Here is a 72,089-nt window from a genome sequence, read left to right as displayed (position 1 = left end):
AACAACAACAATACTCAAAATTATTTTTAAAACTTTTTATTGATTTGTTTCAAATGAATATTAAATGTATTAAATAATATACATACTTGCAGTTAATTGTAATGAGATATCTGCGCTTGATGTTGTTTCAGAATGTCTTTTATGCGAGGTTATTTTAGATAGGCATACTCTTAAATCGTCTTCCAAGGCTTCCAGCACCGATCTATTTTTGTTCTTAATATTATTCATTTAGATAAAACATGTATATAATCGTCCACAAGTTTCGCCAGCTATAGAGTCTGTCTGGTTTCTTCAAGACGGGAAAGGTTATACTAACATTAAATGCTAAAATCAAAGAATACAGTAACGACCTAAAAAACATTTAAACAAATTGAAGAGCGCGCCTGACATTAAGAGCATAAAGCGTGGAGACTTAGTCATTGTTATTAAACCGCGTTTTATAATTTTTCGCGTAACTGAGTTCCGCTAAACATAATGAATTAAGTTTTTCCAAATGTCTTTCAATATTATGCTTTGGTTTCTGTTGAGGTTGTCTCCTGTCCGTAGTACTACTGCAGCTTCTTTAAAGATTCTACATCTGAAATCTTCTTCAATGTATGACATCGAGCTGTTGTCCAAATCTATGGAATGGCTTGAAATTCAGAAATGATGTGCAAAAGACATTTGGAAAAACTTAATTCATTATATTTAGCGGAACTCAGTTACGCGAAAAATTATAAAACGCGGTTTCACAACAATGACTAAGTCTCCACGTTTATGATTTTGATGTCACGCGTGCTCTAACTGTTTTTTATTGTTTTTTAAGTCGTTACTGAATTCTTTTGTTAGCATTTAATGTTAGTATAGCCTATCCCGTCTTGATAAAGCCAGACAGACCCCAGCTGTCGAAACTTGTCGACGATTATGTACATATGTTTTATCTAAACCATGGTCCAATAAATCCAATATAATGTATCATATTTAGAAATAGTATTTATTGTTGAATGTTTTTGTTTTAAACCTCTGTCATTTCTTATATCTGTTACTTCGTCCTCTTCAGTAATCTTTAAATTTCCCAATTTACACGCGCTAAAGACAAACGGATCTCTTATCCAATCTTATCCAATCGAAGGCTTCTTGGCCTTTTTCGACCACAGTTACAAATTTAGTCCATCTTTTTGCGTGAATAGTTTTATCCAGTACAACTCTTTAAAATATTCTGCCGGTTTTTCACTCAAGTGAGAATGTTTAGATTGTAAATGTCTTTTAAATTTACTTGGAACCATAGCGTTGTTCGCTAATTTGTCGCCACAAATTACGCATGTACACGATGTAGAACGTGGCGGATCTTCTTGACTGGAAATAAAGCCAAATGACAGATAATTTTCATAATGGCGAACGTTAATTTTTAATTTAGTTTTAGAAGAACTAGTGATAGATATGGTTATCGGCTGCCGAGGTGTTGGGCAAAACTATAATCTCTTGCTTCATTTTTTTTTTTTTTCGTTCGTTGCTTTAGCTTCCCTTTCTTCGTTGTCTTCAAATTTTCGTTTCTTAGATAACAAATTTATTCATGTTGAAGGAATACTAGTGAATAAAATCGACTGAATAAAAAAATAAAAATAAATAAAAGATCTCTTAACTAGTTAACTCAAAAATAAGAGATTGAAATGAATTTTTTGTGAACACACTTATCAAAAGATTAAAGCTAATTAACACATTTAAAATCAGCTAATTAAACTTATTTTAACCCGATTCAGCAACCGTAAGTTTCGTAAAATATAAATAAGGGAGCTTCAGGTGCTGATGGAAGACCAGACACTAATAAATAAATGTGCAAATTACGATTATTTCTTTCAATCAATTTGTTTTCTCAAATCTCGCGGGATTTTTTCAAAAATCATTTTTCAAAAATTTACTAAGGGGTGAAACTGCCTAATCGAATAGCATGGGGGAATACAATGAGCAAGCGAAAGAGCTGATTTTAATTAAGAAATTTTACTTAAAATCAATTTATTAATTAATAAATACAGTGCAATCTGTAGCGTGCGTAATATTTTCCAATTCAGAATTTTCTGAATGGTTTATATCTCTCCTATTAGGATCTTTACGAGAGGATACAGCAAGACTTTCTTTAAATAAAGTCAATATTTGTTAAATAAAACATCTGAAGTGTTCTGGATGACATAATGAGTAATTTTATTCTGATAATCGTTATATTCAGAATTATTCGTTATTTTAATTTCATTGAAAGTTTCACTTATTATAAGCAATGTTTTTCTGTCAATGAACTGAATAGAAGGCCACATATCTATATTAATTTCACTTAGAAAAATGTTTCCTATTGACGAATCATATCGCATTATTTATTTAACACATATCTTCAGGATTATTCGAATAATATTTTTCCACGATCATCTGAATTTATTAGCCAATCATCATTCATTTGTACAGGCAAATTTCATAGAAAGGAAGTGACGTGCCCACTTGTAGTTGGATGCTCAGTTCAAATTGTGAAATTAATTACCTCAGTTTACACATTTATTGGGATGCAAGTAGAAAGCCTGTATTGTCTTGTATAACGACACTGAAGATTTATACGAGTTTACACATTCTCTTTTTTGTTTATCTAAATTTATCCTTGAATTGCATGGTTATACAGGGTGTCCCAAAATTCACGCAAGAAGTAATTTTGATAGAAAACACAGGTTTTTAATTAAAAATTGTAATTTCTTATTGATTCATAAAGTATACAGTATAGAGTTATGCATGGAATAGCATATCGGGTAAATGGCCTCCACGGCTTTGCTGGCACATACGAACTCTTTTCTCGAAATTTTCCATGACCGTTTTGCATAAATGTGGATGAATTTCGTTGATACAGCGCTCAATTTCCTTCTTCAAGGCGTGGGTGGTCGTGGGCTTGTTGGCATAAACCTTAGACTTCAAAAAACCTCGAAGAAAAAAGTCCAACGGCGTTAAGTCACATGATCTGAGCGTCCAATTCTGATCACCAAAACGGGAAATTACACGACCAGGAAATGACTCATGCAGTAATTGAATTGTTTCTCGGGCTGTATGGCATGTGGTACCGTCTTGTTGAAAACACATGTCGTCCACATCCATATCTTGCAAGTTAGGCACAAAAAACTGGATTATCATCTCGCGATAGCGAGCACCATTAACTGTTATTGCCTTACCAGCCCCATTTTCAAAGAAGAATGGACCGATGATGCTTCCAGCCCACAATCCGCACCAAACAGTGACACGTTGTGGATGCATTTTTTCTCAACAATCACTCGTGGAATTTCTGAACCCAAAATGCGACAATTTTGTCGATTAACGAAGCCATCAAGATGAAAATGAGGCTAATCACTGAAGATGATTTTGTTCGACAAATAAGCATCCACTTGTTGTTGTTCCATAATCCATTCAACGAACTCGCTTCGCTTTGTGTGGTCAGTAGGCTTCAGTTCTTGAGTCAATTGAACTTTGTAAGCATAAAGATGCAAATCTTTCGTGAGAATACGCTGTAGACAGCTTCTCGAAATGCCCAATTCAAGACCACGGTGCCGAATTGATGTTCCTGGACTCTCAGCAACACTCTCACGAACTGCTTCGATGTTTTCTGTTGAACGACTTGTTGAAGGACGGCCAGAGTCTATAACATCAGACTCTGGCCGTCCTTCAACAAGTTAATCCAGTTTCCTTGAATTTTGTAATTAATCTATTCCGACCATATTTTGTACGAGAATTGCGAACTGTAGCTGCCAAACCTTCATTATTTTTAAAATATTGCTCAACAATGAAAATGCGTTGTTCTTTCGTGTAGCGCTCCATTTTTAATAACCCTGAACTGTCAGCTGTCACGCTGTCTTTTTTTTCTCGTTGGCAACAGTTTACCGCACAAATGGCGCTAAATTTAAATCTTGCGTGAATTTTGGGAGACCCTTTACATTAAAAAAAAAACACGTCTTCTGTCTTCGTTTTTATCCATTTCCCACTTCTGGTCTTGTGGATGTTTAGATGTGGGCCAGAGTACAGAATTTATATCTAAAATCCTTACTTAGACGATCACAAATAGCTCCATTTGGCGAGTGCACTAGGCTTAATAAATAAAGGGAACCGTTTGTTCGGCCTAAGTGAAATTAGTTAAAGTGATAAATACAAATATCAAATCGAAAAATTGGATGACCAAAGTTAGTTAAGAAAACCAAAGATTTTTACCAACTAATTCAAGAATCACCTCACAAAATTGGAGTTTATTTTATTTGATATTGGTGTAGGGATATCTGAATTTTACAGAAAATAAATCAGAACAAATACACGATACAATAGAATTCCCTAGCGATAAGTTCGCATCGTAAGCAAGATTATATTTCTGTCGGACAATATTCTATGTCCTTCATAGAAATAAATTTCTATGAAGGACACAAATAATTAATCTCTAACACCATGTTCCAATATACTGCTGCTTGTTCTTTAGATATGCATATATTAATATCATTGCATTGGAACATGGTGTTAGAGATTAATTATTTGTTTCCTTCTAGCCAACAAAATTTAGGTTTGTTTTAATCAATGTGATATCAACAAACTGCTTCAAGAGGGACTTAAACAAACATCGAAAATCATAGATGAGAACTTGTTTACTGAGTTTCCATTCTAAGGAGGATTTCGAAGTATATCCTTGAAAGTCATCGGAAATGATAATCATAAGCAATTTGTAATACCGTTAAATTACTCATTGATATATAATTTCGTAAAGAACAGAGACAATTTCTGACAATAAATTTCTAAAAATATTTATTGTACGTTTAAAAAAAATACTGAAAATTAAAAACATATAGTTTGAATTCTCCTTGGCCAAAATTTGGTTACCAGTGAGGAGAAAAACCGGAGCAATCCCGGAGTAAAAACCTCACGGCCTCGAACCTGAGACGAATTCCTTGGAATTTAACGAGATCTGGGATATTCACCTAAAAACGTTCTTTCTTACATAGAAGCATCGGCTGAAAATAAAACAAGCTGTTTAAAATTTTTACGAATCTATTTAAATTGGTATTGTGAAATAAATTATAATTCAACTTACATCTTATAATATAGCAAGAAACAGCAGACTACAATATGATATGTATATATGATAATATGCTATTTTTGTTATATCGAAAAAAAGAATAAATATAATATAATATAATTACAATTATAATAATATGATATAATATAAATTAATAAAACAATATAAAATACAATAAGCGATAATAATAATAATAATAATAATAATAATAATAATAATAATAATAATAATAATAATAATAATTTAACAAATTTTAATGTTTTGTGTAAGTGTGTGTGTAAATTTACCTGCCATTATTAAATAAGTATCCATCCAACTATTTGCTGATTGGATATAATAGGATACCGTATGGTCACTCCTTTCCTTGGTAATGTTCCACACCAGTCCTCGCCAGATGGTCCAGTCGTAAGCTTTTCTGGAGACTTGAACGTTCTGAAGATCAGTCACCCAGGACAAACCATCCATCGATCTCATGGAGGGCTTCCCTTTCCTCTTTTTCCAGAAACGTTAGCTTCTATTACTGTTCTGAGAAGTCCTCCTCCTCCCTTTCTTGCAATGTGTCCAAAGTATGTCAGCTTTCTTCTGTCGATATCTTTAACGAGCCTTTAAGTTCTGCCGATTTCTTTATAGAAGCCCGTATATTTAACTGCTTTCAGTATATCATATCCTCAGCAGAACCATCTGTAACACCGCATCTCAAGAGCAATTATTTCATCCTTTTTTCTATCGGAATTCTTCAGGTTCCAGGTCTCGCATCTATAAGTCGCCATCTGAGAAAGAGCTGTATCCAGAAACTTCCACTTTCCCTGTGGAGATATAAATATCCTTCCAGACTGTACACAGTCCGGGACTGTTATTTTGGCCATTCCTAAACTTCTATCTTCTTCTGATGTCTTTTGAACATCAACTCTTCATATTAATAATTGATCCCAGATATTCGAACTTGCTGACTTCCTCAATTCTTTCTCCGTTAAGGTACACATGTATCTTAAGAGCTTCCCTGTTTATATTGTCTTTGAAAACCATATTGAGTTGAATGCCTCTATTCTAACCGATCTCATTAACATTATTAAGGATTCGGTCTAGTTCTTCGTTGGCATTTCAAGTTATCATTATCATCGGTGTACCTCCGATTACAGATCAATCTGCCAACTATCCTAATTCCTGTGTTAAGCTCCTCCAATACTTCAGGAATGGTGTCCTCAGCATAGTAACTAACAAACTGAGGATAAAATAGGTATCCTTGTTTAATTCCATTGCCGACCTGAAGCCAATTAATTAATTCATCACCTGTTCTTACCTGTCTGCTTGCTGACTGTTCAAGTTAGCTATCGATCTGATAATGTGTTGAGGAAGACCAATTAATTTCATTACCTCCCACAATTTCATATCATGAACAGTCAAAAGCTTTGGTGTAGTCTTATGAACTAGATTACCACAGGTCTTCTAAGACAGAGGATCTGGTTTCTGCCTCAACTCGAACTCAATCCTATTTAGAATTGATATTTATAATATTTTGCTTGTATTGGGGATTAAATATTCTAAATATTCCCCTTTCTTTTGCAGTGAAACAAACGTGAAGCTAGAGATTGAAGCAAATCGATTTGTTTCAATCTCTAGAGCATGACCTATCTCTCATTTCATAGTAATCATGCTATGAAAACTGTAAGCTGAAGCCTTAACTCCGCTGGGATTCCATTTTCCAGGGCCTTTATTCGTTTGAAGCTGTTTATTTGCTGCTGCTTCGAATTCATGCCTAAGTGGAAGAAGTTCCAAATCGAAATTTTCTTCATAAAAGGACACCTCCAAATATCCCTTATTCTCTCTATTGTGCAGTCCCTTAAGTACTGTTTCCATCTGTGTTTGATTTCTAGTTCTTCTCTTAGTGTTGCTCCATTCCTGTGTTTGATGAAACTGATTTTGAGCTTAAATGTGTGTTAGTCACGAACTGAACGGACCATCCTGTTTTTATTTTGCCTCCTGATCTCGACGTGTATCTCTTTTCTTTTGCTCGTTTCTTTTACTATTAATTTTTGTTTGATAAATAATAATAATAATAATAATAATAATAATAATAATAATAATTAATCAGCCCCAACATACTAAAATCACTCATCTTATCAAAACATAATATTATTGTATGATATAATAACGTAAAATAAACAATCTGAATATTTAGTAGAATCATCATTTTAAATATTTGCATAATTTAACCATTTCATCGTAAGTTGATTATCTAAAATTCAATTGATTATACCCACTCTCTTTTCAAAGCATGGCTCGCCATTCACCGATCCCCATGGCATCCATTCACCTGTCCCCCATGAGCATCCTCTTGATAGACCTGCAAATCTCCAACTACGCATGACACTGTGTAGAAGTAATGCACCGTGCCTCCACGCCTCCTAACGGTCACACTTTGCTACTACAGTATGCCGCTCAGTTGGAGGGTATTACCCATCCATCGCTCATCTCTCTATTAACACTTTACTTCGAAAAGGAGTAAGTACAATAATGAACGTGCAGAAACTCTCAAACGTTTACTGTTAACGCTTCGAACAAATGAAATCATTGTTAGTGCATTTTCCAAAATGTAACAACCAAAAATATTAATCGATGCTCAGTTAATATAATAAGAGATGAATTATCTCAAATGTATCAAATGACTTAGAGAAACCGGAGTTCTTTCAGTTTAACGTTCCTCTCAAGACGTATATTATGTTAATCAACAATGCAAGATACATATTAGAACTGTTTTCTTGCCGTATAAATATGACATCTATTACCCAGATACATTCATACCATTCGTCTATTAAAATGAAACCAATTACTCAGGCCTTGGCATAAATGAATACAAAATAAAGAAATCAGAATTACCAACAGAAGTTTGGATGGAGATCAACGAAACACTTACCAGACAAACTGGACTCACCTAAACTCTTAGAATCAATGCTGATTAACATAAGCCCAAAACTGCCAAAAATTAGATTGGCAATACACCCTGACAAAACACGATGGATGAAAAACAAATACTTTAAAGATCATACAATCACTCTAGAATTTCACACCATCGAAAAAATTGAAGAATATATCTACCTCGGTCAGTCCATATAAATGAATAATGATATATCAAATGAATTAGCAAGGAGAAAAAGTGCTGCTTGGATAGCCTTCAACAGAATAAAATTAAAAATTACCAACCAAATCATAGATATAGACATAAGAGCCCATCTTTTCAATAGTCACATCTTACCAGCATTAACTTATGGCAGTGAAACATGGAACACAACTTTAAAAGAAGAACAAAGCTTAATAACAACCGTGCAATAGAAAGAAGAATATGCAATATAAACAAAATAGACCACGTAAGATACACAGAAATTAGGAAGAAGTCTGGACTCAGAGATATAATAAACACAATCTACAAGAGTAAAAGAAGATGGGAAGGACATCTAACCAGAATGAGAGACAACAGATGGACAGTCAGAGTTACAAACTGGTATCCGAGAGATACCAAAAGGTATCTCTCGGATACCAGTTTCTTCTCCTGCACCTCCTCACTCTATACAATTTTATCAGTGTTGCATAAATTCACTCGTGCCACTAAACATGACACTTTCAACTTTCTTGACGGTATACAGAAGAGGAAATACCACATAAGAGATGATCTATCTCTCTCAGACTCCGTCTGTTCAATTCTATACTATAAATTCTGTTTCTGGATTTTTGTTGAACGTTTCACTTGTAATGCTCCACCGAACTGGCGTCTACCGTTCATCCGATTTCTACTTAACATGTAATAATATCGAGAGCATATACGGGTTAGTTCTTTATATATAGATTTCAACACCAAATATATTGAATTAGTATCTCATCATCTTCCGTAATTCCAACTACTTACGTTCTTTTGAAGAGCCTTGTGCTTAGTATTTTCCCTAAAGAATATAACCTGCAGCGTTTCAGGAACTTATTAAGAGATCCTTTTTTTCCCTTAATCACTTGGTATAGATCTTGATTCCTTTCAATATAAAACGCATTCCATCATCTCTCCCTACTTTAGAAATAGAACATGGAATCAAGTTCGTTCTCTCTCTGTGGGTTTTTATATTTTGCACTCTTTCACCTCTTTTTTTTGACCGTTTCCTTAGTTATATTCGTCAAACATTCCTTTATGATTTCCTCTCTCTTTTCCCGCCTCTTTTTCCATTTTGACATGACATCATTCCTTTCCTGACATTAACTTCAAGCCTAATCCATCTGGTTTATGTACATAAATTTATGTACATCGCTTTTCCAAAGCATGTCCATGTACTACGGGAATCATACAAAATAATGTTGTCTGTGATCTAACGTTATGGACAGTGAATCAAAATCTATTCTGCAGTAATTTTATGCAATTGAAAAGATTTTGATTCACTGTGCATAACGATCACATCGTAAGCTAAATTTATCGTAAGCTAAATAGCAAAACTTCATCGTTAAGCTGAAGCAAATGCAGATATTTAATCCTGTCATTAAAATCTTCATTTAACGGTTGTTAACGATCACAGAAATTCAAGTATAAACAAGTATTGTGATCACATTTCAAGTTACGATAATAATAGGATACGATTCCCATTCCATCTTTATGTTTGGTACGTAATTAGAGCTGTTCTTATAAATACGTACTCAATGAGAACTAAATGGTTACAATTTATGAATATTCAAAAGTACTAAAAGTATATATATATACATTGGAGTTATGCTCATCTTAATTTAAGACTTACCTGGTTCTAGAGTACTGAAGCTTCATCTGGGATTACCCATACGGAAGAACAACAGGAATGGCAGACAGTGTACCATTTCCTCCCCCACCTCATGGCCAAATATCTGACACACTGCAGTCCCCACCCCATCGTTAGCACCCAGAACTCTATTATGCTGACATCTGCTTAACGCTTCGTATCCTCTTCTAAACGCCTTCTTGTCTTCGACCCTGATATCGTCTCTAACAGTGTGACTATAAGGAATATTAATAATATTTAAATGTTTTATGACTTTTTTTCTAAAATATTATATGCTTATTAAAGCAATAGAAAATAATAGTACAATAATATAAATAACAATAATAGCTGGTAATATTTTTATACAACTCTACTTGCTATTCAAAACTAATGATTGGTCTTCGCAATGCAGACGAGTTGTATTCCTCAGATCTCTTGCTTTTATACTGAATTTTCAATTGTTATGTCAACGATAATGTTAACAATATCATCTGTACAAAAAAAAATATATTTTAGCAGTCAAACTTCCGTTTTCAAAATGCAGCTGCTTATTGTTAACAGGAATTGTTTCGAAGGTCTTTTGTTACTTTATTATTGACAGTGGAATATTTCGTCCTCTAAGTCGTTCAGCATTCTGAGTGTATGCTAATTCCTAAGTTAGGGATGTTCATGACCGATGTAGTCAGACACGTATTTCAGGAATTCAAGAAACCAAAAGTTGCCTTCTTTTGCTAGATCATGTCTTCTGGTATCGCACCATTTGCGTATATTTTTTAACGTTGGTCAAAAGTTGATAGTATTGTGTCCCATACCACAAAATAAGCAAACCTACACGAAAACCCCAAATGCAGTTAAGCGTACAATGGCCTCGCGTGCTTAATTGCTTCATATATATTTTCGAAAATTCTAATCCAATTGATCGGCTCTAATTCATAAGACGATACGTCACTGTGTAGATGCTACTAGTGTAATTAGAAATGGAAGTAAGACGTTCTTACAGTATTATTCCATTTAAATTTATCTCTATAGATCTGTCTATGTGCATTGTTTGTGCAAGTGAACTCTTCTTTGGCCACCTTCACGAGGTTTGGAAGAAGTATCTAATCAACACACTAATAATATGTATTTTCCAGCTTACGTTGTGTCGATTTTCAACTACTGACTTTAAGTTAAAAGGTGTCTGCATAAGATGAAATTCTGAAGTGAATCCTGGCTAAATTTGAAATCAAGCTAAATGGAGAATTTATGGGTGAATTGATATTTCCAGCTAAATAGTTATCTTGGCTCTCGGTTATTTTCTCGATTTTCGTTTTCGTTTTTTATTTATTTTTTGTTTTATTTTCTTTCCAGGGTTCTATTTCTTTTAATTCATTTATTGAACTTTCAGTAAATGTTTTGTTTATGCATAGTTTTAACGTAGTTATGTCGTTAGAGATTAAACCTGAATGCTGTTGATTTAGCTTGGGAATATTTGCTATTATACTCTGTTTAATTATGTCACAACTAATGAAAGATACAACATGACGCAGTTTTCAAGATAAAAGTGCTCACTATTAATCGCATTTATATGTACGATTTTAAATAATAACAGAAGAATAACGTTGCTGATCAGATAATGGGATTATCCTGTATCTCCCACCAGACAGACCACAACAGCTCACTTATCCAAATTTTATTAAACCATTACTAAAACAGTTATCAGTTTATGATTAAAAATACCAATGGCCTCTTAAAGCATATAAAAAGACTCTTCCCACATAAGAATATTCTACCTTTTTTTAATGCGTGTTCCTAATAATACTAACATGGACGTGCCGAAAACTCTGGACATTGTTCACACATACAAACTGCATATTCCAGTACATAACTAAAGACTATCGGACGGTGCTAGATTATCCCCTTCTGATATCCTTTTACTGATTAAGGCTATAATAATATTCTAATTTATTTAAGTATAATAACATTTTCGAATATATTTTTGGTTTTTCCATGGGCCAGAACATTAGCAACCAACCTGATGAGCTTTCTTTCGCCCTAATGGAAACCCAGTTTTTATCACCATCTATCCTCCTTGGAGTTTCCTACTATGGTAGACAGTCGACAATGCCCTATTATATCGGCAACAGGAATGCTGAACAAAACATAAATGTTTTAAACATAAATGAACAAAACATACGCCACCGGAAAAAAAATAGCCTCTTGGCTCTTTACCGTGGTAATAATATATGGGTACACTGTTCTGGCAATTCGTATAGTAGGGGAATGTAAGTTGGTTTCACTTAAACCTTGGTATATTATACAGGTCTACCTACTCACTGATGAGACCTCAATAAAGGTCGAAACCGGTCTCGGTAGTGACCTCTCCTCATAATGTAAAGCAGTAATACATCTCCTAGAAGCTGCGTTTTACATTATGAGAAAATGTTAAAGATAGTGATGGACCTTGCTCCACCATTGCTCCGAGTTGCCCTAGTGTTGTACTACCCAGGTACACTTACGCTTGGATTCGCCGATAGTTCTTCGGCATGAAACTCTTAGATTTCGATCTCCGAGTTTCGTATCCAGCTTTAAAATAATGAGGGATTTATTATCCCCTTAACTTAAAACATAAATGTCTTTAAACAAACATAGCCTTTAGCTGTGCCCTCGATTTCTCTAATGAATAAAAAGCAGTAAACTTTCTTATTTTGGCTCTCACCAGATCACTTTCGCTATTATAATAGTATGACGGTGTAGCATAAACATACTAACATTGGACCTTACTTACATGTGTTGTCCTTCTGTTATCCTTACTGTATCAAACGATTGGTCATTTTAATAAAGTTTATTAACGATCACAAAAAACCCTTATATATATATATATATATATATTATATCACCACACACACACACACACACACACACACACACACACACACACACACACACACACACACACACACACACACACACACACACACACACACACACACACACACACACACACACGAGCGCACCCGTGTCTGCAGATGTTGGATACGATTGGTTAAGGATATCAAAGGGAAATCACCTTATTCTGTCATAATTCTCTAGTAAAGTGGTATTGCTACCACACCAATTTTTGGTTGAGAAAACACACACATACAAACCAACATACCCGCACCCGTGCGTACATCCATATCATATATGAGAGGTAGAATGTTCTATTGCACATCAATGACATGTGCGGAATTCAGGGGCGAGAGATAAGAAAAAATAAATTTAAGATTGTGAGTTTAGGTGACAGCAGAATAGGGACTATTTACCTGGCTGGAATGAGATTCAAAAAAATGCTGTCCAAATAAGTTTCTAACTTTATATGAATCTTTTCTTAAAATATGTTTTTAAAAAAATAGGCTCTCTTGTGTAGTTATTCCATACTACCGAGTTTAGCATATTTCTAAGAAAAAAATGAAGTATATAACTTAATTTGAGTATAATAATAATAGTACACCAGCTAGGGTTTTATATTGAAAAACAAAATTTGAATTTGTGTGTCTGTTTCCGTTGAGTTCGTTGCGATGTAAGTATATGATATTGTTATTATTATTATTATTATTATTATTTATTATTATGACACCTCCAGGGAGTCCAAAGACTCATCGAGGGAGGGCACCCACTCCACAACTATCTGTCTCCACCACTCAACCACCAAATTACACACTAACGCCATCTCTCTCCGACCACCACTATTAGTAATTTGTAATATATTTCATAGAGATATAGACAGATACAAAGTATATCTAGTCTAGTGAAGAGGGAATGGGGTGGAATCAAAACAGTCCACGTTGGAGAAGAAGAAGAAATCAACACATGCGGAAAAAATGCGGATCGTTTTCTATGATGGGATGAGAATTTAGTTGCTTTCTCAGAACTTGTTTATTCCGTCGGCATTATTGGCTAAAACTACATCACAAGAACAGATACATTTGTTGGATCTCCCCGTGTGAATTGAGATGTCCAAATCAAGTGTCTCCCTCACGCAAGGTCCGAACTAATCGTGCTGCAAAACATTCAAGCAATACTTACTCAACTGAAACGAATCCTGTGATTTAACCTGTTCGCTTAAATGAAAGAAACTGGTTGGGGGGTTGGGGGGTTGCATCCACCTTGCATCCTGAAATCAATTTTCAGGATGCAAGACATTGGATACATCGCAAGAACACATTATAGCAATCCTTCGATTAGTGCGCTTAATGCGTTCTTTAAAACACACGCATTAATCGAAAACGCACTAATCGAATACAATAACCTGTGGGAAAAAGTATAATTCGTTCCTCAGATTTTTTTTTTTTTACCCTTAATTTTTTTATAAAAGAATTAGGGATATGTCTCAGGGTCTAGTTAAAGGAAAACCATGAAGCTGAAAGACTATAAAACATATTCAGAATATAAATTTTATTATTCTACTTCTCAACAAAGAATTGAGCTAACCTAATTTGGCATTTTGTTTCTTTTTTTCTATACAACCGACGGTATGGCCCTATTGCCTCTTCTACTCTTCTGCAAATTTTATTGCCTCTCTCTTCATCACGGTCAGCCTCTAAACAGTGCTCCTTAAAAACTTCGATTGTACGAAAAATATTTTAAAATTGTTTCTGTGAAATGTCTTTTGGCTGAATATCAGTGGTTAAATTTTCTTCATATTCTTCAGGATCTTCCCGCTGTGTATCTAAATTTAGCAGGTCGGAATCACTCAATTCTTCAGAATGAGATTTAATTAATTCTTGGTCATTATCATTGAAGGGGAAAAAGAAATGAAGGACGAATTGGTCGCCAACACGCGAAATCACGTGCTTTATAGATAAAATTTCCCTACTGTTATACAAGCAAAAAAGTTACCACTTTAAAAACTACAATGATCATAAAAGAGAAGTTAATTTTTCAATGTGTAATAATAAACAACTCATCCCACAAGATGGATTCATTACTCCTATTATCGGAATGGATTCTCCTTTTTGTGACATGCGCAGAAGTGTCGAAGGGTCTTCAATCTGTCTATTGCAGGCGACATAAATTTTAGCGGTAAAAATTTGGATCATGGTATACATAGTGCACATGGCAGTAGTGTAGTAGGCCATTAAAAATAACTTTAAAATGTTTTAAATCGGTAACTAAATTACTTCATTCTGGTGAGTGATTTTTTAAAATAGTTAGCCACAAAAATGTATAGATAGAAAATTTTTAAAATCTGTAACATTTATTTTTAAGATGTATATAGGCGCGCTAATCGAATTTTAGAGGCGCACTAATCGAATTTGGGTATAGAAAAAAAAAGGACGCACTGATCGAAAACGCACTAATCGGGAGCGCATTACTCGAGGGATTACCGTATTTTCAATACCGCTACATGCATTGTTGATATATGAGTGTTGTGAAACAACATAGTCACATTCTGTGTGTAGTAAAATTGATAAGAGTGATAGAGCCAAATAAATGGTGTTACTCAGCTGTGATTTAAAGTGTCCCTTGTTTTTCCAATATATTTATGGGAAGGAATTAGAACACTCTGAAGCTATCAACAGAAGTATTATAAACACATTCTTTTTAAAGAAACTGATTTTCTGAGAAATGATATTTTTTAAAAAAGATGGTATTTTTAAAGAAAATAAATTTATACACAAACCTCTATAAATACTCACAAAAGGGCTTTAAAAATTCTATTGACAAAGGAAAGTCTTTTTAGACCATATAGAGCAATATCAATAGAGGAGCAAAATAAACAAACATAGGATCATCTAAGAGCAAACATGGAAAGTTTTCTTAGAATAACAAAAAGAGATCAAGTACCTACAAAATGCAGAGAAACACCAAAAGAATAAAATGAAACATTAGCCTTGAAATAATCAAAGGAAACGTTACCTAAGTTCTTCCAAAATCGACTTCAGAATATTGAAAAATACCACAAACCTCGAATAAGGTCTTTGCCTTTCATTAAAAACAGTCCACAAATGTAGCTGCCAAACTACAAATGCTAACAGTGAAGACAAGATTTGTCAATACTTTTATTTATGAACTATACATAAAATATTTACTTTGACACTCAATTTACTTTGACGACCACACTTGCTACTCCTGCATCAAGATTTTCCCTACAAATATATTTTACTATTGATGTGGAAGTTTCGTATATTTCTTATATCCCTAATGACAAACGCTGAAATCTCCGAAGAATCTCTTTATTATAAAAGAGATTAAAAAGAGAATAAAAGCAATTAGGGTTCAAGTCATTCCATTAAAAGCAAACAGAAGAAAATATAAGACATATACAAAAACAAAAGAAATATAGCTTAAACTAAAGTAAAGAAGGCTCACCGATATTTGTTGAAGAGATTCATAAATACAATAAATGAAGATATGATGGACAAGATACATCTTATAAAATATGAAGAAAATTAATAAAGTAAAGGTTATAGAACAGAATAAAATATTACAAGAGAAACGGTGGATGGAACATTACATGAATTTATTAACAGAAAATAACAACAAAGAAATCAGCGCTGATCATAGAATCAGTTAGATTTGCGGAAACAAGAGAAGCAAAAAAGGTAGCAGAAAGTCAATTATATTAAATAGCCTAAATTCAGAGAATTGCAAATACGACGTATTTCCAATTCTCTGAATACGTATTCACATCAAATATTCTTAAAGTTAATTACTATTGAAGGAAATGTGAAATTTTCTCACATTGTGCAAAGGTTCTATCTAAGATAGGAGAGATAAAGATGATTGCGGAAAATATAGTGGCATTAACAAAATGTACAGAAAACGTGGATTACATGCGTAAATTCAATCTCCCTACTTTTTGGTGAACTGTGTATAATGCCAATTGAATGAATCACTAAACTATTATTTTAAAATTTCAAGTTAAACTAATATTTATATCATTAATTATTATTTCCGAGTTATAAATTTACATCAATACAATAAATTAAAGAGGCTCGTGTAGCTCAGTGAAGTGGCGCTTGCGTCCTCCGCGCTTGGTCGCTTGAAGTCGCGGGTTTTTCATCCCGTAAACTAAAGAAAATCTACAGTAGTACCCACATTATTTAAGTTCAAGTCTAGTAGCCGAATGGAAGAACTTTTTCTAAGCCTTGCTTCGATCGATTCCAGAGTTAGTCGATCTCTGTCAGGGGCTAGCGGGTTTTTTCTCCCAGAAAATCAGGTTTTTCATCCCGTCAACTCAAGAAATTCGACCGTGGTACCCACATCATTTCACACAGTAACATTCTTGTTAGGGTTAGCTACTAAGAGATGGCAGCACGTGTTTGCCAGCCTCTTCATCGGTGGGTGCTATAATTAGTGATAGACATGGGCCAACTATCTCTGATTGGCTACCGATGGAGATTGAACTGCCCACTCAGTCTCCAAAAGCTAGATAGCGTTAAAAGGCCTGGCCTTCTCCCTATAAGGAAATAAAAGGCGTTAGCTGATTTTTTTTATTTTAATAAATTAAAATTACAAACACAATCAAATAAAAATATAAAAATAAACAACATACATAATGCTAATGCTACCCTTTAAAAATTCAAATTCAAATGAAACGATAACATTAACTTTGATATTTACGTAACTTCTAGCAGATTTAAAGAAAGCTTTTGTCAGAGTACCTCTTGTATTTTATTCATCTATGTAGGATAGAATAATTCAAGGTACGTCACTCAACTAGTTTAAAATCCACTTAGCAAATACAGCATTAGGCATCATAGACCTTTCCTTCACCTAAATTACAGAGTTCCATATAATTATTGTGCATGAGATAATTTTATTTGCAAATACGCATCAACGAATTCTGTTAATTGGCATTTATTAATTGATACTAAGACTTTTTCAGATAATATTGTATTCGTTGTTACTCTGTATTTTTAAATAAAACGCAAACTGTGATTAATTCTAGAATTCTAAACGTAGTGATATTTTCTCACAATGCAGAAAAATGAAGATATTCATGGAAAAATACAAAAAATATAATCGTCAGAAAAGTCGATTTTCTGTCTACTTATTCTTCCATAATTGAAAATATAAAAGTAATTCCGATTACAGCTACATAGAAATAAAACGAGAATACCTTAAGTTATTTAAGATTGAAAATCGACATGAATTTAAGCTGGAAAATGCATATTATGAGTGTGTCATTTTATACCTCTTCAAACCCTCGAAAGGTAAACAAATGAGAGTTCACATGCACGATAAATGTAAGCACAGAACACAATTAAGATTAATTTAAATGAAATAACAAGATCGTCTTAATTCCATTCTTCCTTACACCAGTAGCTTCCAAACGATGGCGTATCATCATATGAATTGGAGCCGATCAAATGGATTAGAATTTTTAAAATTATATATGAAACGACTAAAGCGCAAAGCCAGAGTATTCTTAATTGCGCGTGAGTCCTCCGTGTCGATTTGCTTCTTTTGTAGGATAAAAAGCAAAGTTATAGAGAAGAACCCCTCTGATCTCCAAGTACGATCATTTAAATCAACCAATATTGAAACGGTTCTTCGCACATCTTGAACAAGATTTAAACTCCTCACGTATTTCCAATATTGTGGACAGCGTTAAAAAAAATATGCAAATCGTGTACATCAAAAGTCATGAAGTCACATTCACAAGATATCCCGTAAAATAACGCAACGTTTTGTTTCTTGAATTTCTGAAATTCCTGCCTGACCACCCCGGACATGCATATCGCCCACTTAGTAAATTACATACATTCAGAACGCTGGAACGAGTTTGCATTCATCTATTAGAGAAAGAAATGTTCCACTTCAATTATCAAAAAAGTAACAGAAGACTAGAAACAATTCCTGGTAACAATGAGCAGATTGCATTTTGAAAAAAGAACATTTTGACTGCTAAAATGTTTTTTGTACAGATTATATTGTTAAAATTATCGATGACATAACAATTGATAACTTAGTATATAAGCAAGAGATCTCTGGAATACAACTCGTCTGTTTGCTAAGGCCAGTTATTAGTTATTGAACAGCAATTCGAGTTTTATAAAAGTATCACTAGCTATCATTGTCATTTATATTATTGTATTATTATTTTTCTATTGCTTTAATAAGCATATAATATTTTAGAAAAAACAGTCATAATTATTTAAATATTATTAATATTCCTTTATAGTCACACTGTTAGAGACGATATCATGGTCGAAGACAAGAAGGCGTTTAGAAGAGGATACGAAGCGTTAAGCAGATGTCAGCATAATAGAGTTCTGGATGCTAACGATGGGGTGGGGACTGCAGTGTGTCAGATATTTGGCCATGAGGTGGGGGAGGAAATGGTACACTGTCTGCCATTCCTGTTGTTCTTCCGTATGGGTAATCCCATGTGAAGCTTCAGTACTCTAGAACCAGGTAATTCTTAATTAAGATGAGCATAGCTCCAATATATATATATACTTTTAGTACTTTTCAATATTCATAAATTGCAACCATTGAGTTCTCATTGAGTACGTAATTATAGATAGCCGTCCTGTTTAGGAACAGAACTGCTATAATAACAAGGATTAAATCGCTGCATTTGCTTCAACTAAGCAGAGCTTAACGATGAATTTTTGCTATTTAGCTCACGATTCAATCTGTTCTGTAGCAACTTTAGAAAAAAAATGGAAACATTTTGATTCACTGAGCACAATGATCACAGACAACGTTATTTTTTTTTTTTTATCATTCTTGCAGTGCATGAATATAATTTTGAAAAGTGATGTACATGAATTTATGTACATAAGAGATGCATAAATCATATGGATCCGGATGGAAGTTGAATGTCAGAAAAGGATGATGCCATGTCAAAATGGAAAAGATGTAAAAACTGCAAAAAGAGACAGGAAATCAAAAAGAAATGTTGAAGAATATAAAATATTAACAATTGAAATCGTGGAAATAGAACAAGAAAAGATTTAATTACAAGAATAAAAGAAGACAAAGAATGCAAGAGAGATTAATTTCTTGATCGCTTTCTACCGCATGGAGCAATGATGCAAATGGAGATGAAATGCGATTTATATAAAGACACCACCATTGAAAGGTAACAAGATCTATAAAAATTGGTTAAGGAAAAAATAGATGTATTAATAAGCTTCTTGAAACGCTGGAGTTTATGGAAAATACTAAGCAGAAAACTCTTCAAAAGAACGTAAGTAGTTGGAATTAAGGAAGATGAAAAGATACTAATTCGATATATTTGTTGTTCAACTGTATACAAGTAATTCACTTGCTCTAGATATCATTAATAATGCAATATTAGTCGAAATCGGAGGAATGGTAGATGTCAGTTCCTTAGATTTGAAACGTTGCACAAAAAGCCAGAAACAGAGTTTGTAATACGCAAGTGAACAGGCGGCGTCTGTGAGAGAAGGATCACCTCTTAGGTGGATGTTCTTCTTCTGCATACCGTCAAGAAAGTTGAAAGTGTCATTTTAAGTGGCACGAGTGAATTTATGCAGCACTGATAAAATTTAATAGAGCGAGGAGGTGAAGGAGAGAGAAAAGAGACAAGTTTCTTTTAGGACGTATATTAAGTCTTACGAAAGGAAGAAAAAAAAAGATTAATGGTAAAAATCCTCATTAAGGTGATGACGGATGCATTCCTGGATTTTAAACGAGCGTTTTCTAAATGTAGCATCGAAAGGACAACCAACTTATACAAATATGAATGTGAATATGTATATGAAAACAAAACACTTTCAAACCAGACAAGGCTGAAACAACAAAGAAGAAAGGTGTATAGATTTAATGATTTGTCTTCTGTTTGCTTTTAACTCAATGAAGATGAAGATGGATAAATATCTTCTAAAGCAACAAACGCAGTCGATAATACAGAACTACATAATATAGAGCTGGATTTTATAGTCGTACTAACGCTATATAATAATTCGTATTTAAAATGGCATTTACAGTTGATAGGATTCCATGATGAATTTAGTTCTCGATGGTTGGTTCACATTCCAATTCGTGTTGCGAATATGTTGTATATGTTTTTGTAATTCTAATGTGAGTCTTTGAATCTCTGTTTGGATTATTCTCTGGTTTTTGAAACAGACGAAGGATCTCTTTGAAGAAGAGGACAAGGATCTTTGTGCATTAGTCAGTTTCGTCGATGTGTCAGTGTGGCTCCCTTATTACAACATTTGTATTCGAACATGAAGTTCTTTCTACGAGTATCGTGTGACAAGTCACTTGGTCGACCACGAGCAGATTTTCGTTTGTTCGTAGAGTGTTTCATTTCGTTGATCTCCATCCAAGCTTTTGTTGGTAGTTCGGACTTCTTTGTTTTGTATTCATTTATGCCAAGGGCTGAGTAATTGGTTTCATTTTAACAGACGAATGGTACGAATTTATCTGTTTATGATGATGATGAACAGCCTATTTTTCTACTCACTGTAGGGCGAAAGCCTCTCCCATTGCGAGAGGTTTTGGGTCTACTACTCCCATGGTGACCCAGTACATATTGGGAGAGTATATCTATACTTGGGTGAAGGAATGTATAAAGGCGGAAGACAATCACAGACATCCATGTCTACGCGGGATTCGAACCAGCAGCCTATTGGCTGGAGAGCGGTTACGCTAACCACTCTGCAAACCAGGCCGGCTTATGTGTTTATAGGGCTACATAATAGTTCTAATATGTGGATCGTGTTGTTGTTAACGTAATTCACGTCTTGATAGGAAAGTTACACTGAGAGAAATCTGGTTTCTCTAAGTCATTTGATGGATGTGAGAAAGAGATATAACGTTATGCATGTGTGTGAAAGAGAGAAGGTTAATATTATGAAAACATGATCAGAGTTATAATATGGGAAATGTGATTGTGGAATTTTCAGTTTTCCGCTCATGCGTTTATTGAGTGAGTATCAATTAATATTTTTGGTTGTTGCATTTTGGAAAATGCACTAACAATGATTTCATTTGTTCGAAGCGTTAAGAGTAAACGTTTGAGAGTTTCTGCACGTTCATTATTGTACTTACTCCTTTTCGAAGTAAAGTGTTAATAGAGAGATGAGCGATGGATGGGTAATACCCTCCAACTGAGCGGCATACTGTAGTAGCAAAGCGTGACCGTTAGGAGACGTGGAGGCACGGTGCATTACTTCTACACAGTGTCATGCGTAGTTGGAGATTTGCAGGTCTATCAAGAGGATGCTCATGGGGGACAGGTGAATGGATGCCATGGGGATCGGTGAATGGCGAGCCATGCTTTGAAAAGAGAGTGGGTATAATCAATTGAATTTTAGATAATCAACTTACGATGAAATGGTTAAATTATGCAAATATTTAAAATGATGATTCTACTAAATATTGAAATTGTTTATTTTACGTTATTACATCATACAATAATATTATGTTAATATGTTTGATAAGACAAGTAATTTTAGTATGTTGGGGTTGACTAATCATTATTATTATTACTATTATTATTATTATTCAGACAATTATTGATATACATTGATATTGATATTATTATTATTGATATTGACATTTTTATTATCGTTCGATAGACTGATATTGATATTATTATTATTGATATAGGTGATACAGAAGTGTTTGCATATAACATTAACAATTACCAATCCGACACCTTATGTAGACCATGCGAAAGTGCGGATTGTGACAGTCATTAATGAAAAGCACAATGTGACCAAAACCTTCACCGATTTCGAGGATACAGAAATATTTTTGATGGAAATCACTCCTACACTAACAGACACAACCACAAATTCGCGATACGTACAATACAATACACAGACCCATTCACAAACCCATTCACTTTCTTCGAGAATTAGAAACTATGCTAAATGACATCGACAAATGTACAACAGATAATCTCATCCAATATGTGGGATTAATATAGATCTCATTGACTGCGGTTGTTCTTCAATGACATAATTTGACGTACTGTGGAAGCACAGCATGAACCCAATTTCCCAACAAGAAAAAAATACTTACAGATTGACTAAAACAAGTGATGGAAGAATCACATCCACATACAATATAGGCGGCCATTAACACACCCACCATTAAGATTAATCACTGCCAAAATCTCTGACCACTACTTCATTGCAAATTTGTGCAACATTACCTCTATATATATATTGTCCTCTTTCTGCAATACTTCAAATCCATGCTTAAAGAAATACAGAATCACTACAAATCATCCACGAAACATGACAAAAGAACTAAATGTCACTCAATAGAAGCAAAAAAAAATCACCCAACAATATTCCCCTGCAAGTATTAGACAGAACATACCGATTACAAATTAAAATAACACGCAAAAAAAAAGTCACTCTTACTTTTTTGAAGTTCCAGAATACAGTGACGGTATGAAGCTGACATGAACTACTCTTTATGAACTATTAAACAGAAAGTATATGTGTCTGTGAGATAACCATCTCGCAGATCGAGGCGTTATAACAACTTGTGAAGCCTCATCTCATATCCATATTGCTTACCACCTAAACAGTTACACGAAACACGAACTATGGAAATTGTACGAATATATTTAGTATTGCAAAAGTTCATATTCGTATCACATTGAACACAATAACCAAATCTTAATCCCACTGTCTTCAGAAAACCGAACGCCGCGTGCGGAGTCAGTGGTGTAAATCCACCCTTCATCCTTTCACTAGTGAATTAGCACCCAACACTCACATCACAAGTACATAATTTACTTTCCTTCACATTGTATTTCAAGTGAGTTCTCCTTACTATTGGATGTTTTTTTTGTGACTGTTGACGATGTCACCTGAAATGCTACGGAAAAGGGTCAAGGTATAATAGAGGATACGATCAAGAAGTATTTAGGCCGAATTATACGACCAAGACACTCTTGGATGTGAGATGCAACATAGAATCCGATCTGTGGTTGGAGAAACAAAGGGACAAAAGGACTGAAGAATATTAAAGATTGCATAGAGAAATGAGAAACGTCATCAGAAAGAACAAGGCAAACTTTTATGTTAATGAATGTGAAGAGATACACTTCGAGATGAGGAGCTGCAATTAAAAAAGAATGGTCCGTTTAGTTCGTGACCCGCAACACACGTTTAAGCCCCAAATCAATGGCATCAAACAGAGGAATGGAGCAGTACTAACAGAAGAAGTGGACATCAAAAACAGATGGAAAGAATTCTTAAGGAACTGTACAATAGACAGAATAAGGAATGATTGCAGTAGTCCTTTTACCAAGAAAGTTTTCGATATTGAATCTCCTCTGCTCAGTCGTGAGGTTGAAAAAGCAATTAAACAGCTTCAAGACAATACGAACCCTGGGAAATGGAATCCTAGCGGAGTTCCGGCTTCAGCTAATGGAGAGATAAGAGTGTTTCATAAAATGATTACTAGAATAGGAGAGACAGGTCATGGCCTAGCGATTGCAAGAAGCATGAATGTTTAGAATATTTAATTCCCAATCCAAGAAAGATTTAATTGTAGATCATTCTAAACACGATTGAGTTCAATGTTGAGGCAGAGATTCCTGAGGAACAAGCAGGTTTTAGAAAGTAATGAGTACCATAGCTCAGATCATCTGTCTTAGAGAGATCATTGAAAAGTATAAAGATTTAAGAAGCACTGTGGTGATGTCTTTCATAAGACTACTCCAAAGCTTTTGACTGTTCAGAATATAAAATTGTTGGAGGTAATGAAATGAAATAGGTCTTCTCAACACACTGTCAGGTCGATAGCTAACTTATACAACCAACAAGAAGTCAGGTAAGAACAGATTTTGAATTAATTCATTGCCTTCAGGTCGGCAGTTGAATTAGACAAGTAATCCTATTTTCTCACCACTTTGTTAGATACTACGATGAGGATATGATATCATGCGTGAAGCTTTGGAATTGCTTAACACAGGAATTAGGATAGATGACAGATTGATCAGTAATCTGAGATACACAGATGATAATGATAATTTGTAATGTCAATGAAGAAATAGGCCGAATCTTTAACAATTTAATGAGATCGGTAAGAATAGAGAAATTCAACTCAATATGTCAAAGACAACATAGACAGGGAAGCTTTTGGTAAACATGTGTACCTTAACGGAGAAAGAATTGAGGAAGTCGGCAAGTTCGATTATCTGGGATCCATTATTAATGTGAAGAATTGATGTTCAAAAGACATCAGAAGAAGATTACAAATGTCCAAAAGAACTATCCTTCCGGAGATTGTGTAAAATCAAGGAGAGATCTATCTCCACAGGAAATGTGGTAGTTTTTGGATGCAACTCTATTTCACACAGCGGCTTATGGATGCGAGACCTGTAGCCTAAAGAAGTCCGATAGAAAAGGATAATTGCTTTTGATATGTGGTGTTATAGAATGATCTGCTCAGAATATTGTATATATACTGAAGGGCGGTTAAATATATGTGGTAAAAAACTCGGAAGAACTTTAAGGTGTGTTAAAGATATCGACAGAAGAAAGCTGACATACTTTGGACACATTGAAAGGATTGAAGGACTTCTCAAAACAGTAATAGAAGGAAACGTCTGGAAAAAGAGGAAGGGGCAGACCTTTCAATGAGATGATTGATTGGTTGGATGGTTTGTCTTGAGTGACTGACCTTCAGAAACTTCAAGCCTCCAAAGAGCATACAACTGGACCACTTGGCAAGGACTGGTATACGATACCCTATTATGTCCAATCAGCAGATAGATTGATGGATACTTACTTTAATAATCGCAGGCTAATTTACACACACACACACACACACACACACACACAGATTAAAATTTGCTACATTATTATTATTATTATTATTATTATTATTACTACTACTATCGCGTTATATTATATTATATTTATTCTTTTCTCGATATAACAAAAATAGCATATTATCATATATACATATCATATTGTAGTCTGCTGTTTCTTGCTATATTATAAGATATAAGTTGAATTATAATTTATTTAGCAATACCAATTTAAATAGATTCGTGAAAATTTAAACTTAGCTTGTTTTATTTTCCGCCGATGCCTCCATGTAAGAAAGAATGTTTTTAGGTGAATCGCCCAGATCTCGTTAAATTCCAAGGAATTCGTCTCAGATTCGAGGCCGTGAGGTTTTTACTCCGGGATTGCTCCGGTTTTTCTCCTCACTGATAAACAAATTTTGGCCAAGGAGAATTCAAACTATATGTTTTTTGTTTTTCAGTATTTTTTTAAACAATAACGTACAATAAATATTTTTAGAAATTTATCAGAAATTGTCTCAGTTCTTTACCAAATTATATATCAATAAATAATTCGAAGGTATTACAAATTGCGTATGATTAGCATTTTCGATTAATTTCATGATATACTATAGAATCTCATTGGAAAGGAAACTCAGTAAACAAGTTCTCATCTAAGATTTTTGACGTTAGTTTGATTCCCCTCTTGAAGCAGTTTGTTGAAATCACAATCATTAAATCAAACTTAAATTTGTCTGGCCCATGCCGTGTACTTCTGTTTGTTCTTTCGATATGCATATATTAATATCAATCCGAAGGAACACGGTGTTATAGATTAATGATTTGTGTCCTTCACAGAAATAAATTTCTTTGCAGGTCTATCAAATAAAGTAAATGTCCGACAGAAATATAATGTTGCTTACGATGCGAATTTACAGTAAGAAAATGCTGTAATATCATTACGTATTTGCTCTCATTTATTCAGATAACCCTACAACAACAATAGAAGCTTTCTACTTGCATTCCATTAAATGTGTAATGTGAAGTAATTGATTTAATAATTTGAACGGACCATCCAACTACAAGTGAGTCAATTCCTTTCTATGAATATGCTGCAAATGAATGATGATTGGCTAATAAATTCAGATGATCGCGTAAAACTATTATGCCAACAAGCCTGAAGATAAGTGTTAATTAAATAATGCGATATGATTCCTCATTGGGAAACATTGCTCTGAATGAAATTAATATAGATAGGCGATCTTGTCTTCAGTTTATTGACAGACAAACATTGCTTATCAGTGAAACTATCAATAAAATTACTATTATTATTTTACATATTTCATGACACCTAAAAGGAGGGCGCCTACCATACAATTTTTTGTATGGTAGGCGCCCTGCTGATTTTCTGTTACTGGAGTTGTTGGTTTTTTACGTAACTCTTGCAGCTCAAGTTCAGTAAATATTTTGTTATGGAAAATGAAATTCTTTTGGTCCATAAGCCTTTGTTCTGTTATTGCAGATTCTGAGAATTGTTGTTTCCAAATTAAATGCATAAGCTTTCTGAAACCTCGTTTTTTTCGTAACAGAGAAGTTACGAAAAAACATTTCGTAACTTCTCTGTTTTCTTCTAGAGTCCATATTTTACATTTTGTTTCCTCCAGTCGCTTTTCAGCTTCCTCGCCTTATTGCCCAGCAAGGAGAGCTGGGTCCTGTAGCCCACTTGTCGCCTGATGCCAGGATCCCCAACATCTGACGCAGTCCTTGATGACCCGGGCGTTGAATGATCCGGTATGGATTTCTTCTTCCTTTTCACCATTAAGATGGTGGATGGAACACTCTTAGTCTGGCTCTTCAGTTGAGACCTGTCTAACAAGGGCGAACCTGCTGGCAGCTATGCAACAGCCAGAATAGCTCTCAACATCACTGAAGCACACAAGCCCCACCGCCACGACAAGGTCGTGTTCCTTCGGGGGGATTATTATTATTATTATTATTATTATTATTATTATTATTATTATTATTATTATTATTATTATATACAAAAAAGCAACCAAACCTACACAAACGAGAGACGACAAACAGACAATTACACATGGATACATTATGACATTCTAAAGAGTATTACTGTAAAGGAAAATCTATGGAAAAGACTAAAAAAGTCACCCTGCAACACTCAACTAGAAATATTGCATAAAAACACAAGAAATCAACTAACAACAAAAATTCGTAGGGCAAAAAGACACTACTACTCCCAAAAAATTTACAAAATATAATCACAATATGAAGCAAACATGTGCTATATTTAACGAATTAGTAACTCAAAAAAAGAAATTTTCAGCACAAGATTTCATTGCAAAAAGCTTTGGTCAGGATATAAACCAAAGGGAACTAGCAAACTCATTCAACCATGCTTTCACAAACAATATCACACAACTCAAAAAAGATAATCTACCAACGATAAGCAAAATATTGCCAACACAAGAGAACAGCAAGCTATTTATTTTCCATCTGTAACAAAACAGGAACTAAAGGAAGCACTGTTACAGCTAAAACTAAAGACCACTCCAGGAATGGACAAAATAAGACTCATAGCCCTTTAAACACACTTGGAACAAATAAATCCAATACTATTGAGACTCCTGAACATAATAATGGAAACTGGCATTATTCCACAACAACTAAAAACTGCGATACTTACGCCAATTTACAAACATTGTAAAAGAAATGATACACAGAACTACAGACCAATAGCTGCACTACCAGTCATCTCAAAAATTCTAGAAAAAATAACACACACCAGACTAAGAACTATTTACAGAAGTACAACATCATCTCACAAAACCAACACGGCTTTCAGAAAACAATAGGCTCATGTTACAGCATGGGTATACAATTAAAACACGGTGTCCCACAAGGTGCCATATTATCACCTACTCTATTCACCATATACATTAACAATGTTCATAACCTGACAACAGGAAGTCAAATATTTCAGTATGCAGATGACACCGCGCTACTAGCAGCTCACAAAAAAATCAACACGACTCTCGCCAAAACACAATAAGACCTAAATGAAATTACAAAATACTTATACCAAACCTGAATTGTAATCAAAGGCACCAAGACACAGATGTTAATAATACGTAATCCGAGATTCACAGGCCCCGCACCACTATCGCTACACTGTCACACATACCTCCTGAACACGGCTTTCAGAAAACAATTTCGGTATGTAAACACATACATACCGAAATCAAACCCGTATAACACATGCAAAATACCTTTGGTCTCTACATAGATTGCCACTTTAAATGGACAAAACATATAGAATACCTACACACCAAACTCTGGATCATCGCAGCAAAACTCTTCCAAGTTAAAGACATTATTCTACCCAACATAAAAAAACTCCTATATCGCGGTATCTGCGAATCCTTACTCAGATACGGAATAACAGTCTATGCAAACACATCAAACAGCCACCTAACAAAATTAGAAACATTACACAAGAAAATCGTGTCAACAGTGATCTAGACACCTTACCCGCAACAACTAATATCCGACAAGCACATGGCGATACACAGTATTCTGAGCATTAAAAACCTGAAACACTACATGACATTAACAAAGAATTACTTCAACATCAGCTATCCAAACAACAGAGACACATATCGTATAACACGACCTACAACAACTCTCTACATCCCCACACCCTTCAACAACTCATACGGTTCTTTTGTGAGATCACATCAGATACCCACGCAACTCAACAACCTACCAAGAAATTTAAAACACGTAGATAAGTACAGAACATTAAAAAACGAACTCTGGAAAATATACCAACAAAGTTAAGAAACCATTAACACTAATATACACATCACAAATCATCGACATCCAATGCCAACATCTCATACATAAACAGTAGCAACAACATAAATAGTGAAGGCTTATCCCACAACAACCCACACTCTCTTCATAAAGGCTAACCCAAGATTCGGAGTAGGTGGAATGAATGCGCCTCATTCATCTACACGTAATCCTCATAATCAAAGACTGCAGATTATGTAACAAAACAGTAAGGTGTATAACAATAATGAAGATACTGATAACGTTATTTAGATAAGAACTGCAAAGCTTCGAGGAAGAAGCCACCCAAAGACTCAAGTAAATATTATAATCGATTAAATAAAAAATGCATCATTGTAAATTTAAATCAATCGTTGTAAATATGAATGTGAAAAAATGTAAAACACATGGTTAATATCATTATTTATGCAATTTAAATATGAGAGTTTCCTAGCATTATATGGATATATACAGAATGCATTTGTACGCAAACTATATTATTTTTTAAAACATATTTTATCTGCAATTGTAAATATCTGTATGCAGATTAGTGTACAAATATATATTGTAAATATTATGTGGGAATAATAATATAGTTTGAAGTTTGAAAAAAAATTATTACAATTTTTTTTAAAGACAGACTAGGGAGTCAGAGACTCATCGAGGGAGACCACATACTACATACACCAGCTGTCATACTTATTCTTGAGTTCATTCACACTGATTGCAATCACAACATCCAGTAGCAATCCATTCCAATCACGCACCACACCCTCTGAGAGAAAAATCTAGTCCTCTCCCCCCCCCCTTCTTAGCGGCTTTCATTCTCAGCTTCCAAGGATGCTCTATTGTCTTTTCCCCGCCCTCCATAAAATGTAAAAGTCCATCAATTGAAATCCTGTATGACCCTTTCAGAAGTTTGTAAGTCTCAATCCCATCACCCCTCTTTCTCCTCTCTGCGAGTGTCTGCAGTCTACAAATTCTCAGTCTGTCTTCATACTCAGAATTCCACAATCCCATATCATTTTAACACTCTCCTTTGTAATCTCTCCAATATATCAGAATCACAACGGGAACCAGGAAACCAGACCTGCGCACAATACTCCAACTGAGGTCTTATCCAGGCCTTGTAAAGAAGCAAAACAACATCCTTATCCTTACCCGTGAACGTTCGTTTCCGCATTGCAATTATCTTTTGAGTTGTATTAGCAATCTTTGCCACATGGCCCTTGAACTTCAACTTCCCATGGATCTTGGAGTGTTAATAGATAGGAAATCTATTAACCCTCCGGATCCCTAGCCTCATTAGTTCCTTCTAGCCTAATCCCACCAATATAATACGACATTGGACATCTAATCACACCGAAGTGAATGACTTTACATTTACTGACATTGAACTGACATCTATTTTCCATTCCCACAATTCCAGCGTATGCAAATCATTCTGCAAGTACTGCATGTCAGCAGCATTCCTGATTACCCTGCCTATCTTTGCGTCATATACCACTGCAATATATGATTACACATTTTGTGTATTCTGGAGGCTCACTTCGTATTCCAGAAATTGTCTTGTTGTTTCACAGAGTCGTAACGAACGGTGCTTTCGCCCTAGGAGCCCCGTTCAAAGGGGGAGCCTTTTGGATTCATGAAGGTCTTTTTTTTCCCCCTTGGGACACAGTTTATGTCTCTCCAGACATGATTTACCACGCTTCGGCGTTCATTCCTCATTGCATCCTGAAGAGATATACAGTGGATCCTGGGTTGTCGAACGCCTCTGTTCTCGAACAATTCGGTTCCCGAACAGAATTTCGGTTCTCGAACAGGCAAACGGCAGCTGGTGCTTCGCGTGCTGATCTGGAAGGCGGAAAAGCGTCAGTTACGCTGCAGCCTTCGTTCAGTGCAGGCACCTGCTCGAATTTACAGTGAGTTTTCTTGATTTTCTTTGTGTTTTGTTGTTGTTGTTTTTTTCATAAATTATTATTAATTAAGCCACCCGGGGACCGCAGAAGAATAGGGACAGCAGCAAAGCGAAAAGAAAAGTTGTTAGAATCACGATAGAGATGAAAAAAGAAATCATATACAAACATGAAATGTCGCTCGTGTCTCGGATCTGGCTATGCAGTTCGGTAGGGGACGAAATCAACGATCTGTATAATACTCAAGAATAAAGAATTGATCAATTTTCGTATATATTCATGGACAAATTGAGCAATTTCATTGCTCAATTGTCCATGGTATATCATTTGTATTTTGTACCACATTCGAGAGGCTTCGTACATGTTGCAAATCCTGGATTTGCCTTTCACAGAAAATTTTCTCCCCACAGTGTTTATTGTTATGGATATTGCTTCATACAACTCTTTCCACAAATCTTCAAAAAATCCGGGCCTCCGGTTTTCATTTCTAGACTTGGTGAGTAATTTTTTTCGACACCCTCATGAACTAGTTTTCAAACTAGTTCATGAGGGTGTCCACAAAGTTTGAAAATATTTTTTTTGTAAAATTCACTGTTAGATTATCTGCTTCAGGAGATATTCCCGTTAGTTGTTGCTTGATTGTGTTCTTAAAGACGAGGATGCAGGCAGAAGAAATTGCTAAGGAGATGTCAATTTCTTCTGCCTCCATCCTGGTAGGAGGCAGAGGAAATCTTTAGTATACCTTTTTTAAAAACCTTTAGTAAAAATAAACCGAATTTGTTACGTCCGATGGAATCCTCTCTTTTTCTGTGAAGAGAGTTGTCAAATGACGCCCTCACTAAGTCTTCTTCTTGCAGTCTTTTTCCTTCATAATGCAGTGCGTGTGTCTTTCTCTTTTGCTGTTATTTCTTTCGAACAGTTAAAACATGGATGTTTTATGTCCATCATTTTCTATAGCTCTAAACCTTCCCATAGCATTACACCACATACGTATTTCCTTGTATTAAGGCCTGCATATTAATTAATATTCAGTAATTTATTTTCTATACATTTTAGTAATTAATATTTATTAATTAACTAAATTTTTGATTGCATTAAAAACTTTGGGTCTTTTATTCACAAAACATTTATTTTCTTACATCTGTAGTGTTCATTTCCTGTAAAGAAATCTTCCAAGTGCAAGTATTTTCTAAAGTTTGGAACAAAGGTCAGGATACTACGGCACGCAGCCTGTTGTTATACGATCAGAGAGCTATGGATAGTTTTTAAATGAATTTCTTGACAGAAATATGAAAGTGTTTCAGAATCCATAAAGTATTAGGTAGTTAACTATATTTTCGTGCACTGCCATCAATGGCGATATCTCTCTCTCTCTCTCTCTCTCTCTCTCTCTCTCTCTCTTTCTCTCCACACACACACACACACACACACACAGTGCAAACCTGATTGTATCTTGCGGGTCATTGATATTGATTTCTTTGTTGCATCTCTCACCAGTTTAAGCCAGTGAATATCGCTACATATTTGTTTATATTAAAACTCGGTAGTCCGGAAATTTTAGGGAAGAGGCTGATCAATGTTTACTCTTTGTAATGATGCGTAATTTCGCATCAAGTCACAACAAATAACTTCATGGGAAATGAATGAATTAAATAACCAGAACGATATGCTTATTAAAGAACTCATAAAGGTCTCCTACTTATACAGAATTAGGAAAAATTAAAATTAAAATTATGTACACAATCTCCTTACATATTCAGCTGTTGTTCAGCCGGTGTTAGTTCAGCAATTTTTGATTGACTGCAGAGGAATTAATCTTATGCTTCTTTTGGATTAAATAAATGAAAATGGTCTTCACTTTGTTTGTCCCTTATCTCTATTTTTAACGCGCCGTTTATATAACCAAGACACACACGCATGTCTTGGTTATATAAACTATATAACCAAGACATGCGTGTGTGTCTTGGTTATATAAACGGCGTTTATATAACGTGTGTCTTGGTTATATAAATATATATATGTCAATACTGATAGCTTATATATAAACTATATAAGGTTCCTGGGAAATGAGTGAGATTTTGTTCGGTAATCAGAAAGTCAATAGTACACCTCCGAATCGAAACATCAGAATAATCAAAGAAATGTGTTGAATGATTTGCAGTTCTAATTTATTGCATAGAAAACATTTATTACCAAATATCCACTAGTATCATCTAAATCCACGTTCTTTGTAGATTATATAACCATGAAACCACATAAAAATGTAATATAAATTATAAGAAAACTGTTATTTGAAAACGTTAAGAAAATTAGAATAATTTTTAACGTGTTCAAAATATTAGAATAATGCGAAATAAATGCACGAATATTGCATTCAAATGGAAACAACAACATGATAATTAGTACTTTGTTGCATCCCTCTTAGCTTTTACACCGTTTGTAAACGGTTGGGCATATTATTTTCTAGCGATTCTGTCTTTTGTTTATCAAGACATGCCCATATGGTATAGACTAGAAGCAAGTTCATTTTTTTCTCTTGGGGCAACTTCTTGAAGACGTTTCTTCTTAATTCCCACAAATTCACAATGAGGTTTAAATCTGTGAGTTTTCCGGCCAATGAAGTACATTGATTTGCCTTTTGATCCATCAAACATGAAGCTGAATCTTGCTGAAAATGGAAATTACCATTCTAATATTTTGAACATAAATCTTCTGATGTCAGTAACGTAAAGTACTCAACAGTTGCTTACATTTTGGAATTGACACTTTCGTAGACACCAAACAGCCTACATGGATCCTGTGCTGTCATACAAGCCCATACCGTGACAGAGGTTGCATATTTCACCTAACGTTTCATCATTCATGCATTGTTTATCAAATGCTTCCTGCTTAAGAAGCCAAACATGTATCCCTTGATGATCATACACAAAACATTCTTTCATCTCTAAAAATTAATTTTTTCCAGTCCTCTTCACCCCACAGCAGTCTTTGCTTATATTATTATTATTATGTCACACTTCCAGGGAGTCCAAAGACTCATCGAGGGAGGGCTTACTCCACAACTCCTTGTCTCTACCACTCAATCCACCAACTACAATGAACAGGCACTACACCAACGCCACTTACCGCCTACCATCACTAGTATTTTCACAGACAATCACAAACATCCATGAACACGGCGGGATTCGAACCTGGAGCCTTTTGTTTGGAGAGTGGATACGCTAACCATTCGGCCAGCAACTATATCTCTGATAAACGTCACCACGCTTAACTGGCCTCCATAGAGTCCTGATCGCAACCTCTATAGAATCTGTGGGATGAATTGGAGGGCCTGGTAAGGTCAATGGTCGTCCACCCCAGAATAGTCCAGTACGTCATCACATGCCTACAGATGTATCACATATAACGCAGTAACAATTACTCTTAAAAATTCAATAGAAGAAACTACTGCTAATAGTAATTTATAACGGAAGTACCTTAGTAGTTCAGTATCTTTGTACCTTAGTAACTGGGTAATGTTAGCTTCCTTTGTTTGAAAAGATTCATCTCGTGTCCAAATCCATTAATATTTATAATGGCTTTGGACATGACGCTATATGCTCTTTGCTATTGAAGAACTAGTTGATTCCGATAATCAGAATTTTCTGTAGTTGTTTATCATGGACATTAATAACAAATAATACACGCAGTAAAATACCTCAAACTATTCGTAAATTACCAATCTTTGATCTCTGGAATATCAAAGACTGAATGTTGTGTAGAAATGATGTATGACGCCGAATTTTGGCTTCTCAACGTATGTTACTAAAACAATATGTTTTAAGACAAAAAGTGCAGTCTTTGTTTAAAAAAGTATTTAGAATGTAATTGTTTATGTCTAAATTTTAAGTATGAAATACGCACATTTGCTTTATATAAAAGCAATGATATGAAAATAAAAGTGCAAATTTCTTAAATATTCATATAATTTATTTTAAAACATATGTTATCTTTTAAAAAATTTTAATGAAAATTAGATTCATCTTTAAAATTAATTAAATAAAATTTAGAATTGGATACAACACCTTTTATTTTTATTTTATATATTCGGTATGTATTAAAGGAGAGATGGTGTTAAGTGCGATGCGATGAGGTATTTGGGATGATGAATAGGGATCCCGAAAAAAGTCCTTTTTAGGACTTCCAGGGTAACAAATGGCAATGCTGTAGCCAATGAATTTTTAACTGAGGCTCGGCTATTGCCGTTACCCAGCCATGACTAGAGCTTTTTAGCTCAATAACACTCCATCCACACAGATTTTCTTCATTCAGATGACGGGATAAAGAGTCAAGGACTCAGTCCATCGCCCATTTCTTTTAAGAACTTAAGAACTTTAAGTTAAGTGCGATGAATGATTAAATTTGTTGTTTTGTTAGTGGTGTTTGATTTAGTGAGTGTGGAGTAGTTTTGATGTAAACGGACGTATTATTTTATACCGAGGCTGATTAAGATATTTATATTTTATACCGAGGCTGATTAATTTGTTTATAAGGTTTTTCATAATTCACGCATTGCACTGGCGCAGACACAGTTTGTTTCCTACTGTCTCTCCCTCCGCATGAAACATACAAGAGGTCTAATGGCCGACAGGCCCCACCCGCAATGAGGACCAGTGATGGATTTATGGTTTTATTTAGGGAGGTAGGATTTCAATCTGCGGCCAAGTGATTTCGTGATACTCCTTTTCCCTACTATAGGAAAACTAGTTGTATATTATTGCTGGTAGACACCAGAGAGTGTCTCTGGGATTTGCTAGTGGACCCTCAAAAGTCCACAGGATTATCTGTAACCTAGCTCTGGATACCTGATCATTCTCTACTCTTTCTCCATCCGTGTCTTAAAACATTTCTAAATTATTGTTGTCATGGCAAAACTTCTGAATGAAGCCAAATTCGAGGAAGTATACAAAGAATTCCTCAGACTAGGAAAGCTGCTGAGTGATAATTGGCCATGATAAAATCAAGCTCTTTGACACATTTCCCCCACAGAAGTCACAAAGACAATATGGATGACATAAGTGAAGTGCCCATAACTCTGACACAATCAGAGTTTGCACACTCCCCAAGTATGGATGATGCTACATCCCAAGACAGCAGTTATCAGACCTTGGAAACAGCTACAGATTTCCAAATGGTCAAAAAGAAGAGGAAAATCTCCACCAATGTGGAAGAATTCCAAACAACAGGGTTAGAAGCACTCAATGGTCAGAAAGAAAAGATACCACCAGTCATCTTAAGGGATAAGGAAAAAATGGATCCCTGTCTCGTCAGCCCTAAAATGGGCCAAAATGGGCCAAAAACTCAGATGAGGGAGTTAAAATACAACCCACTACTGTCAAGGATTACAGACAGATGAACAGGTTTATGGGCAATGCGAATGTCCCATACCACACCTTCACTTTACCCAGCGAAAAGAACCTGAAAGTGGTTCTACGTGGGATAGCTAAAGATATCACTCCTGAAGATGTGAGCACTGATCTCTCCAGAGAGGGCCTGTCCCCAGTAAAAGTGAGCAGGATGCTCAGATCTGATAAAATACCAATGCCTTTGGTGATAGTGGAAATAAGCAACACACAAAAGCAGATCTATGATCTGATAGTAGTATGCGGACTCAGGATTTCAACTGGATCTCATAGGAAAAGAACATCTGCAGGACAGTGTCATAGATGCCAAAGGTTTGGACATGCCCGAAAATTATGTAAGGCAGCCTTCAGGTGCTTGAAGTGCGGTGAGGGACACCAAACCATCACATGCACCAAGCCTCGCTTAACTTCAGCCTGCTGTGCAAACTGCAGAGTGCCTCACCCCGCCGACTACAAGGGATGCGTTTCCAATCCAAAAAATTGATAATCAACAAAAGTCAATCTTGCTCCTCCACGTAACAACGTTTTAAGCAACCAAACAGATCGTCCCTCAGTCCGAAACCTCACCTTCAACCTCACAGGTAGGAACAACCATGACCAAAACATATGCTGAGGCTGCAAGAACTAAGCCTCCTACATCTCTCGAGCTAGAAAGCTCCAACATATATATCTGTTGTAACAACCTCACTTGCCACCATGCTGCAGGAATTTAGCAACACATGCCTCTCACCATCTTCCAGAAAGAGATTCCTGCAAGGTGCTCAAACTATTACAACAGCCATCTGTCATGAGTAAAAATTTTAAACCAAAAGCTCTTAAGATAGCATGGAATGCAAATGGATTGATGCAAATGGAGTCTTGGAACTTCAAGAATTTGAAACTCGTCTCAGTGCTGATATCATTTTGATTGGTGAAACACACCTAAGACCAGCTAATAACCCAAAAATCTATGGATACACTATGTACAGAAACGACAGAATTGGCACAAGAGGTGGAGGCACAGCCATATATATTAAGAGTTATTTGAATCACAATACAATAGACAAGCCCCGAACAGTAAACCTGGAGGTGACCGGTGTGGAGTTCCTGCAATTCTGGGAGTCTCAAGATCTATGCTGCTTATACTCCTCCGAGCATTCCTCTGCTGACAACAGATCTAGACTCCATACTTGGTCCAAATGACTCCATAATAATAGCAGGAGACCTCAACTCAAAACACACACCTTGGTACATCTCTTCAACTAACACCAAAGGGCACACACGTTTCAACTTTGCAATGCTCAACTCTGTTGTTGTGGCTGGTCCTACCAAACACACCCACTTCAGCCCTTCAGGCAGCTCGGATGTACTAGACATTGTCATCTTTAAAAATATAAGATACCAATTCAAATTGGAATCAGTTAACGAATATCTTCTGACTACAGTCACATAGTGCTAATCTAGATTCATCAGATCAATTCTTTCCTCTGCACATTCATACCATGGGATAAGTTAGTCAAGGTTCTTCCCGATCATATTGGTCCGGTGCCCATCATCAGTAAAAAGGAAGAGATAGACTCAGCAGTAAATTACCTAACTTTGCAAATTCAGAAAGCAATAGAATCAGTCAGGCAATTCGCTGTCTTCCACCCAACCAACCATATCCCAGAAGAAATCATGGAGCTAATCAGAGCAATAAATAGAGCCAGAAAGAGATACCACAAATGCCAGAGCCCCACAAGACAAAACAGTATGAACAATCTAAACAGGCAGGTCCGGAAGCTCTTCAAAAACACAGAAACCATCAATGGGAATCCACATTGGCTAACATCAAAACTGAAGATCATTCCGTATGGAAATTTTTAAGAGCGATCCGCCCCAAAAAAGCAACTCATACCCCCTATACAAACCAAGAAAGAGACAGTTCACAAAGATGAAGAGAAAGCTGAAGCACTAGTAGATAACCTTGATTCTCAGTGCAATCCATCTTATACAAATCTAAATATCAACCTTATGTACAAGATTCATCGTCATGTTAGGACAACCTTAAGTCAGAACACTGTTAACTCCGAACATATCACTCCAACAAATCCGGAAGAAATTATTTATAAATATCATCTCCTATCTGAACAGTAAAAAAGCTCCAGGACCGGATACCATAACTAACAGAATAGTAAAACTGCTTCCAATAAAGGCCATAGTCCATCTCGTCAATATCACAAATGCCATCTTTAGATTCCAACATTTCCTTACTACATGGAAAACAGCCACCATCATGTCATTGAAGAAGCCAGGAAAAAATCCTCACCTTCCCGAAAGCTACAGACCCATAAGCCTATTGTTCAGTCTCGGAAAGGTGACAGAGAAAGTGATCCTCTCAAGACTCCAAGTAGAAACAGATAAATTAGGAATTTTGCCTAAAGACCAGTTCGGTCCGTAAGGTCCATAGTACAGCTCAACAAGTACACCGGCTGGTAGAAATCATTAATAAAGGTTATAACTGGAAACTCAATATAGCTGCCATCTTCATCGACGCAGAGAAGGCGTGTGACAAAGTTTGGCCTTCTCTACAAACTGATAAAGTTTAACTTGCCAATCAGGTTGATAACAATAATACACTCTTACATGAAAGACTGATATATGCAGGTCAGGGTCGGCTAAACGGTTTCGTCCAGGCGCAGGATCTCGGCAGGCGTACCTCAGGGATCTCTTTTGGCCCCTCTGCTATTCTCAATCTATGTAGCAGACATCCCTCTGAACCCAAGAAAAACATTCACTGCATTATATGCAGATGATAATGCACTGATGACAAGATCTCTGAGCCCAAAACTGGCAATTGAAAGACTTCAAACCAGCAAATACATTTTAGAAAAGTGTATGGCAGACTGGAGGATCCAAGTTAACCTCCAGAAAAGCTCATCTATATTGTTTACTAGAAAGAAAATCCATACCATGGAGGACATTTATTTATTGGGGGTAAAGATTCCATGGCAGACTGAAGTTAAATATCTTGGAGTGAATCTTGATAGTAAACTCCTATTCAGCAAACATATAAGTTACATTACCGAAAAGACATCCAAAGTCTTAGCACAGCTCTACCCTATGATCAACAGACAAAGTAAACTGGACACGCAAACAAAATTAACAATTTACAAGATGGTAATTCGATCAGTCATCACATACGCATCCCCAGCGTGAACCACACCGCAAATTCAAGCATTCTAAAACTTCAAAGATTACAGAATAAATGCCTGAGGAAAATTCTGGATGCCCCTTGGTTTATAAGAAACACCAGATCCATAGAGAAGTTAATATCCCTTATATCTCTTCCCTTCTCCTAAATCTAGCTGAGAAGTTCTTTACCAGGACAAGCTTTCATCCAAGCCCGTTAATCAAGGTAGCCTCGGAATATAATGAAGCAAGAAAATACAAATATAAAAGACTAAAGTCTATCTTAAGTTCAGCTGAACACAGCTAACTTTACTGTCCACAATGGGTGAACATATAGCTCACAAATACTCCATTCAAAGTTCTTTCATTACAGACAAAGGGGAATATGAAAAGCAATTTTGCTTCACCCATCTAGCCAGAAATGTTAATGTTAATGGTAAGTGCGATATGTATTGACGTCAGCTGTTATTCATTCATTAAAATCGCACTGGACAACAGTTAACTCTCCTTACACCCTCTGTCCAAAAAGAAACTGAACTTTTCGAAAATAGAAGAAACTAGTGGGGCCACCTGTTGTATCTTTTTGTTGTCGAAACCGTCAACCTTCATTAGTGTTGTGTCAACTGTTTATGACATTTGTTTCATTAGAAGCCGAGTTATAGTGCCAAGAGTGAAAGTGTGTTTTGACGCACGGTCGGAAAATGAGTTTCAAACAGAGAGCTTCGATTGACTTTTGTATTAAACTTGATAAAAGTTTTACCGAAACGCATCAAATGCTTCAAAAAGCATACGGTGATGAATGCTTATCCCGTAATAAAGTTTACGAGTGGTTTAAGCGATTTCAAAGTGGTCGTGAGACTCCTGAGGACGACGAAAAGCGAGCAAAGTTAATATCCAAAACGTGCGTGATTTCATCAAAGAAAACCCGAAATCGTCGGTGAGATTAATTGAAGATGAATTGGGAATTCCAAAATCAACTCTGCAAAACATTTTCACCGAGCGTTTCGGCCTTCGTAAATTCCACACAAGTTGACGGACAACCAAAAAATTTATCGAACTGAACATTGAAAGGACCTCATTAAAACCTCACAGTAAGGACTTAAACTTCCTTGAAACGATCGTTACTGGTGACGAAACGTGGTGTTTTGAATATGAGCCGAAACAAAGCGCTAGAGTGCTGAGTGGAGACTACCAGAAGAAGGGCATCCGAAAAAAAGTCGCTTGGGAAGTAAAAGTAAAGACAATGCTGGTTTGTTTCTACGATTCCAAGGGCATTATCCAAAAAGAATTCGTTCGGCTGACCAAACGGTCAATGGTGAGTTTTATCTCGACGTTTTGAAGAGATTGATAGCGAGAATTCGTCGCGTATGGCATGAATATCGTGACGAACGACCATTCGTCAAAACACACAGTCACTCTTGGCACTATAACTCGGCTTGTAATGAAACAAATGTCATAAACAGTTGACACAACACTAATGAAGTTTGCCGCTAGCGAAAAGTTCGGTTTCGTTTTGGACAGAGGGTGTACTAACGATAGGTGGGTTCCTATAAAATTTCTTGTAGTGTAAATCGTGTTTTAAGGAACAAAGAACCAGTACCAAAAGGGTTGCGTTCTAAAAGCTAAGAAAAATACACCAATTAATTTCTATAGCTAATGAAATATTAATTATTCGTCTCTCCTTTAGTCCATAAAAATAACTTTATGATTTTATTTAATTACACTTCATTTTGTTGTATTCAATTTCGCGCTTCTATCAGCAATCCAGACTTATATCGATTAATCAATCAATCTTTCTTCATTTAAGAATATCATGAAAAGCAACATTTGGGGATCTGGTTGTAGACTACCGTCTTCGGTGATCGAGTGAAAAATCTTTTCCTTTGCTACGGATGCTCTATGATTCGAATGGTTTCATTATTTTTAAGTCAATTTTCAGCGTTGAAAGTGAATTTGGCTAGGGTATCATAAAAACCGATAACCGATCTAGTCGCCACAGAAATGTTTTGGATCCTTTAACCTTTGATTCACTTATATTACTAATATAGATTAAAATTAATTAACTGTTAATTTCCTTTATTATTTTTAAATGAAACAAAAGTAAATGCATATATAATCGACTCCGTTTATTTATTTATATTTTAAAAACGCTTTTAAAGTGGATAATGCTTCACAAAACACGAGGGCATGTTAACCATTTTTCTCGATATTTTATCCAAAGAAAGTCTATAAAGAGGCCGAACCTTGAACACCCCAGACTTAAAAAAGGTTTCAACCTTTTTCAAGTTTCTTTTCTGCATGAATTTTTACTAAACATCTTAAGCTCGGGATCGATTTCATCTGTCCGAATAATATAAAGGAGAGAAAGTAAATATTTCGTTCAGCTCCTGATCCTTTCCAAGAACTTCACTTCTTTGACCACATTTCAAGTTAGGGTTTCAGATGGTTCAAGTAAGTGATTTTGATATGCATTCCTATCAGGTGTTAGTTATTATCTAGTACTACTTTCAATCGATGAATAATGCACAAGTGTGAAATGTTTAATAAAAATATTGTGTTTGTACGTATTATCTTATAATATATTCTTGAATGAAGATATTACATTAACCTTTCTGTACCTGTGTAAAATATGAGAAGTTGTAACGTACCATATTGTTTTTATATAATAGTTAAGTAGGATCATATTCCTGTACAGACAAAACTGCATGTTTCATGTTACCACATGCAATTACTAATACGTAGTAGTAGTGGAAAGATTTCTTACAGTCGAGATATTTAATGTGTTAGTTAGCAATAATCTAATCTCATTTATTGCACGTTATGTCATAAAAATCACGATGCAGAAATTAAACATGTGTTGTTTTATTAATACATTTCTAATGTGGAGCGAAAGTTTTGCAATTTCTACATATAGGTAAAATGTATCTGCACATATTAACTGCAACTTGTAATGGGTGATTTAAGTCTTGTTAAGAAAATGAGGTGTTAATGCGTTTAATAAACATTATTATTATTACATTCTAGGGTTAAGAAAAATCAATAATGAGCTATGGGAGAGATTCACTTCAATTTGGGTTTATATAGGTCAAATGTATTTGAAACTAAGTAAGAAAATACCGACAAGTTTCGGCAATTTAGCTGTTTGGCTTCTTCAGGGTTAAAATAGATGTAAAACAACTTAAACGCTAAAACTATTAATTAAGGAAAAACCGTATACAATTTTATTTTTTACAAAAAAAAACAAAACAGAAGAACGTGTACATCACACGTATGAAGCGTGTATGATCTCACTTGTAATGTTTTTCATTGAAAAATTAACTAACATCTCGATCTCCAATACAGACCTTCTTACAAGCCAGGATGTTACATTATACTTACAAATATTCCAGTAGATGAAGTAATCAGCATATTGAGAAACCTCTTCCCTCAAGACATTACTTCTCTTTTCCATCATTGCTTAAAATCTAATTTCTTGCTATGGAATAAAACAATATACCAACAATTAACAGGTCTTGCAACGGACCGCCCTCTTTCGCCTCCTTGTGCGATCTCTTCACTGAGAAACTTGAAAGTGAAATTTAATCTCAACTAGACCTTAAACCCATAGTGTGGTGGAGATATGTAGATGACATTTTCATTGTATGGAAAAACACAGAAAAGGATCTGTTTGATTTTCTTACCAAGATCAACTCCTTCCATCAGAAAATTAAATTCACCTTAGAATGAACTTGAGAAAGAAAACCAATTACCATTTCTGGACACTTTAATTAAGAAACAAATGAATGGCCACATCAGCCTTACGGTCTATCGCAAACCAACCAACACAGGTCGATACTTGCACTTCACTTCTACACACCACAGTTTTCCGAAACTTAGCATCGTACACGTGCTAAAAAACAGAGCCTCTCTCATTACTACAGATGATAAAGACCTCAAAGATGAACTATCCCTGATATCAAAAAACCTTATAAACAATGGTTACCCAAGACAATTGATCCACAAGATACTTTTCTGTCACCCCCACAACGACAGCCTGGAGAAATACATTATAATTCCACTATCGCGATTCCGTATACGGGGACAGTTTCCAATAAGATTGCTACACTCCTCAAACCACATGGAATACAAATGGCTTTTAAACCTTCAAAGACCATATACGCCAATTCTTAAGATCTCCGAAAGACATCCTTTCTTCAAATATGGCAAGGTCTACAATATCTTCTGTTCGTGCGGATTAAACTATATTGGTCAGACCTCTAGAAGTTTTGAAACAATAATAATAGAGAAGACAAATCGGGGTTAGCTTTTCATTTCACAGGACAAACCATACCATAGAATGGGACAAAAGCTCCTTGCCCTACTTAGAGGAGGATTTCCGCTCCGGAATCAAAGAAACCATACCCGTGATCCGTTCAAAACAAGACTTGAATAGAGACCAAGGATTAATTCTGACTGATATTTGAAAGACTCTCATAACATCTGTAGGCATGCCAGAATTAATTCTTGCTGCTAATTACAGAACGTTCTTCATAACAACAAGTGAGATCAAACACGCTCCATACGTGTGATGTACGCTTTCTTCTATTTTTGTTGTAAAAAAATACAATTGTATTCGGTTCTTCCTTCATTTATAGTTTTAGTGTAACAGGTTTAGCGTTTAAGTTGTCTTACATCTATTTTTACTCTGAAGAAGTCCAACAGCTAAGCTGGCGAAACTTTTCGGTATTTTCTTACTTAGTTTCAAATAAATTTTACCTATATAAACTCAAATTGAAGTCAATCTCTCCCACAGTTCTTTTGGTCAAAAATAACTTTTTAACATTATCAATAATGGGTTTCAAAATCAATAATAAGGAGAGAATAGTACGGTTTACAAAGTTGATAGAATATGTAGATAAGTAACTCTTTTGAAAAGAACAAGTATGTAATATTCATCTTTATGGAGTTCATTTAGAAAGCTTCCAACAATAGAAATAGACAACGAATAATTATGTGAATCAATAACTGTCTCTTGGGAGGAAATCAACGCAAAAAATATGCAGGGAATGCTCCAACAGTAACATGATGTAACTTGCCAGAAGCTGCCATTTTGTCTCATACGCTGTTTAAAATTTTCTCGAATGGTATCCAACACAGACCATAAGTAGCCATCTGCTTTAGTATGCAGATAATATTGCACTGCACTAATGTAGTTCATACCAACCTTTATATAAATAACCGGGCAGTGGAACAAGCACACAAAGATATAAATCAACTCTTATAATTTTTCCACATCAAATTCATTTGTCTCAATAGAGGAAAGACATATTTGATGTTGATCCAAAATCCCAGACTTCAATCATCATCTTTTGAAACGTTAATAATTTGTGTCGAAACAGTCTGTAAGAATGCAAGAGAAAAATACTAATGTAAGGCACAACACAGCCCACAGCACTACTATCGTCCAAAAGAAATTACGGACCATCGCAACGAACGTATTCCAAATTACAGAAAAATTCCCTTCATCTAAAACATGTTTAGAAACTATGGGAATAGAAAGGAGTCCAGTGACACAGAGACTGTAAATATTCCTTATTTAAGACATTACTATGTTATGGTAAGGCACTACTACGAAGTGGAGTAGAGTAGACAGCAACAAGAGACTCATCTTAGGTAATTCGTCAACACACAAGGCAGTGCATTTCTTAATCTTACAGAGACCATAAAGTACCTTCTTTACTCTTTATAGTGAAATTATAAATACACGAGACATCTTCGAGATTAAATCATGCGATTCAATTGAATTATAATAAATTGTCATAATTATTATACTAACTTGAGTATCTTTAAAAAGGCTACCCACGAAGCTTCGGAGAAACCAACTGGAATGATTCAAACATGGCTACCTTTCATAAATGCCACCATGCATCATGCAATACGATTAGGTAACAATAATTCTCTACTTTTTGCCCTGATAATTCTCCGACGAACCACTTCTGTAAAATTTAAGCAGATGGTCTAGAACAATGGTCTCCAAACTACGGCCCGCTGGTCAGATGCGGTCCGCGATATGATTTTATCTGGCCCGGCAATTTGAAATTGGACTAATTTCAAATTAGTCCAATTTCGGGGTGTTGATCGATTTCAAATGCATTAATTAAACTTTTGTTCAAAATATATTTCCGAATAGTAAAAAGTAAACGTAATCCAGGTTACGGTCTTTCTGACTGTAAAAGTTCGGTTAAAATGGACTAACGAAGAAAAAACTTAAAAGAATTCAAAACGAAATAAAAAAAGTTACATCTGAATAAACTTTTTTATCAACAAAAAAATTTATGTCGCACGAAATAAGAACACCTAAAAACGTCGGTTAAAACACGTTTAAAATGAACTAATGTGCGAAAAACGAAATAAAAACAAACTTTCCCGCTCTGTATTCATTGATAAAAAACTCGAAGTTATACGAAATTAAAAAAAAAACAGTTACATGAAAATTGTCGGTGTATATTCGGTTGAAAAACTAACGACTAGCAAATGAACATTTGAAATCGCTACTTGTAATTAGCACTTCAAAATTTGAACCTGAGTTCAATAAGATTTTAAAAACACAAACACAGTTACGCCATTCACATTAATGGTTTTATTATAATTTGTGATAAAAATATGAGAATTTGCTGATAGTGTTCGTTGTCATTAATATACGATCATTTAATCTCACATACTCTGTAATCAGTTTTTATCTGCTTTCAATAAAACTCATATATCTAGTTCTAGAGTTTTTTATTACTACGGGCCGTGCTGAACAGTGCTGGAGTACCCAATGTGGCCCTGACGGCGAAACGTTTGGAGACCACTGGTCTAGTATATAAGTATAAAGCTTCAAATATAAACACAAACTCATCATTATTTCTCTTAATCTTTTCAGAATGCGAATGAAATAATCTAAGAAGATGAAAATGTCCGCTGCTTTAAATCCTACTGGGAAGCACTTTTTGAGAGTATGTGCATCGCCTGTAAGTTAAGTAACATTTCATACTGATGTTTGTCATTCTAAATACTGACTTTGTTAGAGAAAATGATACAGTTTAGTATAAGTAAATAAGCAGTGGGATTGTTGTGAGATTCACTGTGTGTGCGTGTGTGTGTGTGTGTGTGTGTGTGAGAGAGAGAGAGAGAGAGAGAGAATACTACTTTGATTTTAAAAGTGAAATTGTCAATTGTTTCGTTATTTCAACCATTTCAGGAAGAAATTTTTAAGGATGATATTGATGTATTTTTTAATTAATTCAACATAACTGTTGTTAATATAACTATAGTAATTTGAGTAACTGTAACATGTGACTAGTTGTATATCACCACCATTTTTTTGTGGTTCCCACCCAAGATTATATGCTAACGAAGTGATGGCTCCTGGCTTAAAATCGTGGGGATGCTGCAACTTTCGAAATATACATACACACTGTAAGTACAGTGTATACGTGTTTGGATAAAATATCAAAATTATGGTAAAAATTAAAAGAAAATTAAACATGAAAAAATATTGTTTATTATCGATAAAATTATAGTTTGGTATAAAAATAAAATATATTCTTCTTGTTTTATTTCATGAAAAAATATTGTTTATTATCGATAAAATTATAAAGTTTGGTATAATTCAAAATTACTTAAAAATAAAATCCACTATCTTAACCCCAATAATGTTCTAAAATAAAAACTATAACAAATGTTGTCTTTAATTGTAATGTCCAAATATTTAAAGAGACGGACTAAACACGATAAGCACTACGAACAGTACTACTGGCGTAAACTGCATATAAATAACAGTGGAACTGCGTGACGGACAGTGCCGCGTTACACAAATAGCTCGCATCTCACTATGACGTGCATATGCTTGCGCGCGTAGCTATGTGACACTGTGGTAAACACAGTGCTGCTAGCGCCCTCCTAAGTGCTACATGATGGATTTTTATTATTTTCATACAAAATAAGAGAATTGTATAGGATTGTTGATGATGAAATTAAATATTACAAGCAAATATAAATAAATTAATAAATATATTTATAAATCGAGAAAAATTGGGGGTGCTGCAGTTCCGCAGTGGCTATGCACGAGCCGCCACTGTGCAAACGAATAATACAATTATACATTGAATGGGAGAAGAATTTTTTAAATTTATATATATAATTAAAATTTAACTGACTAGAACCCGAGAAAGTATAACAAAAAACTTTAATAAATCACGACTAGTTTCATCGATGTTCCGACTTCTTCAGGAGAGTAAGAAATTACATAAGACTTATAAAACTAACAAGGTAATAAACATGAACATTCCATCTTAATAAAAAGAAACAGAATAATAACAGTCATATTTGAATAGGTGACCGCATGCTACTGTTGGCATGAGTTGAATGTGTGTGACAGCTAATTTTACAGCGCCAGTATTGGATTACTGCGCTATGGAAATCAGGCAAATTGTAGCTAAGATTGTTGTTCCAGTGTGAAGGGTCCAGAACTATTTCTTTTGATTCTATAATCCGCAAACTCTATCCTCGAAGAACGGCCACGCCAAGTTGATTGGTACCGCACAACCAATTTATATATATATGCAAGGTTGAATTTGAAAGACGAATTATAGAATCAAAAAAATAGTTCTGGACCCTTCACACTGGAACAACAATCTAAACTGCAATTTGCCTCATTCCCATAGCGCAGTAATCCAATACTGGCGCTCTAAAATTAGCTGTCACAAACATTCAACTCATGCTAACAGTAGCACGCGGTCACCTATTTAAATATGACTGTTATTATTCTGTTTCTTTTTATTAAGATGGAAAGTTCATGTTTATTACCTTGTTAGTTTTATAAGTCTTATGTTATTTCTTACTCTCCTGAAGAAGTCGGAACACCGAAGAAACTAGTCGTGATTAATTCAAGTTTTTTGTTATATTTTCTAGGATTCTAGTCAGTTAAATATTAATTTTATAAATGTACACATCCCAAGTCAATCCTAATTACAACAATATATATATATATATATATATAATTTGCATTTTTTAATATTTAGTTTTACATGGTCCGGAAACTTTCTTCTAGACACCAAACATGGAGCCTTTTCAAGTCGATTTAGGCCTCCAATAAGAGAGCGACGAACTTTGTCTTTCACTTAAAGATGGTCACATTCTTCCATGTTTAAGCCGGATTTAAACCCCTTGGGTGGCAGAGCGAATACGCTAACCACTCGGCCAACCAGCCTATTACTATCTGCAAGTTTGGATTGTGAATTTCACACATTCCAATTCTGAAATTCGAACCCACCGTAAAAATCCGCACAAGTAGCAGCAGTAGTTAAATCCTGGCAGCGTAAATGATCTCCAGTGCATTTAATTAGCAATCAGTACTACTGCTGTTACTTGTGCTGATTTTAGGAAAACATCAAACTTTTTGGAGAAAACATAACCATCGGTCGTTCCACACTCAAAGAATACAAAATTTAGATGTCGCAGTGGGTACAAAAATACAGTCGCATCATTGGACCTACTATCAGAAGCGAAGCGCGCACTTTGCCCTTTGATTGGAAATGTCTGGATTCAAATTTTGTTCAGAATGTGGCGAAATGGAAAATATTTATAAGGACTTCTCGGCTGAATATGATTTAGCCAATATCGTACGTGGATAGAGAAATATTTTTCATGTTTTTCTTCTTGCGAAACAGGAAAACTGGTTGAAGAAAATGGTCAAATAAATGGCAAAAATGCTGGTCTTATGAAACTCCCTTTGGCAGTTTCAACCAAACGAAACCATCTCGGATGATAACGACATGATCGCCATGAATTATTCACACTCCTACTTTATACCTCTACAGATCATGCAATAAATAGCCAACATACACCCTCTGTCCAAAAAGAAATCGAACTTTTCGAAAATAGAAGAAACTAGTAGCGCCATCTGTTTTATCCTCTTGTTGTCGAAAGCGGCAACCTTCATTAGTGTTGTGTCAACTATTTATGACATTTGTTTCATTAGAAGCCGAGTTATAGTGCCAAGAGTGACGAACGATCAGTCGTCACGATATTCTTGCCGTAAGGGACGAATTCTCGCTATCATTCGCTTCAAAACGTCTAGATAAAACTTACCATTGACTCTTTAGTCAGGCGGGACGAATTCTTCGTTTTTGTTTTCTCTTTACTTTTGACTTCAAGCGACTTTTTTTCCCGATTCCCCTCTTCTGGTGGTCTCCACTCAGCACTCTGGCGCTTTGTTTCGGGCTCATACTCAAAACACCACGTTCCGTCACCAGTAACGATCGTTTCAAATAAATTTTAGTCCTTACGAGGGTTTTAATGAGGTCCTTGCAGTGTTCGACTCGATAAATTTAGGTCTTCAGTCAACGTGTGGGGAACAAATCGCGAATTCAATTTACGAAGGCCCAAACTCTCGGTAAAAATGTTGTGCACATTTGATTTTGGAATCCCCAATTCCTCTTCAAGCAATCTCACAGAACCACTCATAAACTTCAGTAAGGGATACGCATTCACCACCGTATGGTTTTTGAAGCATTTAATGCGTTTCGGTAAACCTTTTACCAAGTTGATAACACATAACTATTACCTATAACACAAAAGTCAATCGCACCTCTCTGTTTGAAACTCATTTTCCGAACGTTCGTCAAAACACACTGTCACTATTGGCACTATAACTCGGCTTCTAATGAAACAAATGTCATATACAGTTGACACAACACTAATGAAGGTTGCCGCTTTCGACAACAAAAATATACAACAGGTAGCGCCACTAGTTTCTTCTAGTTTCGAAAAGACCGGTTTCTATTTGGAGTGGATGTATGTTTTGGTTTATGTTTGCAACGTAAAGTAGAACACATGGAGGAAAATCACCCCCACAACAACCTTAGTCTAAGACAGACTTCGAATAAGGATGTAACTTGTTTGCGAATTTTTGGTGCTCTATATATAGTGGATGTTTTAACGTGGATGGGCTTCAGTTTTTTAACTATTTATTTAGGCCAGGAAGTGGCATTTTTCAATAATTTGCGCACTTTATTCTTTTGTGAGTTAGTGAGATCCCGATCTATAATTTGGTATGTTGACGATCTTATATAAATGTGTGCATTTTACTTTCATATTCTGTTGAATCCATCACAATTCAAACTAGTCCCATTGTTATACCGGATTATTGTTGTCTCGAGTACTTGTGACAAACTGTCTTGGTGCTTTGAAGATGCAGGACAGAGAAGATTTCAGTCTGTGTTTTCATCTATACAGTTAAAAATGAATCAACATAATATATATAGAGTATACATTATGTAAAAACCATGACTAGTTATTTCGTCTACAATACTTTCTTTGAGAAGATTGATATTCTAGTAAATATTAAATGTAAAATCATTGAAGTTGTGGCTTTGGTACGTGCTGGACTTAGACCAAACACGTTAACTAAACCGTTTTCGGATATTCCAGAACTTTTCCACCATTCTTCTCCCCCTCATCCTTTTTTTATATTTTGTAAAATTATTTCATTCTTCTTATTGATTATTATGACATATAACACTGCTTGTCTTTTTCCTTCAGTTACTACAGTGGTTCGTTGGTGATGTTGGTGAAAATAATACGATTACAAATATCGGTGGGATGATGGGAAATGTGATGAAATACATGGCCAAAGCATTGGATACGAGGTAATCCTGTCACCAGTTTTTAATATTTTAATACGTTAAAAACTTTAATGATAATAACAACCTTAAATCAGAAGTGTCCGATACCACTTGATTCGGAATTCAAAAATGTAAAAAAATGGATTTTAGTCTTATTTTTTTATTCTTTTATAACAGAAATAAAATGACGTTTTACGATGATGGATTCGTTTAAAAGATTTGCTTAATTATACAAATAAACTAATATTCTGTTAATCTAAGACATTGTTGTTTTTTTATGAAGAGTTGCTATGATATCACGTGATGTTTTCAATTTGAGCCTATGGTCTTCTACCTTGGATATTCCGTGATTAGTTTAAAAGAAATTGAACAAAATAGATGTGTATTTTTACCATTGGAAAAGCACTAAAAATTGAGGTATTCTGGAAAACCAAAGAGAATAATGTCCTGGAGATCGTGTGGACGTGAGAAGCTGCGCACATGATCCCGCAAATTCGATGGGATTCAAATTAGGAGAATTAGGCGCTATGGACGCATACTGGATATGCTCGTCGAAACGTGCTTGCACAACGCGAGCGCTGTGCCAAGGGAAGTTGTCATGCTGGAAGAATGCAGATTCATAGGGTTAGATGTCAACATATAGGCCAATATCGGGTCGGAAAGAATCTCCATATAAGAATTAGCGAAGCCTCCGTAACTAAGTCAGCATAGACGAAACCCTTTGCTCGGAAAGGCCTGGGTTCGATTCCCGTCAGTGATGTGAGGAGCATTATCTGGTCTCCTTCGATTAAAGGTGAGTTATCCGGTCTCATACGGAGGTAGGGTTTTTCCCCCTATCGAAAACGCCGGGTTTTCGTTCCCCAGAACTGGCAAACCCGCCCGTGAACACACGCATCTACAGACATAGGGCATACCGGTATGAATAAAGTAGCGGTGAAACGTAGAAAAATCCTTTACACCGCAAGATAAAAGAGGAGGGAAGGAATAATAATGAGAAGAATTAACCGTCACTGTGGGTTCATTGAAGATTAGAGAACCAATTTCAGTATGAACAATCCCCATATTTGGACAGCGCTAGCACAGGACTATTTCCGGGAAACTGTGTAGTCTGTTTGACTGGAAACAGAACGAGTAGTCATCGTGAGTGTTTTCGCTCGTGAGTGTATTATGCCAGTTAACTGCGTGTGTGTGTTGATTTAGTAGGTTCATCTTTTTCTCAACGCAAAACGGGCTTTTCGCATCTGTTCTGCGATGTGAAAAACCCAAGTTTATTTCAGGGCAAATTCCGCCACCGACGAGTAGTTAGTCATTTTGCGATCATAACTCATCTTCAATTAAATAAGGTATTATAAATTTTACTTTCATCTTAGGAAGATTTATGTCTTCCTCTCTACTTCTCTAAGGAATATGCAGACTTCCATGAAGAGTCTGCCTACTACCATTCATTGAATTATATTAATGAGGGATGCAAAGAGGCTTGAAGTTGTTGGATGTTCTTCGATTATAATCATGCATCCTCTGTAAACAAATGTGAATTTACCAATGCATACCACAAATTTGGTTGTATCAGGATAGCATCAGAATAAAGAGATGTTTTAGTTGCTTTATTGTGGTACCCAAATAAAATTCTAGTATTCGATTTCTTCTAAATTCTGTGAGAAGGTTTTCACTGACAAATGTCCAATTTTTGACCAGTTACGACGTATTTATTTGAAAGTAATGAGTAAGTTTGTCTTTAGTCACTAAAGACATGCAACGGGGTCATGTTTCGAGAAATATGAATTTAAAATTACACTTCAGAACGCCTGTAACGTTCCATTCATATTTGCCTATGTTTAAAACAATTCAGATTTCATCAACATTCAGATGAAAGCTCCATGGGAAAGTTTGGATATGACATGAAAATCGATAGAGGAGCAAGGTGATTGGAATTTGGAGAAAAAGAAAACTGGTATATCATGAATTTCTTTTTCAAGGAAAACAAAAAACACATAGAAAGTGGACATGGAAAAGTCCAAATGGAAAACCTTGTGAAATTGTCTTTATCCTCAGCTATAAGAAAAACATCTTTCAAGACTGATCTGTTATAAACACCTCCAAGATTGGCAGTGACCAATCTTGGAGGTGTTTCAAAACTATTTACTTTATAACAGTGCAGTTTTACTGCGTACCATCCTATGGTACGCAGTAAAATCCAAATAAACTGCCAAAAAGAAAGAAGAAAGTGTTTCGATGATCAAAGCAAAACATAGATGTACACAAACTCAATATTAAAAAAAGATATTGATTTAAATATCTTATTATAGATAACGATGCTGATCTATCAGAAAGTAATGACATTATTACCCAAAACCTTATACAATGCTCACTTGAAATAGTTGGTACCACAGAACAGAAACAAGACAAAATCTCTGAAGAAACAACACAGCTTATAAAGAAACGAAGAGAAATGAAACAGTCAATTAACCTACAGAATAAAATTGAATACACTGAATTGTGCAAAACGATCTCAAAAAAGTATCACTGAAGAAATAAGAAAATTCAGTTGTAAATCCATGCAAGAAACAAACAATTGAAACCGTAGTATCAAAAACGACAAGCAGCAATTGATGAACAGAAAAAAAAACAGATGGTTGCAATCAAACTGCAAGACGGGACCATCATCAGAGATAGATATTCTATAGCAAAAAGAGTTGAAGAATTTTACACAATATTATATCAGGATAACGAATGAAATGAAGAAGAAGAAGATGACAGCTATGAAACAGCTGAAGTACCAGAGATTTTACAAGAGGAAGTCATGTGGAGCATCCAAAGATAGCAAGATGGGAAAGCTGCAGGAGACGATGGAGTTACAGCTGAACTTCTAAAAACAGGTGGAGAAATAGTCTACAAGCTCTTAGCAAAACTATTTACTTTATGCCTGAAGAAAAATGATGTACCAACAACATGGAAGAAGGCTACCCTAATTCTGATACATAAAAAAGTGAGATACTTGACGAACTACCGACCTATCAGTGGTCTACAAAGTGTTTACAAAAGTCTTAGCTCATAGGCTTTGTGCGACTCTGGACATAGCACAACCAAAAGAACAAGCAGGTTTTCGAAGGTTCTTTAGTACAATGGACCATATTCAAGGTGTACAGCAGATTATTGAAAGGTGTAATGAATAAGAATTACCACTATGTTTAGGTTTTATTGACCATGAGAAAACCCTTGATTCACTTAAAACGTGTGCAATACTTAAAGCATTACGAAACCAACAAGTGGAGGAGCCACGCATCAGAATGATCAAATCAGCATACACCAATGCCACAGCAGCAATTCATTTCAATGGAAACATCACTACTGTGGGAATACAGAGAGGTATAAGACAGGTTGATATAATATATCCAAAATTATTCACAGCGTGCCTAGAAGTATTCAAACCTTGATTGGGAAGGGTCTGAAGATAAATGGAAGATATTGAAGACATTTACGCTTTGCAGATGACAGAGTTATCTTTACTTCAACTGCACATGAGTTACAGACTCTTATCCATGAGTTCCAAATTGCTAGCAGAACAGCAGGCCTAAAGATAAACTACTAATTATATGAACAGCCAAAGGCTTCAATTCGGCGTCATGAACTTATTTAAGTTAAGGGATATTACATCCCATACTGTTTCTTAGCCGAATTGAAACCGAATTAACCAAATTTTCTCATGTCGCCGAATTGAATCCTGTGGCTCTTCATATAATTAGTAATTTATTAGGACACATTCTTGGCAATTCTCATAGAAGGGATATAAGTTCTGTTCGGTACAAACTTGGTATTAACTAGGTCTACCTACTCACTGAGGAGACCTCAATAAAAGTCGAAACAACCGGTTTGGGTAGTGACCTTCTCTCATAATATAGAACAGTAATACAGCTCCTAGGAGCTAAGTTCACATTTTGAGTAACTACCAAGAATAGTGATCGGAGCTTGCTCCACCCTTACACTAAGTTGCCTCAGTTTGCACTACCAAATGGGTCAGGTGTTGCACTATCCAAGTGTTTGGTTGCGCTTGGACTCGCCGAACTTTATATAGTTTCTATATTCAGCATTAAACTCTTTGAGTTTCTTATTCGGCTAAGAAACAATATGGGATGTAATATCCCTTAACCTAAAGATAAACTTAAAGAAGACCAAAGTTATGTTCAATGAGAAACGTTTTCAACCAGTGTATTCTTCCTATACTGATATACGGCTATGAAACGTGGACACTGAATGCAAAGGAAATTCAAAAATTAAGAACGGCTCAAATTAGTATGGAAAGAAGTATGCTTGGCATCACAAGATTGGATCACAAAAGGAATACGTGAATCAAACCGAAGTCTCTGACATCATAAGAAGGGTGAAACATCTGAAGTGGCAATGGTCTGGTCATATTGCTAGACGACAAGATCAACTATGGACAAAAGAAGTACTGGATTGGATTCCACTAGAGGAAAAACGATCACCACGCCGACCTAAATCACGATAGATTGGTGATATCAGATTCGCAGGAGTGACATGAAAAATGAGAGCCTTGGACAGACAGTTTTAAAATACCGTTGGAAAGGCCATATATATATATATATATATATATATATATATATATATATATATATATATATATATATATATATATATATATATATATATATATATATATATAAGAATATGAGAATATGTAAGTGTAAAGAATTAGATTTTTTTAAAAATGAATCTTTCATTGCTTTAAAAATATTGGAAAAGAATGAACCAGAGGATTAAATAACTGAGATAATAGGCTTCGTTACATAAAGTCTTATTTTCTGGTAATCCAAGAATACTTGCTCCTCGTTTCCAAAACATTAATGCCGATTGAGGAAAGAGTTACAACTATTTTTGCATCATCAGTTTTTCATTTCGATCAGTCCACAAATTGTTAGATACAGAGCCACTGGCTTCTAATATCGTTATTCGCACGGAGTATCCAATACATGTATCCTCTTGCGATGAAGTTCAGGTCGATAACGTCGAAGGAAGGAACAACAACGATATCACAGAGTTCTGTGAAACAGCAGAAATACCTATCACAACCATAGAAAACGATCAGTGTCGTATTCACACCCGTCGCTTTCCTCTTTTTCTCCTTCCCATCATGAAACGACTCCACCCTTACTTGGCTTTTGGCTCCACCCCATAAGAAACTAAGTATATTTATATTCCACTCGGTTAGTATATTATTTACATGTTTCATGTACTTATATCGCAACCCAATGTAACGAAAATACACACACACACACACTCGATGTGTTACTGTGCGTTCCTGTTTCCGTGACAACAGTAGATTCTGTTTGAGTATAACAGGAGGCTATGTAGGTGTGCGCTCGATGTTGCTGATTACAACGAATGTGACTTTACGCTTATAATAGTCTATGCAAGAGGTGTAAATAAGAAAACAAACAAATTAAACTGAAGAAATTATTATCCTAATATTTTCAATATGAAAACTGGTGGCTATTATCGAATACCAATCAGTAAATATTTAAATTTTGCTTAGAAATATGTTATGTGAAATTTAGCAATGTGTAATAAGTACGCAAGGTGCATTTTTTAATCTATGTTTTAAGAAAAGATCAAGATAAAGTTAGAAAGTTATTTGGATAGTATTTTCTTATATCAAGAAGATAATCCACAATAATTTCGCTAAGGTAGAAATTAATTTGGAAACAGCTCTTGAAGACGAAACATGGTTATATTTCAAACAATTTCAGGCCTGCAATAAGTGGAGCCGTCTCGCACCGCACGATGAAAAAAATCTTTTTCCCTTCTAAATATTCAAAAACGTACATTCGGCAGAACTTGATCCGTAGGTTGCAAAACGAAGACACTCTTCACTCAGTCAAGAACAGAAAAAAATCCCGGCTCTACTTTTACAATAAAATCACAATTTTAAATGTCCCTGCAAACTATAAAACCAATTGTGGCTAAATGCACACTACCTAATCTCATATGTTCTGCACTAAACGTATTCTAATTCCTTCTTTTTTTATTTCTGTTTTTTCGTTCAGATACATCGTCACTATGCCAGCGGATCGTGAAGTGGGAACATTGAGAAACAATACGTGGTCTGGAGTAGTGGGATTGTTGGCAGAAAATGTAAGTGTTTTAAATGGAAATATAAATAAAGCATCTGCATTTTTTGTTATTATTTACACACGTGCACGTGCAATTATTTACACAGAAATTCACAAATAGGATTACAAAATAGTTGGTAGTTCTCTACGTTTCTTTAAAATAAAACTATATGTTGTTACCACTGAAACATGAACAGTCATTTGGAAGGACTCATCCTCCCACCTTAATCTTAAAGAATAAATTACAGTAAGAGTTATGGTAGTTAGATTAAAAGAGTATTTCAATCAGGAATGTTCTTGCTACTCAGAGAATCTCGAGTAGAAATAATCTTCATTGAAATATATGAATTATTGATTTCTCTGTTGGTGTCCATTAACATTTTCCGAGTTGTTTTGGAGAAGAATTTTTATCTTTTCTGAGGTATTCGTCTTAGTATTATTTTATTATTATTATTATATTATATAATATAATATATAATATAATTATTATATTATATTATAATTGTATGTATAAGATGCTAATTTTATTATGATTTTATAGAAAACTAGTTCTTATAGAAAACTATTTTATAGAAAACTAGTTTTTATAGAAAACAAGTTCTGAAGTAAACTAGTTTTTGACAAATGGATAATCAAAATTCTAATTTAACTTTAGAATTAGAAACTGTGGATACAAAACTTGATAATTTTAACTGTAATTTCTTAATTTTTGTGAATTTTCATTTTTTCCCTAGAAATGCGATTTCTCCCCAGGACCATTCGCTTTTAACGAACAAAGATTTCTGGCAATGAGATACTCTCCGGCATTGCTGGAAAATAAAATGGCTATCTTAGGAGGACAACAAGGTGACGGGCCATCAAACCTTTTCAAAAGTTTACTCACCTTTGATTGGCCAGTAAGTAAATTTTGATTAAAGAATAACTTGGTGAACTGTTATTGATAACGCATCTGCAACTTTCGTATGCCTTTCACTTTATTATGAAATAAATGCGTAAAGATAATTTACGATAATTATTTACTTATTATGAACCTTACAGTCATTTTGTGTTTCAACCTTACTACAGGTGTTATTGATTTAAGTTTGGAAAAATCTGAGACAAACCATACGTTGCAATTCCACCATCACTAAAGTACTCCCTGGTTATTAACTGCATACTGATTTAATTTGTTATTAGGTGTGGCTTGGACTGTTCTTATCGCTTTTTGTGATCGTTACCCTTTCTACGACTGTGGAATTCATACTGATTCCTGAAATGCATTCTACTGCCATGTTTAAGAAACGTTTCTCAAGATATTTCTGGAATTTAGTGGCCAGCCTATGCTGTGAAGGTAAGTTAGAGAGAGAGAGAGAGAGAGAGAGAGAGAGAGAGAGAGAGAGAGAGAGAGAGAGAGAGAGAGAGAGAGAAAGAGAGAGAGAATTTCAGTTGACCAACTACAGGTGCTTTGAAACAAAATTATAAAAATAAAAGAATAAATAAATTATCCTGTAAAAATCCAAATGTAAATTAAACAATTCTAGGTCTGAAGAAGAAAGACTATTATAAATTCCATTCCTCACTGATTAGAGGAGCATTTTATAGTAAAATACAACATTTATCGGTCTTTGATCTGCGCATAAACCAGTACGCCGAAATACATTCAAATTAAAAATAGGAAATGTCGTCTCTTATTGCAGTAGGCTGTGAGAAGGCACTGAACTTCGTCGATGACGAGATGGAACCCGTTGTCTAATTTATAAAATTATAGTCCTAATATAAAAGAAATGATTATTGTCCTATTCCTCTTGACCTTTGAACTTGAACATGTAAGAATAAAATGGATTAATTTTCTACATAAAGTGGGAAGAATACAGTTGTGTTCTGCAAATCAAGTTCTGACGCAAAGGGAAATAAAAAAAATCTTAAAATATTTCCAAATATATGAGTAAGGTTTTTTAGAGACTCCCTGTTCAAATAGAGATTTAGACAGAATATTGCATACGTAGTATTATGTTCAGCAGATATTTTCCTGGAGAAGGAAATTTCAAGAATAGTTTACGATTTTATTATAGCATAGAAGAATATGTCATTTTTATTACCATAATATAATAAAGTAGAAAAAAAAATGTTATTCGTTTTACTGGGCACTGTAAATAAACAATTTTTGGCATTTGTTTTGTAGAGGGTGGCCATAAAATAACTTTCCCCCTTTGGAGACATCTGTAGCTTAAACCAATAAATGGAATGAGACCAAATTTTATATTGAGACTTTTGAAGGCATGAGGAGATGGTATCCACGAAAAAAAGATTTAGTACCAAAAGCCGCCAGCGCCAAAATTTCCCCTATCGGGAAAATTTTGGCGCTGGAGGAGCCGAAAACAAGCGAATAATTACATTAAAGGCAGATAAAATGGAATAATAACATTTCTACGGTGTAAGCTACAGCCGTGTCACTCATTCCAGCTGGATATGTGGCACGTTACAATGATAATAATAATAATAATACTTAAACCATTTTAAACTAAAACAACAACTTGCGAGAGACAGAGAAATTAATATGGTGATTGAACTCACAGGAAATAATGTTTTATTCATCAGAATCAGGGTCCCCTGGAACACATACACGATTTTCAATGTGTTGACCTTTCTTGTGTACAACACATTGCATCCGGTGTGCGACATGCTCTACAGCTGAGCTTAAGGAGTCGGATTGGATGTTCATAACAGACCATTTTATGCTCTCTTTCAAGACATGCAAGATTGGAACGCCACCAACATACACAACGGATTTCCACCACAGCCAAAAGTCATATGGAGTGAGGTCCGGCGATTAAGGCGGCCATGCCGTCGGAAAGAACTGACTGATAACCCTCTCATTACTGAAATGCTAAAGTAAAAGGCGCTGTACTGAACGTTCAACGTTCTAAATTTGCATAATCCTTTTTATCTGAGTTTACTGCAAATATTTGACTATTTTTCCACTCCTCCAGAGCCAAAATTTCCCCTATCGGGGAAGTTTGGTACTAAATCTTTTTTTTTCGCTGAAATCGTCTCCCCCATGTCTTCAAAAGGCTTAATATAAAATTTGGTCTCATTCCATTTATTGGTTTTAGCTACAGATGCCTCCAAAGAGGGAAAATTATTTTATGGCCACCCTATACTTCCAGAGCTACATTATTGTATTAGATTCTGAAATTAAAATTGTATAGAATTAAATATTAAGTAAAATTACTTTTTTTTTGGGGGGGGGGAGGTTCCTCTCTATGGCATATTTGCCTCTAGGTGAATAACCTCACTGTCTTCTGCAATTACAGGTTTTCCTGAAACACCAACTACAACCTCAGGAAGAACACTGCTTGCTGTTTGGTGGTTAGCCGTTGTGGTTCTGATGAATGGATTTAGCGGAAATTTAAAGGCTGCTTTAATGGTGAAACAAGAAGGAGAGAAAATCAATTCTGTGAAAGACCTTCTCGCTAGACCATCCATCATTCCTCTTGTTCACAAGGGAACAGCTTATGAGCAATATATATTAGTAAGTATGCTATAGAGTGTCCAACCACTCCTTCATAATTTTTATTGATTTCTTTCGAATACAAGTTCTCATTTTAAAATTAATATTCTTTTTCATGGCGCTCTAACCGGTTTATAGTGAATATTGTGTTAAATGATCATCCATTTGAACTTGAATATCAGGCGTAGATTGTGTAGATCAGGCCCGCAGAGACACCGCATTCTGTCCGCGACTTTACATTAATCCAACCATTCTTTCAGCCATTCCCGGAAACATTGTTAATTTACTTTTCTACGTTTAAAGTTGCATTCGCACTTCCACTTGTGCTATCGTTAATGGTAACCTGTAACAAGGCAAGTTCGTACAGCTGCTATTCCCTGATGTAACTTTCCACTGAGCAATATTAACCGAATCATTCAGTGGTTCATGCAATGTAACATTAGAAGATCATGTAACATAAAGAAACATCAAGCGGTAGACGGATCATTTTGATAAAAAGATGCCATGTTTTTTATGGTTTAAACTTTCTGTTTGACGAATAAATAAGTCTATAGTTTGAATGGATAGAAATATATCGTTTTTTATATTCCATCCTATTTCCATTACGTATAAATTGCAAAAAAGATGACTTTCATATATCAAATTTCTGTTGGAAGGGGATAGTTAATTCTATCCCCGTATTGCCAATGTAGGAATAGTTAATTTTCTGAACACTATGTGTTTTACTGGTTTTTTGGGGGATAGTTGCATTTTATGAACACTATGTTTTTTTTTTTTATTTTAAGAAGTAAAAATCCGTCTTTCCAAGGGAGCAACATCGCCTTCAGTTGAACAGCACTTATCTTCTGGGATCTGCCGTTCACGAAATTAGAACTTAGAACATAATCCAGTGATATGGAGGAAAGGCTTTGTTATATTCAATAATATTATCTCTGTTCCCTATAATATTGTAATATTCAAAATATTCACAAGAATTCACTTCTTATGGCAATGTCTGTCCTTGACAGTGAGCACCTTAACTGTTAAAAGGCAAGGTATTCTCAATTATTGTAAAGTCAAGAATTGCTAACAAAATGTTGGAATTCTTTCTCAGCCAATGACAGAAAAGTAGAAATCTATAAAATTGAAGAAACTTAGTAAAAGATGTAGAAGAGGAGGAAATAGAAGGAGAAGAAAAGTTGATCGAACACAAAAGATCTAATCAAGCAAATGAAGAGGAATATAAAAAATAATAAAAGAAAAGGCAAATTATAGTAACAGGATAAAAAGAAAACAGAAAACAAAAAGAAAGAAAACAGTAAAAAAAAAAAACAGAAACTGAAAAGTAAACAGAAAACGAAAAATACATGAATGTAAAAGGCCTTCACGTTCAAAATGATGTTCAGATAGATTAGTCATTACAAGTTGAAGAAATATTGATAGTTTATGAAAAAAAGAAACGCAAATAGTAAATGGATGTTTAGAGAATGATGAAAATACTTATCATATATTTCAGAAAATAAGAAAATTGTAGATTTAATTGAAAAGAGATCATACTCATGAAAATTTATTATTAATAATGGTCCTCTAAAGTTTATAGAAAATTTTACGAGAGAGAAAAAAACTTCGCTTTTCATGCAGTGATTTAGAGAAGAAAAGTATTGAATAGTATTGATACTTTAGATAGAGAAATGTTAAACTACGATTAGCAAAAGTCGCATAATGAAAAGATGTCACCAAATCTTAGGCTTCACTGTTGCAATCATGGTAGCTATTTTCCTACCAGCTTTCTTTCTTTTTTAAAGAAGATGCCAGTAGAAAAATTTGTTTCCTAAATCTATTCGTTTCTGTTTTCTTTTTTTTTCTTTTTAACGATTAAAAAAAAAGCAAAAACCAAATAAGGTGTTTAGTGGTTAGTTTATGTTATGATATATATTGTTATACATCACAAAACATGATATTTACATTTCAGAAAAAAAACAGGAAGACTTGATGTGTGAAGACACGTGGAGAGTCGTGGTTTATAACTGCGTTATATATTTCATATTTTTGCTGTAAGGAGTGAATAAAAACTCTTCTCATTTCTTAATTGCGATATTTTATGCAGAATAAGATTCTTCTTAATAATATATATTATATATTCTCATACTTAAAAGTAACTATTAGTAATGATTAAAAGTTATTTTCGACCATATGAACTATGGAAAGGATTGACATCAAATACGGCTGCATCTATAACATCCCCTGTTCGTGCGGATTAAACTATATAGGCCAGACGTCTAGAAATTTGGAATTCAGACAAAAAAATACGTAGGAGAGGTAAACAATAACAGAGAAGACAATTGAGGGTTAGAGTTTCATTTCTCGGAAAAACCATACCATAGAATGGGACAAAAGCTCCATGCCCTATTTAGAGGAAGATTTCCGTTCCAAAATCATAAAAGAATCCATAACAGTAATCCGTTCTAAACCCAACCTGAATAGAAACCAAGGATTAATTCTAGCTGATATTTGGAAGACCCTCATAAGACCATTAAATACGCCAGAGTTAAATCTCGCTGCCAATTACAGAACGTTCCTGCATATCAAAAGTTGATATCATACATCACGTTCCATACGTGTGATGTGTTTTTTGTAAAAATTCAATTGCATTCGGTTCTCTCCTTCTGAACAGCTTGTATGTTTAAGTTGTTCTGTGTGTATTATTTTCACCCTGAAGAAGCCAAACAGCTAAGTTGGCAAAACTTGTTTCAAATAAATTCGACCTATATAAACCCAGTTGATGTCAATCCTTTCCATAGTAACTATCAGTTTTATTAGTTAGTTTTAACTAATTAACATAATAGTAACTAATACGTATCTGTGTTTTATTTTAGATACGCTGTAAAGTGATAAAAATAACATTTATTGCAGAACTCTGAAGATGAAGACTTGAAAGCGTTGAATTCTCGAGTGAATGAACGTGGATATAGATTACCATCGAAGGAGATATACGGAAAAAAGTGGTTGCTTGAAGTACTACACGGACGAGCTGTGATTGTTAGTGACATGGTTTCTATGAAGATGGCAGTTTCAAGTGAATGTGAGGAGATAACAGACGGCTCATTTTACTTCAGCAAAGAAACTTTCTTTTATCACTGCATAGCCATGGGGATTAATAGCTCTTTGAATAAAACTATAATCAAAGCTATTGGAAAATAGTAAGTAAGAATGGCTACATTACACTTAGATTTATTTTTAATTATTTTATCGATTATGGGTTTCGTTATTATTAGTTTTATTGAAAGTATACAAGCATTGATTGTTTTCTTTAAGAAACATTATGGAAGACATTGAGAATGGAAACAAATATAATTTTTATTTGAAAATAGTAGAAAATACACTAGATGGCGCACAGTGGATGCTGAGGTTCTGTTTCTGCTGCAGTACGTGCTTAAATTTAGATAATATTCTAGTTTTAATTGCTTTTTTTAAAATGTGCACAGGTAAAAACCTCCTGATAATCTAAAAAAAGGAACATTTTAATAATCGAAATCGACATAGTAGTTAGTTAGCAGAAAAACTAAGGTTTCAAAATTACCATAGCAATGTTGATGAAGCTGCATCATAGCCATTGAAACTAAATCTTCGACTCCAATCGTTGCGACCATTGTCAAGTACTATGTCCCACTTAATAACCTTCATCAAGGTCATCATCCAGGATCATGTTTACTGTAAACTGCAAAATGCTGAGAAGGGACGATTGAAAAAAATAAAACGTCAATGTTCTATGGAATTCCCAGAATATTATCATCTCGCATGAATAGATGTTACGGAATATCAGTCTTTAAGAAAATGTTAAAGGACAAGAAACTAAAATGGAAATGTTATAGTTGTACCGGAAATAGGGTCTCTAACGAATGACACTGAAGCGAATACCTACCAATAGCAAAAAATATATCAAGCCAATTGTTATCCAATTTACTCGATCCACTTTTAATAAGAAAAGTGTTAAAAGTAGACCGATGGTGGAGGCAAGAAAACTCAACAAGATTACAGCAGAATAGTTTGATGAACAACTAACGCCAGCACCCGTCAATAGATACGACCCCTTGACCAAACTTGAGAAGCGTTTTTTTTATCCGGTAAAACCAAAGAGAGCAGTTGGTGCAGTTAGGTATACACCCTCTGTCCAAAAAGAAACCGATCTTTTCGAAAATAGAAGAAACTAGTGGCTCCACCCATTGTATATTTTTGTTGTCGAAAGCGGAACCTTCATTAATGTTGTGTCAACTATTTATATCATTTATTTCATTAGAACCCGAGTTATAGTGCCAAGAGTGACAGTGTGTTTTGACGAACAGTCGATAAATGAGTTTCAAACAGAAAGCTGCGATTGAGTTTTGTGTTAAACTTTGTAAACGTTTTACCGAAACACATTAAATGCTTCAAAAAGTATACAGTGATGAATGCTTATCCCTTAATCAAGTTTACGAGTGATTTAAGCGATTTCAAAGTGTTCGTGAGACGCTTGAGGACGACGAAAAGCCGGGCCGTCCAAAAAGTGGACTGAGCGAAGTTAACATCCAAAAGTGCGTGATTTCATTAAAGAAAAGCCGAAATCGCCAGTGAGATTGATTGAAGATGAATTGGGGTTTCCAAAATCAACTGCACAACATTTGGACCAAGAGTTTGGGCCTTCGCAAATTGAATTCGCGATTTGTTCCCCACAAGTTGACCGACGACCAAAACATTTATCGAACTGAACACTGCAAGGACCTCATTGAAACCGTTCATAAGGATTCAAACTACCTTGAAACGATCGTTACTGGTGACGAAACGTGGTGTTTTGAGTATGAGCTAAACAGAACGCCAGAGTTCTGAGTGGAGACCACCAGAAGAGGGGCATCCGAAAAAAAGACGCTTGGAGAAGTCAAAAAGTGCTGATTTGTTTCTACTATTCGAAGGGAATTATCTAAAGAATTCGTTACGCCTGGCAAAAAGATCAATGGTGAGTTTTATCTCGATGTTTTGAAGCGATTGATAGCGAGAATTCGTCACGTACGGCATGAATATCGTGACGACCGACCGTTTATCAAAACACACTTCACTTTTGCCACTATAACTCAGCTTCTAATGAAACAAATGTCATAAACAGTTGACACAACACTAATGAAGGTTGCCGCTTTCGACAACAAAAAGATACAGCAGGTGGCGCCACTAGTTTCTTCTATTTTTGAAAAGTTCAGTTTCGTTTTGGACAGAGGGTGTATGTGGCTAAGAGTGGTAAATTGCTCATGAGGAAGAAACAGAACACAAAAGTATTACGAATTAAAACATCAGACGATCTCAGCAAACAAAATCCACGAAATCAGTAACCTAACACAAGGAATAACTTCGATCTAATTGCGACTGTCAGCTGTAAAATGCTTTGTAATGTTACTTCTGTTAGAGTAACTAAACATTTTGATCCTATTTCAAACTCATAGCATGTAAACATAAAATAGTTAAGGTCAAATTTCGATAACCTTATATTGCTCTTCTCAGAAATTGAACGTTATATAGATATACTAAATATTACGTGAAATATGGATAAAACAAGTTCAAATTGACCGACATTCACTCTTTAATTACGATACCCTTTTTTGTGACTGTCGGCATTATTATCGTTCCGGCTGATTAATACTGTACGCTAAAAATATTTTTCCACTACATCAATACAATCGAATATGCGCAGTGCTGAAACCTTAACGATTATGACAGAACAACGAATACACTGATATTTGCTATATACCGTATGCACGATGACCCAGTTAATATATTTTTAAGTGAGTTAAATAATGCCTTAAAGACAACAAAACATGAGAATATATTACACTAGCGGGTGATATAAATTTGAATTTATATAAGAATAATAACAAAATTGAAGAGTGTAAACATTTATTATCTTCGCATGAGTTTCATGCATATCTAGATGACAATACGATAGACGCGAACGATTCAGCGAGTTGTTTTAAAGACATACTGCATTTATAAGAAATTACATGTCACATGATGTATCCTGTGCAATATTTCTTAGTACTATAAATGATCATCACGCTATGCTGTTACCACGATCTATACCGGATAGTAGTGATACGAACTGTGCTCTTAGTATTGAAAACATCGAGACTATAATAAATTATAAGATGTGAGCAATATATAAGAAATTATCAACTACCACACGATCATCGATTAAATGTAAATCAACTGTATGAGGAATTCATCAAAATTATTAAATGTGCAAAAAAACGCAAAGTGGAGTATCACAAATACAGGATTACTGTTGAACAAAAAATACAATTAGGATTAAAGAGAAAAAAAATACTCTACAGACAGGCCAAAGAGCATTTCCGTGTATAACGAATTCAATTCAAATGAGAAATTATAGACCCATAGCAGTACTATCTACAGGCTCAAAGGTATTGAAATCTTAATTTAAAAAAAGGATAGAATAATTACCTAAATTCCATATTCTTGATATATCTTGTTAAATTGTGAATGAAGAATTTTATGATTATTAATACTTCATTCATGTTGTACCATCATTTTAAAAATGAGGATATTAGGAAAGAACTTGACATTGTCAGCATCCAGGAATGCGTTAGCAGAGCTAATCTCAGATGGTATGTTACTTAAATAGAATGGGAGAGGAAATATTAGCAAAACAAGTGTTCTCTGCCAGGTTGGCAGGAAAACGACCCAGAGGAAGACCAAGATATAGGTGGATTGATACGGTACAAAGTGCCTTAGACGATAGAAATATAAGATCTGATAATGTTGGAGTCTTGACAAGTAACAGACTGATTTGGAGGAAAATTGTAGATAAGAAGTTAGTAATGATGTAATTTTTTCATGTAGTACTGTCATATCCTGTACACCCCTTGAGGGTACATGGCAGGAATTTGATGATGATGATGATGATACTTCATTCATGATTTAACACGAATTGCATTTCCTGAGCTAAGTTTGCTCCTAAGTAAATTGTGATTTAAACATTATTGTTATTTGTTCACTGAAATAATAATTTTAATTTTTTTTAGTTATTTATCTTATGTAAATTCTTTATATTAACTTGTAAATGTATCCTAAGTGAACTGTAATATATGTATTTTATTTATTTAAATTAAGGGGATATTAAATCCCACATAGTTTTAAAACCGAATAAGAAACTCAAAGGTTGGAATCAGAGAGTTTCTTGCGAATATAGTAAACTATAAAGTATCGGCGACCACTGGCGTGCGCAAAAGTAAGTGACCCTAGCACGTACTGCAATACCAGAAGACTCGCAGCAAAGTCGGTAAATTCTGATCGCTATTCTTAGGTATTTTCCATAATGTGGGATTTGATATCCCCTTAATTTAAATAATGTTTTCATTGGCGAAATGAAGCTAATTAGCTCTTATACTTAATGTATTTTTTTTTGTTTATGTGACAGGCTTTGGAGTCTTGTCATTTTTGGTGATCCTGCTGATCTTAACGGGTGGTAGGTCTTGCTGGTGTAGATCCGCAGCCACTCCGTCTGTGGATATGTCTTCCGTGACACCTCATCACTACCTTGAGGTTTTTCTCTGATCATAGTGAAAAGGTGTGGTACTGTATACCTTTGACATTTAATTCACCAGTTAATCTTCGATAATCCATCACTGACCTCTGTGACATACTTCGCTTGACTGTTTGAAATCTGTAGATTGGACATCATAGTCCTTAGGGACATCCATTTTTTTCTTTTCTCGCAGAATAATCGGAGGTATCTTTTCTCTTGAGGAGGTAGGAGAGTTCGGGACAGGACCGTCTTCTTCGATTCGACCCACTTTGGGTGGTTCAGATGCTGCAGTGTTGCGTTTTTTGCGAGCGCGAACCTCCTGATAATCATTGTGATCTGCAAGGGAATTATCATCAGCTGTTGTTTCTATTTCGCTGGTGCTGTTTGCCCTTATCACAATAATAAGTAGACAGTTGCGTATCAAGTACAGTATATGAAACAATGGCGATACTAACTGGGTAGGCCTAGCGTATCGCCCTTGCTGTAAATTCAGTTGACTTACCTGGGTAAACCGCTTTGAAAAATAAACGTCTGTTTATGGTAGCAAAACAATTAACTACTAGTAAATTAACTAATCAAAAACTTCTTAAATCAAATTTTAGTATATCACGATAAACTACTATATAACATACAAGCATTCCCAATCACGTATCGTTGCCTTCACTCCATTTTTTCACTACCCCATCACAAGCAAAAGCTGAACAAAAAATCCGAAAAAAATTTTTTTTTCTAAAAAAATGCATGATAATAATTGAAATATCTTGTTTATATAGTGCCTTATAAAACAATTAAAATGATTTAAACCAACATTCTAAGAAATTTCTTGAAATTATTTAATTACAGAAAATATATTTTAAAATTACTTTAATCTTATTTTAATAAATTAAATATTATAGCAATTTTAATAATAATTTTGGTTATAATTATCATTACAATTATGTATAAATTATATTTACCCTGAGTTGTTGCTTTTTACTATTAATTACTTTTCCTAATATTTTTCCCTAAATATTTTATCCTAAACTATATGCTTTTTGCTAAATTTGCAATTACAAAGAGTTATTTATTGAATGAGTTAAATAAAAATGAATTCATTATCCCCCAAGCTCTCTGGTCAATTTTCGCACGAAACGTTTATAGTTTCTGTATTCGGCTTTCAAATGCTGTTGGATTTAATATCCACTTAATTTATATAATTTTGCATCGCCGCAATGAATCCTTTGCCTCTTTAGTTTAGTAAAAAAATTAATTTTAATATTTTCTTTTATACTTTCAGTGCTAGAAGAGTTAAAGAAACTGGAATCTTTGAAAAGTACATCGGTAAGATATATGAGAAGTGGTCTAAATGTTTAGCCACTGATGCAAAAGGAGAAAAACCGCTTTACATGGAAGAAATGAAAGGAATATTTTTGCTGTGGTTTGTCTGTTTAGCCATATCCACGTGTGTCTTTTTTGGAGAAATCATAACTCAAGCCAAAATGAACAAACGACAGAAGAATTTCTTATAAGAGCTATTGCACTTGTTTCATTAGGTGTATAATGTTCAATAAGCCTACTTTCTTGCTTATTAGCATATCATATAGCGATTAAAAGAACACTTGCTGTAGATTTCAAACCTTAATAACAATTTATGAGAGAGAGAGAGAGAGAGAGAGAGAAAGAGAGAGAGAGAGAGAGAGAGAGAAAGAGAGAGAGAGAGAGAGAGAGAGAGAGAGAGAGAGAGAGAGAGAGAGAGAGAGAGAGAGATTCCATCATTAGACATCGCCAGATACCTCATGATGGAATTTTTTCACCAACATCCGACATGAAAAAAAATTCGTATATGCATGCTATCTTAGGTGCTCATGTAGCACATTTTGGATGATCACGCACAATTTGACTGCTTGCGTTAGACACCCTCTGTCCAAAAAGAAACCGAACTTTTCGAAAATAGAAGAAAGTAGTGGCTCCAGTAGTTATATCTTTTTGTTGTCGAAAACAGCAACCTTCTTTAGTGTTGTGTCAACTGTTTATGGCATTTGTTTCATTAGAAGCCGAGTTATAGTGCCAAGAGTGACGCTGTGTTTTGACGAACGGTCGGAAAATGACTTTCAAACAGAGAGCTGCGATTGACTTTTGTGTTAAATTTGGTAAATGTTTTATAGAAACGCATCAAATGCTTAGAAAAGCATAGGGTGATAAACCCTTATCCCCTACTCAAGTTTAGAATTGTTTTAAACGAGTTCAAAGTTGTCGTGAGACGCTTGAGACGACGAAAGGCCGGGCCGTCCAAAAACTGGACTGAGCGAAGTTAACATCCAAAAAGTGCGTGATTTCATCAAAGAAAAGTCGTCCGTGAGATTGATTGAAGATGAATTTGGGATTTCAAAATCAACTATGCACAACATTTTGACCAATAGTTTGGTCCTTCGTAAATTGAATTCTCGATTTGTTCCGCACAAGTTGACCGACGACCAAAAAAATGTATCGAATTGTACACTGTAAGGGCCTCATTAAAACCGCTCGTAAAGCCTGAAACTTCCTTGAAGCAATCGTTACTGGTGACGAAACGTGGTGTTTTGAGTATGATCTTGAAACAAAGCGCCAGAGTGCTGAGTGGAGACCACCAGAAGAGGGGACATCCGAAAAAAAGTCGCTTGGAGAAGTCAAAAGAAAGAAAATGCTGATTTGTTTCTACGATTCCAAGTGTATTATCCATAAAGAATTCGTTCCGCCTTGCCAAACGATCAATGGTGAGTTTTATCTGGAAGTTATGAAGCGATTGATAGCGAGAATTCGTCGCGTACGGCATGAATATCGTGACGACCGACCGTTTTTCGAAACAGAATGCCAATTTTGGAACTATAACTCGGCTTCTAATGAAACAGTTGACACAACAAGACTAATGAAGGGTGCAGTTTTCGACAACAAAAGATACAACAGCTGGCGCCACTAGTTTCTTATATTTTCAAAAAAATTCAGTTTCTTTTTGGATAGAGGGTGTATACAGAAACGTTTGGTTTATTTTAGTACCTTATTGAATGTTCTTGGTTACCATGGGCGATTTCTGCATGGAACACTTCCTGTTTCTTAAATTATATAAACCGTCAGGTTCTTGTTTTATCAATGGGCTTGCTTCTATTTCTTATGAGTAACAGAATAGCACTGAACAGGTACAATGGTTTTGAACTGTGAATATGAAAGCAGGCATCGAACTATCTGCTGAACGGACGCCATCATAGTGACTGAAGAGGCAGGCACAAGAGCATCAAGTGGTCCTTTCAACAGAAATTCGCAACTAACAGTGTAGAGAAGTTGAGATAAAATATGAACATTTGTTGAACATTCCAAACTAAAGCTGTGTTGTAATACATTTAGAATTTGCGAACTAGTAAACTTGAAATGCTATTTTGTGACCGTGTAGTATATGTTTAAAATAAAATATAGGGATAAATAGCG

The 72,089-nt window shown here is 35.0% G+C and overlaps 1 protein-coding gene across 1 annotated transcript; it reads left to right on the top strand.

The window, feature by feature from the left end:
• Positions 1 to 30,889: 30,889 nt before the first annotated feature.
• Positions 30,890 to 70,159, top strand: LOC150097774 (putative glutamate receptor). Its single transcript, XM_090406988.1, has 7 exons — positions 30,890 to 31,296; positions 57,553 to 57,640; positions 58,353 to 58,514; positions 58,795 to 58,948; positions 60,912 to 61,129; positions 64,001 to 64,287; positions 69,928 to 70,159. The coding sequence occupies exons 1-7, from the start codon at positions 30,890 to 30,892 to the stop codon at positions 70,157 to 70,159; spliced, it is 1,548 nt and encodes a 515-aa protein (XP_090263114.1).
• The last annotated feature ends 1,930 nt before the right edge of the window (positions 70,160 to 72,089 follow it).

The sequence above is a fragment of the Typopeltis vanoorti genome, chromosome 17 (assembly GCF_054136105.1).
Source record: "Typopeltis vanoorti isolate ZY-2024b chromosome 17, IOZ_Tvanoo_1.0, whole genome shotgun sequence".
NCBI lineage: Eukaryota > Metazoa > Arthropoda > Arachnida > Uropygi > Thelyphonidae > Typopeltis > Typopeltis vanoorti.
Note: the sequence above shows the minus strand (reverse complement) of the source record. Positions and strands in the feature narration are given on the sequence as shown.

What these genes read in the sequence shown, in the direction of transcription:
- LOC150097774 (XM_090406988.1), top strand. Translation starts at nt 30,890, where the DNA reads ATGATTACACATTTTGTGTATTCTGGAGGCTCACTTCGTATTCCAGAA. An exon ending in TGGGATTGTTGGCAGAAAAT is followed by an intron (nt 57,641 to 58,352) that starts GTAAGTGTTTTA and finishes TTTTTTCCCTAG; the next exon opens with AAATGCGATTTCTCCCCAGG. An exon ending in CTTATGAGCAATATATATTA is followed by an intron (nt 61,130 to 64,000) that starts GTAAGTATGCTA and finishes CATTTATTGCAG; the next exon opens with AACTCTGAAGATGAAGACTT.